This window comes from Euleptes europaea, chromosome 14 (assembly GCF_029931775.1).
Source record: "Euleptes europaea isolate rEulEur1 chromosome 14, rEulEur1.hap1, whole genome shotgun sequence".
NCBI classification, from domain to species: domain Eukaryota; kingdom Metazoa; phylum Chordata; class Lepidosauria; order Squamata; family Sphaerodactylidae; genus Euleptes; species Euleptes europaea.
In genome coordinates this window covers 33279743-33340690 of record NC_079325.1, presented here as the reverse complement: position 1 = coordinate 33340690, position 60948 = coordinate 33279743, and the positions used below count along the sequence as shown (strand labels likewise).

At 47.3% G+C, this 60948-nt stretch overlaps 3 protein-coding genes across 3 annotated transcripts; all 3 read right to left on the bottom strand.

Annotated features, from left to right (window-relative positions):
- Window positions 1-4219: 4219 nt before the first annotated feature.
- MRPS24 (mitochondrial ribosomal protein S24) lies at window positions 4220-11286 on the bottom strand. The gene is made up of 4 exons (XM_056860100.1): window positions 11011-11286; window positions 6355-6435; window positions 5394-5505; window positions 4220-4601 (listed from the first exon to the last, which is right to left on the bottom strand). The coding sequence occupies exons 1-4, from the start codon at window positions 11284-11286 to the stop codon at window positions 4318-4320; spliced, it is 753 nt and encodes a 250-aa protein (XP_056716078.1). The 3' UTR covers window positions 4220-4317.
- A 5880-nt stretch (window positions 11287-17166) lies between these two features.
- On the bottom strand, window positions 17167-42369 carry NPC1L1 (NPC1 like intracellular cholesterol transporter 1). The gene is made up of 19 exons (XM_056860099.1): window positions 42052-42369; window positions 36191-37725; window positions 34369-34469; window positions 31966-32138; window positions 31054-31182; window positions 29740-29922; window positions 29307-29421; window positions 28136-28263; window positions 27816-27950; window positions 27580-27669; window positions 26826-27016; window positions 24829-24956; window positions 24315-24432; window positions 23001-23056; window positions 22348-22498; window positions 20875-21106; window positions 18828-18941; window positions 18132-18294; window positions 17167-17423 (listed from the first exon to the last, which is right to left on the bottom strand). The coding sequence occupies exons 1-19, from the start codon at window positions 42367-42369 to the stop codon at window positions 17167-17169; spliced, it is 4317 nt and encodes a 1438-aa protein (XP_056716077.1).
- A 6680-nt stretch (window positions 42370-49049) lies between these two features.
- On the bottom strand, window positions 49050-59262 carry DDX56 (DEAD-box helicase 56). Its single transcript, XM_056861008.1, has 14 exons — window positions 59206-59262; window positions 58720-58881; window positions 58058-58218; window positions 57763-57933; window positions 54865-54955; window positions 54405-54649; window positions 54021-54149; window positions 53603-53716; window positions 52735-52829; window positions 52487-52560; window positions 51493-51582; window positions 51268-51373; window positions 50263-50342; window positions 49050-49130 (listed from the first exon to the last, which is right to left on the bottom strand). Exons 1-14 carry the CDS (start codon window positions 59260-59262, stop codon window positions 49050-49052), a joined length of 1656 nt encoding a protein of 551 aa, XP_056716986.1.
- Between the last annotated feature and the right edge of the window lie 1686 nt (window positions 59263-60948).

Here is a 60948-nt window from a genome sequence, read left to right as displayed (position 1 = left end):
CATCTCTCAGGGACACAGCTTTACTTTTGTTTTTGTTTTTTTGGAAGTTCTGCATTCAATGGCCCCAGCCCAGCCCTGTTTAAGGAAACAGCCCATCCCTCCACCCCTGTACAGAAGTCTCCTCCAGACATGCTCACTTCAAAGCAGCTCAGAATTTTCCTCCTGTGTTGTGGAATGTCTGAGCAGCTGTGAGGAAGCTCTGGAAAGGACAGCCCATTATGGGTCCCACTAGAATCCAAACCAAGTAATAGTAAACCTTCCTCTGATTTGCACATGCAGAAGGAAGAGAACTCTGGGCTCCTGTCTGAATTGAACATGCTGGAGCATTTGTAGCTGCAAAAAGGCATTTGGATTACCATTTGAACTGTCTAAGGTTACACATTTTCATTTGCAGCCTTCTTAGTGATGGAGCTGAGAGGGGATTTGTAGCTGGGTTTTCTGTGACCAGACCCAATACTCCCCTCCGCTGAAGACCACCAGGTTTTTATACCTTGCTTTTATCCACCTTAAGGAGTCTTAAAGCACCTTATAATCAACATTCCCTTTCTCTCCACACAACAGGCACCTTGTGAGGTAGGTGAGGCTGAGAGAGTTCTGAGAGAACTGTGTCTGGCCCAAGGTCACCCAGCAGGCTTCATGTGGAATCGAACCTGGTTCTCCAGATTAGTCTGCTGCTCTTAACCACTACACCACACTGGCTGCATGATGATCAGCTGAACAAGTGTCACTGACTGCATGCCCATCAAAACCAGGCTGGCCCAGGAGCTAGAAGGCGGACCTGGGTGGAAGACACCTAGCATCTACCTTAACCATTGCTTGCTGTATGGCCTTGTACAAATTGTTCACTCCCAGCCTGTTTCCATGTCACATGGAAAAATTGGAATGTACCAAATGATAAGAGTAATATAAGTATAAACCAATTTAGTACATCAACAACTATCCTATTCTCCCGTCCCACCCTGGTACTGCAGAACCTAGGTCTGGTGTCCTTCAGGACAAAGTTCAGAGATATAACGAAGCAATCAGTCCTTGAAGATCTGGCAGCCAATGTCCTGTTCCAATTGTCTGCCTCATTAACCCAGCAGGAAGGCCCAAAACGGAAGAGTTAAAGTTCATTAATCCCATGCAGAGTCTTGGTAATCTTGATGAGACGCCCTATGCCCAGTACAGTATTGCTTCATTAATGGCAACAGGCCTTCCTGTCCTTGACAGCATTTCCAGAGTCTTCAATTTCAGTCTGCCCGAGGTCCATCCTCTGCAACACACTGTATGAATATTGGTCTGGTGTGCATTATGCTAGCTTTTTTTTAATGTGGCTTACTTATAAGCATGTTCAACACTAGTATTATCCCATCTTAAATATATATTTGCTGCAGATAAATGTGAAGAGGGGGAACTTAGTTGCCCCGACCTGGGTTGCAGGCTGCTTTCTGAAAAATGGGGATATAATTGGAGTTAGAACCCCAGTAGGAAGAGGTGGATCCTCCGGAGAGGTGGTTCCCAGCTTGACTGTGCCGCTTCTGCTCCCCTAGTTCTAATGGGAAGGCTCTAATCCCAATCTGTCCAGCATAGGGCTGGAACCCATACCTTCTTTGGAATACAGTCCACAAAGATACAGAATGCTTTGCAAGGGAATGACTGCCAGTTGCGATGCATCTCCCCAACCTCAGAAGGGGTACGAATAGCTTCACTGAAGAGCATTTTCAACCAGGGTTCCATGGTGCCCTTAGGTTATACAAGCATTCCCAGAGACCCATGAAATTTTGTAACCTCCCAATTCAGGTACTTCACTTTCCCTTCTTGCACCAGCCAGTTACCCCCCACTCTGAAAATGGGAATGCCGTGAGTAATATGTGGCCCCATCTAGCCATGTTGATGCATCTTGCACCCTGCAGTGCAGAATCTTCAAAAATCAAGTTTTTATTTTTGAGTGGTGCAACAAAACAGGACAGAATAGGTCTGGATGTATTTTATTTAGGTTTGTATAGGAGAGGGAGTTGGGGATCTGATATGTTAGTAGGGTTCTTCAACCCATAAAAGGATGAAAAACCACTGTTCTAGGAACATCAATCACTACAAGCACAATCAAAGTGATGAGGCCACCCAGAACCTCTGTGGCTCAAGGAACAGGAAACATCCATTCATTTGTATAATTCAGATAGTGCTGATAAGGCCTCCAGTTTGGGGCCAGGGCTTTGAATGGGCTCACAGATAGCAGTTAAGCATTTCTGTCCCTTCCGATTACACCTTGGCTGTCTGCCCCACAGGCATTATTTCTAGGGAGGAAGAGGGCAAACATAGTTGCGACACAGTTCTGGGCTTTGAGTTCATTTGACTTTGAGGGACAGCCAGTGATTCCCCCCTCCCTTGTCCCTCTCATGCTTAACGTCAGATCCCATGGAGTTAATCCTAGCACCACCACCAAAGAAACAGCGGTTCTTGGTGTTGCCTATCCTTGGCCCCCATCCCATGACATCTAGTAAATGATTCACTCCCGGTGATTCAGCTGGGATGGAGGGTTCTGCATCAAACCAGTTTGTGTGGTGTCACATGCTCTGGCTGGCATCAGTCCTGCTAAGAGTCACCAGGTACAGCCAGGTGGCAGGGAAAGAGATGGGAGTCCAATCTGGGTACGGCGCCCCAGAAGCCCAACTGTTCATCCCATCGACTGCACCAAAATTAGGTAGGATTAGGTTCAGGTTGCTTCTGCCAGGGCTCACTGGAAATTACCCTCGCAACCTATTTGCGGTGTCAGGGCTCAGCCAACAGACATGAAATGGGACACAAGGGATTCTGAAGATGAGTGCATGTGCTGAGGCCCCTGCCTCTTATATGCAGGAGGAGAAGCAACAGTTTCTTCTTTTTTTGTCAGGAACAGGCATGGAAGTAACACCTGACTTTAGACTTCTGTCCCTGGGGCCTCTATGGCACCCCTTTTCTATCCATGATCTACAACCCACTGCTCCAGAGCCTCAGCTCTGTGATCAGAACACCCTGTTAAGATTTAGGCTTGTCCACACTATTGCTTTTAGAGCATGTTGCTGTTTCAAGAGACACAAAGTACTGCACGCATTACAGGGAACCCAGCCACCTTGAGGGACCATTTCAAGGCAGTGGATTTTCTGTTGTAAAGAAATAATGTTTTCCCAGAACTCAAATTGCAAGCGTTAACATCTAAACTGTAATAAAACTCAGGGGTGTATACAAGATTCCCAGGGGCTCTCTCATACGGACACTGAGCCAACCCAGGTTTGCTGTATCATGTGACCTCCAGTCTAACCCTCCCCCGCTGAAAGTTCTGCTGCATCTGGGCACAGGAGCTGAATGAGCAGCGTCGCAGCAGTCAAATGGCTCTTGCAATTATCTACCTTTTAATTTAAAAACAAACAATCCAAGGCTGAAGATTCTTGCTCTTTTACCACTCAACTACAAAAGCGGCCAGGGAGGAGCTCTCTCTTTTTTCAGACATTTGCCAGGCAATCCATTTGTAACACACGTTTGTCGCTCCTTTGCTACATGGAATGCAGAAATCTTCAGGCACATAACCCATGCAATTTACATTTTATCAGCATGCCAAACTGCAATGCATATATGCTGGGAGGGGGGATGCATTTCCTCACCCCCCCTTTTCTGCAGTAGGACTACTTTGATTTGGAATTGTGCCTGGAATGCAGTTACGTAAGTGTCACAAAGTGCCCCTGACATTCCCTGATGATGACTGACAATGACGGCCCGGCCCCTCCCCTCCCAGTGTTATATTAACTATCCTCAGCCTGGAAAGTTTTGCCTCCAGCAACCAGGCTTCACCTCCACTCATCTAAGTGAAAGCGACAGTTTGAGCTCCCATGGGAAGGGTGAGGGAGATATTTCATTACCGCCTTTGAACTGCAACATGCAGGACAAAAGGTTTCAGCGATGGGGGGAGCCTGAGACTCCTGTGGCAGAATAGTTATTTCAAGCCCATTTTCCTGTAGCAACTTACCAGGGGTTAAACCAAGAGTTTTCAATAGGCTTTAGTTGTCTGGCAGCGCAGCCACACATTCTGCATGCTCAGGAAACGCTGATCTACAAATGACCATACGAAAGGGCATCAAGTCCTCTGTTTGGACTGCATCAGCATAAAAAAAACCCCTCCCCAATTCCAAGACAAGAATCAAGTCCTTTAAGTTTCCACTTGCAAACTTCGCACCCTCCAAGCAGGAGCTCCTTCCAGTCCCTGGTCCATGAGAATCACTGGCTGGAAAGCAACAATAAGCTAGACAAGAAGTCCAATTCAGCCATGGCTCAGGGATCCACTGGAGCCGCACCCAGTCAAGACTACAGATATTTATAGACAACTTTTTCAGGGACCGTCTGCACTTCCATCTTGACAGGGCACTTATACAGGAAGGAGAGCAGCACCTCTGTGTAGCCAATCAGGAAATAGAACTTAGAGGGCGGCAGTTTCTGCACAAAGATGGCGCAGATGATCAAAATATTGGCACGGCGCTTCAGCACAATTTCATTGGCCAGACATCCATGGAAGGTGCCATAAATGAACTTGCGAATGAAGACGTCCTCCACTGCGCGCTCGCCAGCTCCCGTCTCGTCATTTAGATTACCTATAGGGCAGGCAGGGAGACAGGACACAATGAAGGGCAAGGAAAGTGTAGTAGTTAGAGCAGGATTAGGATTAATCCCAAGGAGACCCAGGTCCAAATCTCTACTTGACCATGAAGCTCCAGACACTCATGCATTAATCTACCTCACAGGATTGTTAAGAGAATTAAACAGAAATAGAAAAGAACCATGTATGCTACCCCGAGTTTCTTGGAAGGAGGATGGGATAAGAAGAAGGTGGTAGAGGTAAGGATGGCAAGAAGCCCATTCTTTTTGCTTCTTGATCAGGATACTGAATTTTGAATGAACATGCTCAGGGTCATGGTGCGAATGCTTTTGACCACTCAAGAAGCCAAACCTAAGGAGAAAAGCTACTCCTGTTAGCATCTAAGCTGCAGCTTTCACTTTGCACCAAAATGGATGACCCAGCCACGTTGTGGCTCAGGGTACATTCTGAGCCCCAGAACACAAATGGAATGCTCTCTCACATGGAAGAATCACCAACATCTATGAACTGCTATATCCCACTAAGAAATGCAGGATGACTCACTGGGCAGCTCCTGCGCCTCTCAATAGATAAATAGTGTGGAAGTTGGAGGGAGGGGGGAGCTTTGACTCACTGGGAGTCCTTCACCTAAGGTAAGTGATCAACCCAAAGAAAAGCCTTCCTAGACCAAAGCAGGGCTTTTGCTGCAGCACCATCTCGGCTCCTCCTTGTCTAAGGAGATTTTAGGAAAAAGAAACAGCATTTGGGCAGCCAGTTCCCACATTCCCTCCCTCCTTCCGTCACTCACTTGTGTGATGGGAAAGCCACCCCTTGCGATGAGCAATATAATGGGGTGGGTGGGCTTCCTCGTACGTCACAGGCTTATCCCCTTTCCCAACACGAACCCGAGCTGCTCGGTTCTGCAAGACAAAGATGGGAGGGATGATTATAATGGAAAGGGGAGCATGCACTTAGCGCATGACGTGCTTTCTGCACCTTTCAGTGGCAAAACCCATTTTGTCCTAACTATAGCACTACAAGTCTAAGAAACGTAACTGCAACAAAGAATTAGAAGAGCTCAAAGTAGCCTTCCCATAGGATGAAAACCAGTTTCTGTCCCTCCCCGCAATTTCATACTATAATAGCAAAATACAACCCCAGTTATGATTCTGTGTGCATGGAGAATTCCAACTTCTCCTTCCCCCCCCCCCTTATCTCCTAAGGCCAACTTCTCAGCTAGGCTACAGTGGGCTCAGGGTTTCTCTCCAGCCAAAAACAAGGGCAGAATCATATACCACAAGTTTCCTTTTAACTAACATAAGAGGGTGGAGCCGCAGCCCCGTGATAGAACATCTTCTTGGCATGCAGAAGGTCCAAGCTTCAATCTCCAGTTAAAGGAAGAGATAGGTGATGTGAAAGACGTCTGCCAGATCCAGGACAGCCACTGCTGGTCAGGCAACCTTGATAGACCAATGGTCGGACTCTGTATAAAGTAGCTTTATGTGTATGTATCTGTTATTAAACTAGAGCGGAGTGCCAAAATCTCAACATTTTAAAATATGAAAACATTAAACAGACATTCTCAAGTGGTTTCAGATAATAAATGCCCACTTATAAGAAATTTACTTATCTAGCAGGTACACTTTTAAAAGCTAGCTGACCAACCATGCCCTGGAACACAATGGATATTCTTTTCTGCAAAAGGGCAGAATTCCCACACCTCACCACAGTAAACACCCATGTACACACTGGACCCATCAGTCTCTTACCTTATGACATGTAGCTGTGGTCTGGAAACCCTGCCTTGAATACAGGATCCAGGAAATATGGTCAAGTTTTCCTGCAAACGCCTGATAAAGAACAGTACAATCAGCAAGAGTCACATGGCTGCAGGCAGTCAAAAAATAACAAAGAGCTTCTCTACTTGCTGGGTTTTAGACTTACAGGGATACCAATATTTCACAGGGGTGGGGTGGGGGTCAATTGATATTATCTGCCCCTGTAGCATGATGGATCCAACAGGTTTTCAGATGGCACTGGGGCATTTTCCTGCTGATATGGTTGGTGTGCCTGTTGATGCCCTAGTTGACCTCTGGAATGGGGACATGACCCAGGCAATTGACATGAGTGCACCTAGGCACCTTCAATCAGGTCAAAGAGCCGGGGCAGCCCCTTGGTTTACTGAGGGGCTGAAAAGACAGGGGAGACAACTAGTGCGACAGTGGAGAAAGACTTGGGATGAATCTGAGAATGCACGGGCCAAAGCTAATTTGAAAGCCCATGCCGTGGTGTTGATGGCAGCAAAGAAGCAATATTTTTTCTGCCATCATTGTATTTGCACAATGTAGACCTGCAGAGCTCTTCGAGGTGGTCAAGGGCCTACTGGGTTCTGGCCAGCGGGAAGAGGTAGATTAGCTTTGCAGCCTGCTGCTATCATTTCGCTAAGCACTTTGCAGATAAAATCTTTCACATCCTTTCTGACTTGGACCCAGCACAAATTGATCAGCACAAATTGATCAGATGGTCCAAGGATGCCAATGTGTGCCCTTGTGTGGTATACCTTTCATCTTGTGCAGTCTGAAGATGTGGACAGGATTCTGGAAGTTTGAGACCAGCCACCTGTCTGTACGACCCTTGCCCCTCCAGGTTGCTTAAATCTGCTGGGGGAGGGGGGCTGGCAGATTGGGTCCAAGAGATAGTAAGTGGGTCCAAGAGATAGTAAATGCCTCCCCTGAGAGATATGGTGGCTGCTCCTGCCTTGCGGTGGTGCATCCAATCCTAAAGAAACCTACTTTAGACACAGGAGAGTTGAATAACTACCTTCCAGTCTCAAATGTGCCATTTTTGGGCAAGGTGATTGAATGAGTGGTGGCTGGTCAACTTCAGAGATTCCTGAATGAAGATTGTTTAGATTCATTCCAATCTGGTTTCAGACCTGATTATGGGACACATGGCATGAAATGGACACGGGCAGTGAGACCCTGTTAATTCTCCTGGTCCTCTCAGCAGCTTTTGATACCATCTGAATCGCCTTTTGGGACTGGGAGGCACTGTTTTACGGTGGTTCTGGTCCTACCACAAGAGTAGGTTTCAGCGTGTGGTACTGGGGGACTACTACTCTGCTCCTTAGCCTTTGGCCTCAGGGTCAACTGGTTCCATATTGTCTCCCATGCTTTTCAACACCTATGTAAAGCCACTGCGAGAGGTCATCCAGAGATTTGAGCTGAGTTGCCACCAACATGCATGCAGATTATACTCAACCCTGTCCCGCACTACCAGCAGAACCCAAAGAGGCTGTGGAAACCATGAGCAGTTGCCTGGAGGTAATTCTGGAATGGATGAGGGCTAACAATCTGAAGCTTAATCACAACAAAACAGAGGTTCTACTGGTGGGTGGAAGGTCTGACTCAGGAAATGGTGTAACCTCTGTTTGGGATGGGGTTGCACTCCCCATAAAGGAGCAGGTTTGTAGCTTGGGAATGTTCCTGGACACAGGCCTCCTGTTGGACAAACAGGTGGCAGCGGTAGCTGGGGTGCCTTTCAGCAGCTTTGGCTGGTGAGCCAGCTGCAGCCCTTCATGGACAGAAAAGATCTTGCCACTGTGGTGCATGCCCTGGTAACATCTAGGTTAGATTACTGCTATGTACTCTATGTGGGGCTGTCCTTGAAGACTATCTAGAATCTTCAGTTGGTACAGAATGCTGCAACCAGAGTGCTGACAGGAGTGGGTCATAGGTACCATATCACTCCAGTCTTGTTATACCTGCACTGGCTTCCAATTTGCTTCCAGGTTCAATTCAAGGCACTAGTCTTGACCTTTAAAGCCCTGTATGGCTTGGGACCAACATACCTTAAGGATAGCTTTCTCCCATATAAAACTACCTGCTCGCTCAAGTCATCCTTGGAGGCCCTGCTTCGGTTGCCCCTGCCATCTGAGGCTAGGGGTGGCAACCTGAGAAAGGGCCTTCTCCATCGTGGCAGCAAAATTTTGGAACTCCCTCCCCAGGGAGATTAATCCGTTTCCTCTATCAGTGTCTTTCACTCACCAGCAGGTGAAGACTTTTTTTTGTTTAATCTGGAACACCCTCAATAACAGTTATTGGCCCTCCTTCTAGTGTTGTTTCTTTGTGTGATTTAATTGAATTTTATATTTTTACTGTATTTTAAGTGTTTAAATGTTTTACTATTTTTATGATCACCACCTTGTGGACCCTGATTAGGCTGAAAGGTGGCATAAAATGTTGTAAATAAAATTAAAATTGTAAACCACTCAGCCCAGTCAAACCTAAGATCTTCTTGGATTTGCTTTCTCCATGTGCCAACTTTACAGGAAATTAGATTACATTATTCTTGTTTTATGGTTTTTCTTGTGCTTTACTGTTTTAATGTTAAGTTTATGCTTTATGCTGTAAGACAACCTGATTCCTATGTAGAAAGACTGACTATAAATTTGGCAAATAAACCAAACACCTATTGCTACACATGCAACATTGCAGTCCCTCTTTATCACTTTCACCTCCCAAGATTTTAGTTTGACATATACCCTACCTTTCCATTTCTCCACCCTGAAATATATACTCCACATTTCTCCACCCAAACAACTCTGCATAGGAAGACTGTTGCCAACATGGCTTTATAAAGTTGTGATGGAGGACTGAATAGGGTGTTCCACTGTAAGGTTTTTTTCCCCCTGGTAGACTGGATTGTTGTATTTGTGATCATTATTGTATATGGGAAAGGGCTGTCGCTCAGTGGTAGAGGACATGCTTTGCATGCAGAAGAGCAAGAGTTTCCTGTTCCTGACTCTCAGGAAAGGGGTACTGAGAAAAGTGTTTTTCTGCCTGAGAGTTGCAGTCAGTCAGAGAAGATAATATTGAGCTAAGTGGGCCAGTATAAAGCCATTTTGTATGACTACATATATTTGTTTTACTGTGCTCTTTGTCAGCTGGTATTTACTGCTTTGAATCCTTGGAGAAAGGAAAAATAAGATGTTTTTAAAGTTCTCTATTGTTATTATTATTATCTGACACTTTGGAGGACCATGATTCATAGGGTCGCCATGAGTCAGAAACGACTTGACTGCACTTACCACACACACAGTATTATCAGGGGGAAACTTTTTCTAGCCACTTTTTCCATACTTATGATTATGTATACCTCTATCCCTTAATTATATATATATATAAGTTCCAAGTATTAATCTTTCAGCAAGGAAAGGTCTGCAATCCTTTTTGAGAGCGAGAGAGCAGAACTGCGCATTGTAGTCCAAGTCTGGTCACACTGTACATTGGGGCATCAATTTATTTCATATATAGCTGTAAAATAGAAGATTTTAGTATTTCCCTGGATCCTGCTATTTTACAGCTATTGCCATACCCTAGGGCAGAGCTGATATACTGTGCATTTGTTAAGCACATTCTGTATTGGCAGTGTGTGTGTGTGTTAAGTGCCATCAAGTCGCTTCCGACTAATGGCAACCCTATGAATGAAAATCCTCCAAAATGTCCTATCTTTGACAGCCTTGTTCAGATCTTGCAAATTGAAGGCTGTGGCTTCCTTTACTGTGCATTTGTTAAGCACATTCTGTATTGGCAATAAGAGAAAGCAAAACCAAGTGCTTTCCTAAAATGTATGTGGGCTTTTCATTTCCCTCGCTTTTTAAATTCTTTCCACCCGACACAGTAAACCAACACATCACAACCAAAGAGCTTTTGCCCGCCCAACCCGCCAACGGGTATCTCCCATAACACCCTTTCCCCGATATATGCATGCGTGAAGCCCCACCCGGAAGCCAAGGGGGAGGCAAGTCCCGCTTGCCATGACTTCCTGACCTGGAACCTAGCACCCGCTAGATAAGTCCCTAGAATATATTACTATGGCACAATTAACAGAATATATGAAAGATAATACATGAGAACAGAATCATGAGAGATGGAAATCCTTTTATGAATATATTAAAAGCACCAGACGAAAGATCTAATCAAATCAAATTACTATTATGTTAAGAAAATATGGAAGACGGTATTACAAAGAGGGGTAGAGATTGTTAGATACCAACAAAATGATATGTAAATATTATTATCTTCCCTTTCCCTATTTTTCCCCTCTGTATATCTACTTATTAATGGAAAAAAATATATACAATTTTAAAAAAAAAGAACCTAGCACCCGCTTCACGTGTCAACTGTACACCCACAATCTTTTTACTTGTGGAACAAACAAACAAACAAAGGACGCACGAGAGCGCTTTGCAACATGTGGACCCAAGAACGAAGGAAGCTCGGCTGTGCAGGACCACATATTCTCATAGGACCAAAAAGCATAGCCGAATTTTGCCCGCTTCCCACAGCTTCAAAACAGGGGGGAAAAAAGGTGGTGGTACAGGAAGACTGAAACTACCCCCACTTCCCACACACACAACTCGCCTGCAAGGCCTGCCGCGCCGGTCTCCGCAAGAGCGCCGCCATCTTGACAAACGCCACGCAACGAGCCAGCGCATGCGCGGACCGTGGCCTCGCGGGGCCGGCTCTCGCGAGAGAGAGAAAGGCCGTCAACCAATCCCAGGTGGCGGCGGAGGGGGGCGCGCGCGGACTCCAGGAGCCGCCGCGAGGGCGGAGCCGAGAAAGAGAGGGGGGAAGTGGCGTCAGCTCGAAAGCGCCCGCCCCCCGTAGCCAGAGGGACTTCCGCTCCCAGGATGCCATCGTAGCGGCGCTCCCCCACGCCCGAGTCTTTGGTCCAGAGTCAGGAAGCGGGCCCGGAAATACCAGTAAGTGGGAGCGGCCAATTAAAAGAGAACGAGTGACTGCTGGGAGAGACTGTGGCTCAGTGGTCGCGAGACCGCAGGGTAGACTTCCCCTGACTATGGAAGATCCACTTATTTAGCAATTTGTAATAATCTCTTTTCCTTTCTGTAAAATGTATTGAAATGTATTAGGACAGCCAGGGAATAGCTTGTTGCTGGGCAGGGTATCTCTGTGTGTCTGTGTGCTAAGGAATAGGGGCAAGAGTCACGGAGGATTACAATGAACCATAACAAGTACTGGGTGAAACTGTTACTCTACTGCCGCCTCCAGGTCTGTAGTGCTATCAGCTTTACCCTGAATGTTGATGGGTTGTCATATCTTGAATTTGGATAAATATCCCTTCCTCAGAGTTTTTTACTCGGTAGAGTGCTCTGGGTAGCAGCTGCTCTGAATAAATAACTGTTTCCTTGCAAACAACGGTCTCGGGTCTCCTTCTCCCCCACGAACCTCTGGTTTACTGCATCAGTAGAGCACCTGCTTGGCATTCAGAAAGTCCCAGGTTCAATCCCCGGCATGTCCAGTTAAAGGGACCAGGCAAGTAGGTGGAGAGAAAGATCCCTGCCTGAGACCCAGGAGAGCCGCTGCCGGTCTGAGCAGACAATACTGACGTTGATGGACCAAGGGTCTGATTCAGCAGAAGGCAGCTTCAAGTGGAGGAAATGGCAGTGCTGTGGTTTATGTCACTGTGGTGGGGGCTCTTTCGGCACCTGGCAGGAGGGCAGGGTTGTCAAATGCCTGGAGGAAAAAAAAAAGTCCTGTCCCTTTAGAGGCTTGTTTATCTCCATTCAGAGAAAAAAATTAGGTGCTACTTTCCATATAATAAATGTCTGTTAAAGAGACAGGACTTTTTTCTCCAGGCCAATCTGTAAATGGGCAAAGTCAACAACTGCCCGTACATGTGCCTTCTTTGTTGTGGCCCCCAACTTGTGGAACGGAATGCCTGAGGAGGTCAGGAAGACGCCCACTTTCCTGGCTTTCTGCAAATGATGCAAAACTGAATTATTCAAGAGGGCTTTTCCACTCAGGCAGTAGGGTACTTGGATAAATTATTGGGATAAATTGCTGTGGTCTGTACTACACTTTGCTGTGGGTTAGACGCCTGGTAGGATCTACAGTCCAAATCCTATTTCATTGTTTCTGGAATGTCCTATCTTGTTGATTGTGTTGACTCACTCTATAATCGCCTGGAGTCCCAGTGAGAAAGGCAGACTATAAATAATGTAAATAAATGTAGCTTTTCTATACAGTTTCTAACTAGACGAGGCTGTTAGCTGCTTTCCATCATTCTCAAAACACTCTCTTGTAGAGAACGTTATCCTAGATGGTGGGGCCAACTCCCCCAGTCTCCAGTGTAGGGATTGCAACGCTAGACTACTTTACAGGGCTCGCCTACTTGTTTTGAGGCATTCCAGAAATACACCACTTACACACTAGTATCACTCAACAGTGCATAAGCACCATGAACGTTCAGTTCTGAAGCAAGTGAAGGTCAACTGCGTGCAAGAGATGTAGTGGTTAAGAGCAGTGGTTTGGAACAGTGGAGTCTGATCTGGAGAACCAGATTTGATTCCCCACTCCTCCACATGAGCGACAAAGGCTAATCTGGTGAACTTGATTTGTTTCCCCACTCCTACACACGAAGCCAGGTGGGTGACCTTGGGCTAGTCACAGCTCCCTTAGAGCTCCCTCAGTCCTGCCTACCTCCCAGGGTGTCTGTTGTGGGGAGGGGAAGGGAAAGTGATTGTAAGCCGGTTTGATTCTGCCTTAAGTGGTAGAGAAAGTCGGCATATAAAAACCAACTCTTCTTTATTCCCCATCTATAAAACTAAGATTTCATGCTATTGAGAGGAAAGTCCCCTTGTTAACATTGGGAGACAGAGTAGGCTTAAAATCTAAATACCTGATGAACTTCTTGCTTCTTCAGTTTACCCGTGTGTGGATTGTTTGGGGAAGAGTTTGTTCTTTCCTTCACAGAGCCAGTGTGGAAGAGAATGCCACACATTTTTGTACCAGCTTTCTGCTGTTTTATAGGTACTTAAAACCATATTCAGCCTGCAGGTGCTATTAGCTTTTTTGAGAGAAGGTAGGGTGACATATCTCTCCCCTACATAATATAAAAGTTAGATTAAGCAGGATAAAATCATGTATTTGTTTTTGTAGGGGATCAAGAAAACATTCAGGTAACAGTGCAACTGCCTGAGCTCATTAATATTTATCCACCTGAAATTACTTGTGGTGCGTGGTCTTACCTGCTGTTAGGATTTGTGGGATTGGGAACCCTAATAGGAGAATCTAGTTAAGATTAACAGTGCAGAGTCAAAAAGCCTGCATATACTGGATTGTGGGGAATGTGTGAAGATATTTTGGATGTGGCAGATGACCTTTCCTGCCCTTCTTTTCTTTTGTGGTTAAGATTTGGTTGTGGAGTAACGCCAAGCAAATAGATGTCCCCAAACAAGCTAAACTACAAGTTCAGGAGGCCCCTGTCCTTTAAATTGCAGCTATTGCCCAGACTTTGCTGGAGGCACCTGGAACTTGAGGTCACATATCCCAATCTTTTTGCTAGTGCAACCTCTCCATCCTTCCAGTGTCTTTAGAGCAGACCTCAGAGCAGGCCTGAGAAGCAATATGAGGTAGCAATGGAGAACACGGATTTTAAAAATGAGAAGCAAAAAAGTGGAAAGGAAGCAGTGTGAACAGGGCAAAAGAAAACAAAGAAGGTAACTCAAAAAGGGATAAGGAAGCAATGGAGTACAAGCCCCAAGAGGATCAGTGGACATGCAATAGAAAAAGCTGTGGGCTAAATCTACTGGAAACATTCCATGCTGCAACAGTTTGAGAACTGAGCGCTCTCAAGGGGCTGCCACATGTCCCTGTTACACTGTGTACTATGTTGAAATCCAAGCCCAGAAGCATTTAATGTAAAAGAGCTTCCCTTCCTTAACACTAGGTAAAGGTCCCCTTCGCAAGCACCGGGTCATTCCTGACCCAAGGGGTGACATCACATCCCGACGTTTACTAGGCAGACTTTGTTTTACGGGGTGGTTTGCCAGTGCCTTCCCCAGTCATCTTCCCTTTACCCCCAGCAAGCTGGGTACTCATTTTACCGACCTCAGAAGGATGGAAGGCTGAGTCAACCTTGAGCTGGCTACCTGAAACCAACTTCCGTTGGGATCGAACTCAGGTCGTGAGCAGAGAGCTTGGACTGCAGTACTGCAGCTTACCACTCTGCACCACGGGGCTCCTTAACACTAGGACCCTTCCTTAAAAAATGTTCTGGCTCAGCAATGGTGGCAGTGCCAAAGTACAACTTCAGTTTCTGTTCATAATAGGACCACCTCCAGTCCCACACCCTCCAGAGTCCAGTGATTTTCTGTCATAGTACTTGTGGGTTTTTTATTTTTATTATAGTACTCATTTTTATTTTCTAAATAAATATGGGAATTGAAAACACACTACTCTACACCAAGCATATTAAGCCATAAAAGGATTCAGGAACAGGGGTTTGTTTGTTTTTAGTGGAAGAAGTGGTTTAATTACAGTGATAGCCTCCACTTGGTATCAAATTATTTGCTAGAGACTTGTAAAACTTACAGGAAGCTGGAAGCCATGGGATGAATGGAAACATATGCAATAATTGTTGTTTTAATCAAACTTAAACTTATTTTACTATTTTAACAACAAATTGTGTTATCCATAAGTTGGCACATAACATTTTGTGGTTTGGCATATTTATGAAATTGAAAAATATAAATGCCTTTGGCCTGAATGTTAGTCATGTAGACAGCATCTTGGGAAGGAAGAGAAATGTAACTCTTCCCCAAGTGCACCTAGTTTTTGGGTGACAGAATTGATGTGCCATAGACAGGAGCAGCTCCTTCCACTACACCTGGTTGGTCAGTACAATTTCAGTTTACTTCTACAAAGTTTCAGGATTGTGGAAACTTTAGCATCTAGGAGTGAGACTAATAAAACACTGAAAATATTCCAATGTGTTGTGTGTAAGCATTTCTTAAATGTGAAAGCAATGCTTGTTTTGAAATTAAAGTTTCTAGTTCTAGACTCGCACTGGTTCCCAATCGGGGGTCCGCGAGAACTAAATTAAGGTCCGCGAAACTAAGTTATAAACCCATAATAAATTAATATTTTAAATTAAAAGTTCTCTATTATAAAAATATATTCAAATATTATTCTAAGCTTAATGTTTAACATTTATGATTAAAATTTATTTTCAAATTCTCTGAATTTTTATTTTGAACCTTGGGGTCCCTGCACTGAACAAAAAAGTCCTAGTGGTCCCTGGTCAAAAAAAGGGTGGGAACCACTCTTCTAGAGCAAGCTAAAGAAGGAGTCCAAACCCACATTTGCCATTTGCTCTATTGTTCCACCAGGAGGCGCTGCTCTTCTGTCTGGTGAAAACAAGAGCCCACATCCCCAGCTTGAAAACTTAGGATGGGTATTCTCAGGGAGATGCCCACTCACTGTTGGTGGTTGGGCTAGCAGCAAGAGTTGTGTTGTGCAGACAGGCCACACAAACACGTATACATTGGAAGTCGTGTCTATGTCCTTCTCCAGGCCTGCCCGATCCTGCTGATGTGTCTGCCTTTCACAGCGGAGGCGTGACATTGCACAATCTTCCCAGAGTCTGTGTCTGGCGCTGAGGTTGTCCTGGGAGCCGACTCCTGCGTGGCTGTTGCCAGCCCCCCTTTCATTTGCACATCCTCCCTCCTGAGTGGATGTACTGTCAGCATAACACCGTGAGCAAGTCTCATGAGGCACACACAGAACATGGGCAGCAATGACTGTGTTTTATGGCTCTCAGGGCACCATGGAGCATCTTGGGACAACAACCACAGCAAACTGCTTCCAAGGAAGCCTTGTTGGGAGTAATCAGGGCTTGCCAACAGGAGGACAGCAATCAAGCCACACAAGGCAAGAAGACAAAGATGCCCGTTCCTGTATTGCCTTTTACATGTTATGGAATCACTGACCATTAACACAATTCGGAGGTTAAGTGGCATGTGACAGTCTGGAACCTCCGATTCAAAGCTTCCCATTGTCCCCAAAGCTCCTGCCCAATACATGACTCACATTATCTCCAGCTTTTGTAATCCAAAATTATAACTCAATCAAAAACTGCCCTTCCTGGTGCATTTAGTCAGTTCTTTAGTTTTCTCTTGATTACTCTCAAGTGTTCCTTTATCCTGTCGTAATCTTTTGATTCCTGAAAAGGACCCGTTTTATGCTATGGGCCAAAGACTGTATAATTAACCTGACTTTAGAGGCATGAGAGAGAGTCTTTATGATCCTGGATACCAGCAGAACTGTAACAGACTCCCAACACACACTCGACCCCTCCTTCCATCTGATTTCTTCGCAGAATAGGACAGGTAATCTTTGCTGTCCCCCTGATCTGTCCCCCCCCCCCGCATTTTCAAAAGCAGTATTTCCCATTTTCAACACCTTTAGCTCAAGATTAACTCCTGCTCCAGATTGGCATAGCTCTGCTGAATATTTGTAAGTTGTTGCTATATTATTTGGGATAAGGAATGTGTTTGTGCCTTGGTTTAGTGCGGTTAGTGTTTGCTTAGGATAAGTGTGTGTGTGTGTGTGTCCCCCACTATTGTACCAAATCCCTCAATAAACTCTATATTCCCTTTTAAATCAGGCCTCTGTCATCCTTTTCTTACTAGACTTGCTGCTCACAGCCACCATTTTAGATAAAAGCACCCGGTTTGCTGTGCTCGGCACAAACACACACTAAGCTAATTCCCCAGATTAATCTGAACATGGGTTCACGTGTTGGTGGGGATGCGGTAACGTGGTGGCAGTCCAAACGCTTCCATTTTTGGTGTTTGGGCCCTTTTCGTCTTCATGGTTTTCCTTGGAATCTGAGCCTTTCCCCAGAGGCTGTCCATATCTGGGACAGACTTTTTCATTTGGGCTCTGTTTTCCTTCAAAAGCAGGGTTGTTCATGGCCAGGCTGTCCTCTGTCTTCTTTTGTGTATGTACCGAAGCTTGTCTGACACTGGGCCCTGGTGATGGAGGAAGGAAAGGGTTAGAGCATGCCAGAGAAGGAGATGTGATACCACTTACCCTGGCCTGAATGAAAGGCTCAGTGCAATGTGATGTCTGTCTCTGGGGCAGCTACTGTCCAGCACTGAGTGGTGAATCTGTGGCGGAAATGCACTCATCTTCCTGGAGGAAATTGGTTTCTGTGTGGCTGGGGCAGAAGCCATCTATACATGATGTCAATTGGCTGTGGGCTCCTTATTCTCTACCCCACACAGCTCAGTTTTCTGTCTTTAAAAATGTGTTTTTAAATACACCTTGGGGGGACATTAAATAGGAAGAATTTGCAAGTGACGCTTTTAAAAAGTTTTAAAGGTCTGAAGTATAGGCAGAACAAATGACTAAAGCAGCACAGCATTTGCTGATGTGCATCTGTAGAAAAGATATTGCAAAGACAGCAGGAAGCCAGGCAATGGTACGTACTGCAGTGGAGAGGGACCTTCAAATGATAGTGGAGAAGGGGGGGGGGCAACCATCCATCCGCATAGCCCAAGCTCTGTAGGAAACAGCCACCCAAAGCAATGCCTTCTGCCCCATTTTGCCACAGGGTCTCATGCTCTGCTTCTCTCAGAACATTCTTCCCCCCACCCCGAATTTTAATTCCATTGCCCACTGCCTTGGCCCAGGAAGGAAAGAGAAACACGGCTGGCTAGGAGAGGTGGTGGGCTTACCAAAATAGCTGAGGATGACAGGCAGGAAGATGAGGCCATGCAACATGCCCAGTATGGTGATGATGAGGTTGAGGCGGAAGAAGAAAAGCTGGATCAGCTGCGCCTTGGCAAAGGCCAGGACCACAATGCCCGGCAGGTTGGTCATTGCTACGCCAGCAAAAACCTGAAGGAACGGGGGGAGAGAAGAGATACGCACAGGTGTGTCACATCAAAAAGGACAGCACTGGATCATGGGGCTTGGATGGGGACCTGTTGTGCTGCTAGGATTGTCCAGGACAGGCCTCAGGAATCTTCCCAAACATGACACTGAACTACATCATGTGGACACAAGCAATTCCAAGGAGTGAAAGCTGAGTAGCTCTTGCATCAGTTCCAAGCTAACTTGGGATGACCCATCTCTTAGAACAGGGCCGGTTTGGTGGGGACCTTGAAGGAGGTTCCCAGCCATGAGACAAGTGAGAGAATGAAGCCAGGTCAGGGACAGGACTTCAGTTCCACTGCAATGGAGAAGGCGTGCTGGGGGAGGCTGTGACAACAGATTGGACAAAGAAACCACCACGTCCAATAGCCATGAGGGTTGATCGGTCTCTCTTCCTGGCCACATCCTTGGGTAGCACCCCAAAACCCTGTATGCTCCAGGAACACCAACACTGCACAACAGACCTTTTCCCACATCAGCCCTTCTACTGTACTCACCGCACTGCCCATGTTAATGGTAGCCTCTTTGGCCCTTTCCAGTTTGGTGGGCCTGGTGCTGATGGCAAAAGAGCGGGTGATATGGGATACAAACTCCACTGAAATGCCCACGGCCTGGGAAGAGAACGGAGCTGTTAGCAAAAAGCCTCAGCAGAATTCTTTCCCTTGAAATGTACACTGTTTGACATGCCAAGAGACTCTTAACACAAGTTCTGCACAATATCTGTAGTTAGCCAGCTTCACTAGAGCTTGACTGTCATTCTCTATGGATGTACCTGCTCCTTACTTTTGCCTTAAGCAGATGGGGAATCAGCTGCATTTTAACAATATATTTGTAAAGGAAGCATTCTCGCCACCAGCAGCTCTGGCACAGCAGAGGAGCCCTTTAGGTTGCTATTATGCCTATGGAAGCAGATCAGTTGCCCAAGGACCAGTGTTGGCAGTGTAGAAGAGCTCTTGGCAGGATGCTTAGACATCTTGCCACAAGGCTTACTTTTCAGCCATTTCTCTAGAATTTTTAAAAAAGAAGCTCAGATCCTGGTTGGTTTTCATCCTTTTTTTTTTTAAACGACACACACCTCTCCTGGCAAACAGGTGGGCTATAAACATTGTAAAATAGAATAATTAAACATGAAAGTTTCTCAATATGGGAAACTCGCTTTTGATTGCACAGTAATTGAGCATTTCTGCCTCCATGCGTCAGACTCCCCTCTGCTCCCTGCTAACATACCTATAAGCTTCATAATATCTCCCCCTTCCAGAATTCTACATAAGAAACAACAATCCCCCAAAATGAAAGTGTTCCAAAATTTGGAAGGCAAATGTGCCTGCACAATTTCCTTCCCTGTATGTGTGAATTTGTTAATGTACGTAAATAAGAGCATTTGTTAGATTTTTATCCTGCCTTTTGTCCACAGAGCTCTGGGTGGGGATACATGTTCCCGCCCCAACTTAATCCTCAGTACAGCCCCGTGAGATAGTTTCAGCTGAAAAATACTGACTAGCCCAAGGTGAGCTTTATAATGAAGTGAGAATTTGAAACGAGGTCCCCCTAGCCCTAGTCACATGAACACATGAAGCTGCCTTATACTGAATCAGACCCTCGGTCCATCAAAGTCAGTATTGTCTACTCAGACCAGCAGCAGCTCTCCAGGGTCTCAGGCAGGGGTCTTTCACATCACCTATTTGCCTAGTCCCTTTAACTGGAGATGCCAGGGATTGAACCTGGGACCTTCTGCATGCCGAGGCTCTACCATTGAGCCACGACCCTTCCCCAGCACTTTTAACTGCTATATCACAGTGATAGGCCTAACTTCAGACTGAATTGTTGCTTGTGAAAGAGAATGTGTGTGTAGAACTAAGCACAAAGGGACCAGCAGGTCACAGGTTTGAATCCTGTTTCAACACCAGGCATTTTGAAGCTCCACGAGCATCCCAGTAGTATGCAGTTGGAAGATACCCGGCAGTGCTACCCTCCTAACCCTAGGCATTCCCAACTCAAGGTGGAGCCTGGAGTTCTCCCAGAATTACAGCTGATCTTCTGACTACAGGGATCAGTTCCCTTGGAAGAAATGGCAGCTTTGGAAGGTGGCATCACATCCATGGCAAAGCTTCCTCCCTAAGCACGTCCTGAAATTTCCAGGAATTTCCCACATTGGAGTTGGTGCCCACCAGCCAGCATGTTGTAGTGGTTAAGAGCAGTGGACTCTGATCTGGAGGACTGGGCTTGATTCCCCACTCCTCCCACATGAGCGGTGGAGGCTAATCTGGTGAAGTGGGTTGGTTTCCTCACTTCTACACATGAAGCCAGCTGGGTGACCTTGGGCTAGTCAAAGCTTTCTTAGAGCTCTCTCAGCTCCACCTACCTCACAAGGTGTCTGTTGTGGGGAGGGGAAGGGAAGGTGATTGTAAGCCGGTTTGATTCTCCCTTAAGTGGTAGAGGAAGTCAGCATATAAAAACCAACTCTTCTTCTTGGCAATCCTACCTAAACCAGAGTCCTGCCCCAGAGCAACGCCCTCAGTTCTTGTAGACCCAGGCATGGCTTACCGTTACCAGATTGATGAGAGAGATGGCATTGTATGGGATCCCCCATAACGTCATGGCTCCCACAGTGTCCACCACAATCATGATGATGGTGAGCAAGTTGATGAAGCCTGAATGCAAGTCCATGCCCAACAGGACACAGCACACTGCAAAGGTGGGCAACAGGCAGAGGGCCAAGTTGACGAAGCCTGCCAAGGCGACGGTCAAGTACTGCTCAAAATACACATAGGTGATCCTGCAGGAAAAGAGGCAAGCATGAGTGCTGGAGCGCAGAAACCAACTTTGCTCCTGCCTTCCAAGGGAAGAAATTTGTTCTCCCCCCATTGCTGGCTTTGCCATGCATGAAAAAGGGATTAGACCAAAATTCTTGGGTGAGGTAAATCCCTCAGTGGCTATTAGTCACAATGACTCAATGGAGCCTCAGTAATCAGAGGCATAGAATCATAAAGTTGGAAGGGAGCACCAGGGTCATCAAGTCCAACTCCCTGCACAATGCAGGAAATTCACAGCTACCTCCCCCCTCACTCCTCTAGTGACCAGAAGATGGCCAAGATGCCCTCCCTCTCATCATCTGCCTAAGGTCACAGAATCAGCATTGCTGACAGATGACCATCTAACCTCTTCTTAAAAACCTCCAGGGAAGGAGCGCTTACCACCTCCTGAGGAAGCCTGTTCCTCTGAGGAACCGCTCTAACTGTTAGAAAATTCTTCCTAATGTCGACGGAAACTCTTTTGATTTAATTTCAACCCGTTGGTTGTGGTCCGACCTTCTTGGGCAACAGAAAACAACTCAGCACCATCCTCTATATGACAGCCCCTCAAGTAATTGAACATGGCTATCATATCCCCTCTCAGTCTTCTCCTCTTCAGGCTAAACATACCCAGCTCCTTCAGCCTTTCCTCATAGGACTTGGTCTCCAGACCCCTCACCATCTTTGTTGCCCTCCTCTGGACACGTTCCATCTTTCTTAAACTGCGGTGCCCAAAACTGAACACAGTACTCTAGGTGAGGTCTAACCAGAGCAGAGTAAAGCGATACTATCACTTTGCGTGATCTGGACACAAAGGCAGTACCCTTCTGTTGCAGAACAACAACAGGGGGCACTCTTGCTTCCATGCCATGCTTTCAGGGGCATATAATTGGCCACTGTATGAAACAGGATGCTGGAACAGATGGACTATTGGTTTGATCCAGCATGGTTGCTTTTATGTTCTTATGACTTATTCATTACCAGTGGAGGGATAATGTCTTTCTTGAATGTGTATGACACTTTTTGTCCTCTGGCTATGGCACACTCAGTCCTTCCCATCTATGGGGTTCTGGGGTTCCCTTCCTGCCATGGGACGGAACAGCCCTGTGGCTCTTTTACAGACACCTCAGTTCCTTATCACAGTTCACTGGCAAGTACCATGGCAACCCCCCCCCCCACACACACACACACAGCTCCTCTTCTATAATGGCTCAGTCTATCTTACGTGTATGGGAAGACTCGGAAATTGGGATCCGTGCCTGGTACTTTCCGCATGCTGGCTGTGATGTTGTCTGACAACTCCCGTGCAGCCTTCAGTGCCGCCGTGTTCTCTTGAGAGTTTTTGATGGGTGTGTGATAGGCCATGAACCGGGAAGCTGTGGAAAGCCGGAGGAGACTCTAATAAAAATGGATACTAGTCATGATGCGTACCTATTCTCTCCAGGATCAGAGGAGCATGACTATTACATTAGGTGTTTTGGAACACAGACAGGACAATGCTGCTGCAGGTCTTGTTTGTGGGTTTCCTAGAGGCACCTGGTTGGCCATAGTGTGAGCAGACTGCTGATACTGATGGACCTTGGTCTGATCCAGCATGGCCTTCCTTATGTTCTTCTCATTGCACTGCCCAAGATCTCAGATGGAGATTCCTACATGAGCCAATGCCAACCATCCAAGTCCCTTCCACATTCAGACTGGAAGAGCAGCTGAAATGAATTTGCCACCCCCAAATTTAGGCTAGCAAAATGACATTGCATCCCATCTGTACCCCCCCCCCCAATAGGATGAGAGATTTAGGGCCCTCCTTAGGGGGCAACCATTCATCCTCACATGGACATGTTTTGCTCCACCAGCTTCAGAGAAAGAGGGGCTACTCACCCAGGATTTCTCCATCTGGTCCCAGCCGTACAGATGTGTCATAGGCACCGCGGCCCCTGCAAAGACAGAAGGGAATGGGGTGAGTGAAGGAGGAGCAGAGAGAAATATGGAACTGCCCTGTCATTGAACAGTGCAGATAAAGAGCGTAGCTAGGATGCTGTCTCCTCTAGAGGAGGACACACCTGGCAAGCAACAGCTGTTCACACCAATAGCCCAATTCTCTGGACTGAATCTTGGTTTCAGAAAAGAAAGGGGCCAAAAGCACACAAGCAGTCCAGCCCATCCAAGCCCAAATCCAGGTCCAGCCAGCCTGGAGCCAAGTGGTTGGTGAGCAGCTGTTCCATGACCACACAATCAAACAAAAGAGGAAAGCCAATACCCAGCACAGAAGGTTGTTGACTTCCATCCATAGAGATGCTGCAGAGGCCTTGCGCATGGCGGGATGAAACAAACTGGAGTGCCTGATATGGCCACATGGTCCCAGCTCTGCTCAGAACTAGAGATAACCCTTGCTGCCACTGTTCAGTAAAATATCATCCTTTGGAGAGATAGTTGCAAGAACACCTGAAGCTGCCTTATACTGAATCAGACCCTTGGTCCATCAAAGGGTTGCCAACCTCCAGGTACTCAAAATGTAACAAAGTGGAAAATAGCATATTACTATACCTTTTGCACTTTGTTACATTTTGCGTGTCTGTGCTAATTTCCAAAACTTCGTGTTACTTGCACAGTGGTGTCTATTTTTCCAGCAACCTCCAGGTACTATCTGGAGATCTCCTGCTATTACAACTGATTTCCGGCCAACAGAGATCCGTTCACCTGGAGAAAATGGCCGCTTTCGCAACTGGACTCTATGGCATTGAAGTCCCTCCCCTCCTCAAACCCCGCCATGTTCAGGCTCCACACCCCAAAACCTCCCGCCGGTGGCCAAGAGGGACCTGGCAATCCTAATCAAAGTCAGTATTGCCTACTCAGACCGGCAGGGGCTCTCCAGGGTCTCAGGCAGGGGTCTTTCACATCACCTATTTGCCTAGTCCCTTTAACTGGCGATGCTGGGGATTGAACCTGGGACCTTCTGCATGCCAAGCAGATGCTCTACAAACTGAGCCACACCATCATACCTTCTAAATGTGAAAATGCGCTTTCTGGGCCATGATAGTTAAATTCTCAGAAAATGTTTGGCCAGGCAAAACGCCAGAGCTCACGGAAGCAGATTTATTCAGGATCATACCAGGCTCTCTTTTCTCAGATGTTCCAGCTATATGTGGGAGTTGTTGTGGGAACTGCTTGCATGGTCCTTTTGGCAGCACTCACCCTTTGGGACAATTGAGGTTAGGGGTGTCATTGAGAAACCATGGCAGGAATTTGTTGAATTGTTCCACATCAGGCCGGAGAGGGTCGTTTGTCAGCTTCATGCACTTAGAGCAGGATGCTGTGAAGGGAAGAGGGGAGGTGTCTCATGAACACATGAACACATAAAGTTGCCTTGTACTGAATCAGACTCTTGGTCCAGCTAAGTCAGTATTGTCTACTCAGACCGGCAGTGGCTCTCCAGGGTCTCAGGAAGGGGTCTTTCACATCACCTACTTGCCTAGTCCCTTTAACTGGAGATGCCGGGGATTGAACCTGGGACCTTCTGCATGCCAAGCCAGATGCTCTACAAACTGAGCCAAAGCCCCTCCCTCATGTCAAGCCCTGGACCCAGGCAGACGCCTGCAGCTCCTTCAGGAGAAGGAACAGCCCTTCTTCCTCTCCCCCACACTATTGCCATCTGTGCTTCAGGTGTCCCCCCACTGCTCCCAGCCCTACTTGCTGCAGAATCACTCACAGACTGTAGAGGAGCAGAACTGGCCCTCCAGCTCTCCAGATGTATGTATGCTGCAACAGCTGGACAAGGGATTCAGCCAGTCTATGAAGTCATCCACCCACGAAGAGGCTGGAATGGCTAGGAAGGACCTGTAAACATAGGGAGGCATAACCATTTGAGCCAAACCAGATGAGAAGTGGGGGGTTCTGGGATTGGAGAGCCCAGTGCTTTCAATTAACAGGCACTTGGGGGCCAATTTGGAACAGGACCACGGTGTGAGGGGAGGGTGGATTTAAGAGTTCCTCCCATCTCATTTCCCCAATCTGAAATGACCCCGTTCTTGACTCTGATACAAGTACCTCTATGTTTATCCCAACAGAGCAAACAGCAGTGCTCTTCCTGGCCGTTCCAAATTGGGAAAAGGAGTGGGGCTAGGGTTGCCAGCTCCAGGTTGGGAAATACCTGGAGATTTTGGGGGTGGAGCCTGAGGAGGGTGGGGTTTGGAGAGGGGAGGGACTTCAATGCCATAAAGTTCAATTGCCAAAGTGGCCATTTTCTCCAGGTGAACTGATCACTGTCGCCTGGAGATCAGTTGTAATAGCAGGAGATCTCCAGCCACCACCTGAAAGTTGGCAACCCTAACCGGGGCACTTAAAAGCCTCCCCTTGTTCCATGAAATTCCATGATTATACCCAATAGTTGCATTTTTAAAAAACATTGGGAGCACCAGAACGTCCAGAATCTCATCTGCTTTGCCTCTCTGGGGCCACTGTTAGATTAACCGGGTTACCAGCTATTAGAAGAGAGACAGGCCCGATAGGAAACCTTGCCCAGAGTTTCCTGTTGCTGGCTTTGACAGTTGCACAGATAGTTTGCCAGCTCCTGGAAGTCAAGAACATTTTTTCACTGTCATACATGCCTTGGTAACCTTTAGGAGTACAACATGCTGGTGAGTAGGGTTGCTGGTGAGTAGGGTTGCCAGGTACTAGCTGGAGATCTCCTGCTATTACTGGTGAGTAGGGTTGCCAGGTACTAGCTGGAGATCTCCTGCTATTACAACTGATCTCCAGCCAATATAGATCAGTTCACCTGGAGAAACTGGCTGCTTTGGCAATTGGACTCTATGGCATTGAAGTCCCTCCCCAAACCCCACCCTCTTCAGGCTCTGCCCCAAAAACCTCCCGCCAGTGGTGAAGAGAGACCTGGCAACCCTACTGGGGTTTTTTTTTTGCTATTTTTAAAAGCTGATCAGCTAACTAGACCAAGATCCACCTTGTCTGCAACCCAAATCTCCTCTTTGAGTCAGCAACTGGTTCCTTTGGGATGGGAAAGATGGGGGAATCCAAATGCCTTCCTCATGCAACCAGTATGCTAAATGTATGTGCTGGAAAAACTTAAAACGAGCCCTGCTGGATCAGACTAAAAGTCCATCTAGTCCAGCATCTTGTTCCACACAGTGGCTGACCAGTTGCCATGGAGAGCCAACAAACAGCATGGATGCCCAGGCCTTCCACTGATGTTGCCTCCTAGCACTGGGTTTCAGAGGTTTACTACCTCTGAAAATGCCTTCCGTGCAGTCAGAACTTTGCACATCAAAAGGCACTGAAAGGCAGAGGGGGTTGTTGCTCACTCTTCTTCTGACTTTGTTTGTGTTTTACGGTAGGATTTTGAATTCTAGATTTTGCTTTGTGAAATCTTGGAATTGCCAATGGATAGAACAACACACAGGTTTTTTAGGTAGTAACACAAACTGGCCCCAGCTTTGCACCTGCTTGTAGCTGGGTATTCTACTCTCATTTGGGATGGGAGAAATGGCTGCAACTGCTTCACCTTCTAAATGAAATGTCATCCATGCATCTGCAGCTGTTGCATTATAATCATCCCTTCCTCACCCCAGTTAAAGATTCCACCCATGCATGAAAAGAAACTCCCTGTTCATTAAAAATACATGTTTGCATTACTATATATGGTGGGCAGGGGACGTTCTTACACATGGGGGTGCGCTCAAGGTGACTTACTCGTTGGGGAACTGTGTGGCATACTGGATCTTCTGGGTCATGGAGTTATTGTCACATCCTGTGCTGGAACAGACACCATTCATTCCATCGTACGAGGAGAAGTTGTAGCCCCCAGTAGTGACAAAATAGGTTGGGGGACCAACCATAAAATACTGGTTCAGGTACTGAAAGTACTGCAACATGTAGGAATCCTGCAGACAAAAGAAACCACAGAACATGGCAGATCATGCTCCAGTCTCCTTGAACAAGTGGCATCTGCCACTCCTTGGCAAGGCAGTTGTTGCCTCCTTGCCAGAGCCAAGTGGCGACATCAGCTTAAAAAATGGGACTGGGGAAGGAAGAGGAAACAAGTCTTAATATGTGAGAGATAATGGTTAGGTCATCCGCTGTGGGGAAAGAGACTATAAGGACTTCTGCAGATTAATGACAAACATTTAACTCCCCAAGGATATACAGAGAGGCTCCATTTAGCCCTCGCTATAACAGATTATGGAGAAATCCTTTAGAGGGGCCGTGGCTCAGTGATAGAGCTTCTGCTTGGCATGCAGAAGGACCCAGGTTCAATCCCTGGCATCTCCAGTTAAAGGGACTAGGCAAGTAGGTGATGTGAAAGACCTCTGCCTGAGAACCTGGAGAGCCGCTGCCAGTCTGAGTAGACAATACTGACTTTGATGGACCAAGGGTCTGATTCAGTATAAGGCAGCTTCATGTGTTCATGTGTTCCCACCCATGAAGCAAGCAGATAGCCTCTCACCTCTGGCACAGACAGCTCCTGATCAAGCCCCACCTGGACATGGACCATTAGGAAGATCCCCGCACAGAACATGAAGATGAAGAGCACCATCTGGACAAGGAGACACCAGCTGTAGTGAAAAAGCTTCCCTTCCTGAGTTGAAGCTGTTTCTCCAACCCACTACTGCTATCCCTGAGTCTACAAGGTTCTGGGCCACGTGATCCCAGGCAACCCACCGTTCTTCTAGCTCTACTCACCACCAGCATCCGGACAACACTGTTGAACAAGACAGGGACATAGAACCACTCTGTGAATGAGCGAAGGATGCTCTTGTGCTTTTCCACCTGCCCTTTCTCCAGGCGAACGCAGCAACACAGGTCAAAACGTGAGGCCTGATGGTAAAGATGGTGTTAGAGGGGATAGGGCAGTGAGCAGGGGTGTGACTTACTCATCTGCAGGCCATTCAGCTTCTGGATTGAGTTAGCCTTGGGGAGCCCCCCTGCTTTGTAAAGTGAAAACACAAGACAATAGCACCCCTCCAACTGATTGTACAGTTCTCCAAGGAGAGCTCCCCAACCTTCTGCCTGCGGGCATCCAGAGACACCAGGGCCACAAAGGTGGTCATCTGAAGCAAGAAGTCAAAGAGGACAGCCACGGCGGAGTTGAGGGCAAAAGTCCTAATTGCCGGCATGTCTGATAAAGCACCTAGAGATAGATGAAACAGCCAGTCAGGCAAGAATTGATAGCTCAGAACACTCGTTTTGCATGCAGAAGGTTCCAGGTTCAATCAGTAGTTGAAGGATCTCAGATAGCGGGTGTTGGGCAAGCCTCTTCTCTGCATCAGACCTTGGAGAACCGCTGTCAGTCAGTGTAGACCAGTGGTATCTAACTTTTCCAAACCCAGAACCCATCTTAATCTCCCAGTAGCAGCATGGGGCCCTGACCTGGATGGCCCAGGCTAGCCTGATCTCGTCAGATCTCAGAAGCTAAGCAGGGTCAGCCCTGGTTAGTATTTGAATGGGAGACCACCAAGGAAGTCCAGGGTTGCTGTGCAGAGGAAGGCACTGGCAAACCACCTCTGTTAGTTTCTTGCCATGAAAACCCCAAAAAGGGGGTTGCCATAAGTCGGCTGCGACTCGAAGGCACTTTACACACACACACACAGCAGCATGGGAGCCACTCAGCTGCAAGTACCTGACAGAAATCCATGTGACATCACAGTCAGGTGAAAGAGGGGAGCTGGAGTGATGTCATTGGTGCCAAGGCCAGGACCATGGGCAAAAAACAAAAACAAAAACCTGGAACTAGAACCACAGGCTGAACACCAGGAGATGTACCATAATGAGGAGCCAAGTGTTGGAGTGTTGGAAAGATCCTCCCTACCACTGAGTGACCTCACTTCACTGTCATGTTGCCCCTCTTAGCATATATGCAAAGAGAAGCCAAAGGCACTGTTTCTTGCTTTCTTCTCGTATGCTCTAAGTGCAGCTTCTTCTAAAAAGCAGCAGGAAAATCGTGGTTCTATAGAGGTTTAAAATGCAGCAGCTGAGGTTCTGTGTCCCACCTAGAGGTCCTGACCCATGGGTAGACCACCACTGGAGAAGAGAAGACTGAGCTAGATGTGCTCTGATGTGGTATAATAGACAGCTTATATACTGTATGCTTATATAATGTTCACCTGAACATTTCTCATTTAGAGTTTAGCAGTCCATCTGGTGAGGTGGCAGAGGAAGAAATAAGCCACTCACCCAAGAAGAAGCAGATGGCTTCAGAAAGACTGCAGAGGAACATGCTGGGACCCACATTCCCCAACACTCGTCCAATGTGCTGCTCCCTGCTCTCTCCTGGCTGCTGCTCCGATTGCTGCAAAGATAGGCAAAGAGCTTCAAAGGAGGACCCTACTACTAAGTACACCCAACAGGTCTTCCTCCTTTATTCCCAAATGGGATATGCCTAGCCAGCCCTCTTGAAGTACAGAAGCACCCCCAAGTTGGTATCAACCGAGTTTGAAACCCTGGCTACTCCAGGAAAATAGTATGGTAAGAACATGCCCTCTGCTCACAGTTATTGCAGTGGAACTGGAACGGCTCACAGTTATCCCTCCGTTTCCCACACCTCTAAAAAAAAGCTACCTAGGGACCCAAGTGTCTGCGTCCCTGATCTCATGGACATGTTTCATACCTGGTACTCCAACACAAAGATGAAGATGTTATCAGCACCAACGGCCAGGACCAGAAAGGGAACAACCTCAACAATGATGAGGGAGGAGGGCAATCCTATGTAAGAGTAAAACCCCAAAGAGGACATCACGGCCCCCAGCACCACCAGGATCCCGCCGAGGCCTAGTGTCATCTTGGAGTCTACCTGAAAGAAAGAGTAACATGATAAGGACAACAGCTACAGCGGGGGGGGGGGGGGGGAAGCAATGTGAAAGAGAAGGATGGTGAGTGGCCAGTTTCTAGGGGATGTTAGGGTGATTGTACAGTGAAGAAGGGTGGGGTCTCTCTCCTTTAACCCGGTGCTGGGATGTGCTGTCCCATGAAGGCTAGTCCTGACTCCTGCATTCCCATGATTTGGAAGGGTGCAAAGACTAAAAGCCTATGGTTGTGAACTGTGGAACAGAAAACATTTTAGGAGCATGTATCTAGTCCTCAAGATTATGGAAACAATCTCCCACCCCACCCCCAGCCAAAAAAAAGCATTTGGGCAATTTCTGCCAATGGCTAAAGAGAGAGCAAATCTGCTAAGAACCATCACAAATCCCACAGGCAAAGATTGCTTCTAGGTCCTCACTGCTCATATCCAACCAAACCATCATATGAAAGCCAATTGTGTGACTTCCCCAGTACTGTGAACCCTTGGGGAGATCCAGGCTCCTTAATTTTGTCTCCTTGATCATCTCCATCGTGGAAGCTCTGACAAAGGGGAAGCATCTATGCGGAACACAGTCCTAGGCCCATTAATGTTCTGTAACTCCCAAAGATTCTGTCCCACAAGACTTGACAAAACAAGAGTGAAAAACCGCAGTTCCCATAAAAGATTCATCGATGTGGATATGCCTGTTTTGTACATTAAGTCCTGTTCATGGAATAGAGCGCAGGAGATGGGGGATGTTATTCCCAGCATTCTGAATCTGTCAACATTGGAGTTTTGATACCCTTATTAGGGGCAATTAAAATTATGTTTGCTGGCCAAACCAAGTCCATCTCTTCCTAACGGAAGTTCAGGCATCCTGCATGACCTTCTTGCACTGTGCCTTTTGCTGGTGTGTGCCACGCTGCTTTCTCTGCTTCTGTTTTAGAAGCAATTTATTTGGGGGGTGAAGAAGGGTGTCTTTTTGTACTATTTGTGCATTCCGCTCTGTTGAAAAACATTCCCGCCAAGTGTTGACAGCTATAGAAGGCAAGCTAAAATGACATCCACACAGACACGTTTCCCCAACCTGGGCTGCCTGACTCCTCGCCCCCTTGCCCATGCACAAGCGGCCTTTCGTACCAGGAGACGTCTGCAGCTGGAGTACTCGCCCAAGGCCAGTGTGATGTACACAAAGATCACCAAGTAACTGATAGCAAAGATAGGAAGGTCTTCCCAGGTGGTGCGGTTAATTTCATCCTCCAGGGAGCGCTGAAGTGTGTGGGGAAAGACAGCAGCTGGTTAGAATGCACCGATCGGATCAGAGGTAAAAGAAGAAGAGCTGGTTTTATATGCCGACTTTCTCTGCCACTTAAGGGAGAATCAAACTGGCTTACAATCACCTTCCCGTCCCCCCCCCCCACAACAGACACCCTGTGAGGTAGGTGAGGCTGAGAGAGCGTGACTAGCCCAAGGTCACCCAGCTGGCTTCGTGTGTAGGAGTGAGGAAACCAATCCGGTTCACCAGATTAGCCTCCGCCACTCATGTGGAAAAGTGGGGAATCAAACCCGGTTGTCCAGATCAGAGTCCACCGCTCCAAACCACCTCTCTTATCCACTACACCACGCTGGTCAAGGGACAATGACAGCTCAGCCGAGCCTTTCCCTTACAGGAAAACCCACTCAGCTCCTAAGCAAAGCAAGGAGAAAAATGGTTCCTATAAGCAGGAACAGGATGCTTGGGAGCAGTTATGTCAACCACCTGAGCGATTTCCTAATTCCATCCACCAGCTAAGGTATTGGCTTAGCCCCAGCCCCAGCCATGGCTGTCAGAAATTCTGTGATGGCCAGCTGGATCTATTAGACTCCAGGATGTACCGACCTATTTGGCCTCCCACTCCCACAAAAGTTTCAAATTCCCTTCAGTCAAAATCTCGCCAGGCTTTTGCATCCGTCGTCAAGGAAGGTAGTTTGTGCTCCCTGCCACCTAGGGCAAGGTTGGCCCACTCATCTGCGTATGACTACGATCAAACCCCTTGATGGCTAGAGGTTTACCTCAGCCATGTAGGCAACAGTATAGTTGTCAGCGTTTTTCTGCTGGAATTCCTGTACAATCTCCAGGAATCGTTTCTCCCACAACATCACCATGTCGAAACGGGGGTCGCTGCTGTTGTAGTTGTTCATGGAAATGGTAAGGATGAGTGCCTGAGCCTCAGGGTATTCCTCTCCTATGGAGCAGATAGAAAGGGCATCAAGAAGCAGGTGGACACAGAACCCCAGGCAAGCCAGACAGCCCCACTCCCTCATATACGTCCCCCTCCATGATTCCTAGGGTTGCCAACCTCCAGGTAGTAGCTGGAGATCTCCTGCTATTACAACTGATCTCCAGCTGATAGAGATCAGTTCCCCTGGAGAAAAAGGCTGCTTTGGCATTGAAGTCCCTCCTGTCCCCAAACTCCACCCTCCTCAGGCTCTGCCCCCAAAAACATCCCACCAGTGGCAAAGAGGGACCTGGCAACCCTAATGATACCCCCTCTCATACTTCACTTCCACACACACACAGTTTCCAGCTGTAAGCCAGGATATAGTGTGTGGGTGGGGGAACCATACCAGAGGTGCTTAGGCCTATACCTCCCTTATCTGACCAAATGTGCCTTGACTCATGAAAGCTCATACCCTTGAAAATGTTGTTGTTTTTACTACTGGACTTGAATTTTGTTCTGCTATGGTAGATTAACATGGCTACCCACCTGAAACTAGGCATGTGAAACTTTCCTCTCCCTTGGAGATGTTATAGAAACAATTGCTGTGTCCAGGCCACGGATAATGTCTATGCTCAACGGAGTAGGATAGTATTTCAGAGCCTGAGGCGTGTGGTGTATTTTTATTTGTGTCTCCTGAGCTCACCTGAGCTCACCTGCCCAGAAATCATCTCAAGCGATTAGCCCTGAAGATAAGACACCAGGCAACTGGCCAAGAAAATCCCTCTGCCATCCATAAAGCTCACCACAATGCAGAGAAGCCCTCGGTGCCATAAATGATGAACTCAGGAATGATCAGAGTCCACTTGGATGGAAGTGGCTAGGCTTAATGGGGGTCAGGAATTCCCTCTATGGAGCTGACTGTAAATAGGAGGGATTGAAATGGTCATGGACATCATCTCAATGACTGATACCTCAGGGAGGCCTGGATTTTTCCAGTTGATGGGCTGGGCTATGTTCTAAGAATCCGCAGCTTTGTCCCCCTCTGACCAAGCGAATCACTCGTACCTCTCCAAGCTTTCTTTTGCCAGGAAAATGTGGACTGTGGGGACTTTCCTACCCTGCTGTCTAGCCTTGCATCTATGCACTAGTTGTTTCACATGTGCTGTCTTGACTGTCCAAATGCCTTGGGGCAAGGGTTGGACTTGTGTATATGAAGGTCTCTGCACACTACTCAGGGCTGCAATGGTCTTTCAGCTTACTGAGAAAGATCCCAGTGGATCCTGGAGGCCTCCTGGCTTAGCAAATCACCCTTGAGATGCTGGCACTGGCAGCACATAGGCCACTTGGCTTGAACCCAGCCAGAAGCAAAAGGCACACCTATGCCCGTTGTCATCACTACTGGCTGGTCTGAATTGAGTGGCTCTGGTGGTGGAGTTAGCATCACAGGGACGACTCAGCCAGTCTTGTTCCTGGGCTGTTTTAATGTCCCAATCTTCCCTTGCAATATAGCAGCGCGATGGAGCCTTTCTGGCCTTTCCCTTCATAGGCCAGGAAACTTCATGGGTGTAGATAGGGTTGCCAGGTCACTCTTTGCCAATGGCAGGATGTTTCTGGGGCAGAGCCTGAGGAGGGTGGGGTTTGGGGAGGGGAGGGACTTCAATGCCATAGAGTCCAATTGCCAAAGTGGCCATTTTCTCCAGGTGAACTGATCTCTATCGGCTGGAGATCAGTTGTAATAACAGGAGATCTCCAGCTAGTACCTGGAGGTTGGCAACCCTAGGTGTAGAGCATAATGTGATGTACAAAATCAGCAGTTCCCTTATGGCGCTGCAGAAACCACATCTCTTGCTTAGATGACACTGAATCTAAATTCCAAGTAACAGCTGAGAACTTGGGAGAAGGAAGGGTCTCTAATAAAATGGATCACATTACATTTTTTTAACAGTTAGAGGCTTCCTTGGGAGGTGGTAAGCTCTCCTTCCCTGGAGGTTTTTAAGAAGAGGCTAGATGGCCATCTGTCAGCAATGCTGATTCTGTGACCTTAGGCAGATCATGAGAGGGAGGGCACCGTGGCCATCTTCTGGCATGAAGTATGGGTCACTGGGGGTATGGGTGGGAGGTAGTTCGGAATTCCCTGCATTGTGCAGGGGGTTGTACTAGATGACCCTGGTGGTCCCTTCCAACTCTATGATTCTACTTCTGTGGACATTCATTTGCAACCCATGATCTCTTTGTACAAAGTCATATCTCCTACCTGGGTAACCCCCTACTGCCAGGAATGGAAACACAGGAGCTCCATAGTCTGCCATACAGCTCAGCTTCAGTTCTGTGATGTCTTGGAAGGAGAGTGGTGAGCTAAGAGAACAAAACAGTGCCATAAATAGAAAAACAGAGGGGGAAGCCCCTCCGCCATTATTGCATTAAGGGAGGGAGATACCTCCAACATTCTAGGTCTCCATTAGAACAAAAGTGACCTTCTGGATGGTCCCTGAACTATTCAATGATGGGCTGGAAATGAAGTAGCAGAAACAAGGAATAGGGACCCTTCCTTAGCATTAGGAATCGAGCCTAGGCGGGAAGTAGAGTTGCCAACTCTAGGTAAGAACATTCCTGGAGATTTGTGGACAGAGTCCGGGGAGGGTGGAATTTGAGAAGGGAGCTCAGCAGGAATGTGATGCCATAGAGAGTCTGCCCTCCGAAGCTGCCATTTTCTCCAGGGGAACTAATCTCTAGTCTGGAAATTAGCTGTGAATTCCAGGAGTGCTTCAGCTACCACTTGGAGGTTGGCAACTCTAGAGAGAGACGGGTATGCATGATGGAGATCAGTGGGGTTGGGAAGCTTGTCATGAATCTGGGTCCCTGTGCTGAAAACTCTGGCTTGGGAAATTCCAGGAGATTTGGAGGCAAAGCCTGGGGAGGGGAGAGAGCTCAGCGGGAATGGGATTCCATAGAGCCTACCCTCTGAAGCTTCTGCTTTCTCCTCTCCTTCCTGAATAATCTAGCCCTAGCTCACTCCCTTTAGTTTGCTTCTTTTCCTGTCACACACACATTCAATCCCCCTTTCCCCCATACAGGTTCTTTCTCTCACTATCTCCTCAAGCAAGACATTTTATCTCCCAGTTCTCTGCAATCACTCTTCCTCAGGGGCACTATACACGTAGGCAGGTGGGTTCCACTGAAACTAATTGTGAGTAGAATAAATGTACTCAGAAAATGTGTAGCTGCCATTGAGATGTAAACATTGCTTTTAGGCACTGCAGAAAAAGAAATGATAATTGTATATAAGAGAACTACTGTGATTCTTATCTCTTTCTCTTTTCCTTCATTTTTGCCCTTTCAGGTCGTTAGTAAAGTCAGAGGGTTTAACTAGATGACCTTGGAGGTCCCTTCCAACTCGATGATTCAGTGAAAGTCAACCTGATTACTTGGAAGGTTTCTCTCTTATTTCACAAAAATATTACACCAGTCACACACACTTGTACATATACAGACTTAAAAGATCCCTAAGACAGCATTGGGGAAGGCTAGGTGCTAGAGACCTGCACATGTCTCTAGGGTTGCCAGATCCCTCTTCTCCACTGGCGGGAGGTTTTTGAGGCAGAGCCTGAGGAGGGTGGGGTTTGGGGAGGGGAGGGACTTCAATGCCATAGAGTCCAATGGACAAAGCGGCCATTTTCTTCAGGCTAACTGATCTCTTTCAACTGGAGATCAGTTGTAATAGCAGGAGATCTCCAGCTAGTACCTGGAGGTTGGCAACCCTACTTGACACCCAAAGATCTGCCTCAATATAAGGCAGCTACACGTGTGTGTTGGTGTAGCACACAAGCTGGGTAGGCCAAAGAACATAAATGAGGACATAAAGCTGCTTTACAGGAAAGAAACCATCTGCCCGGAATTGCTTGCCAAACGTACATGAGGGTGGGGATTTGTTCCAGGCTCCTCATGTGGGAATCAGCCAGACCCGAACCCAAACGATTCCAACCAGTATCCCCACTGGGACATATTTAGCCACCTCACCTAACATCCAGCCCCCCTCCCTGCCTGCAGTCTACATTGAACCATAAACGGTCACTTACTTTGTACAGTAGAGGAAGTGATCTCTCCAGTCCACAGTACCTGTCTCTCCTATTTTCATTGTCTGGTTAGCTGTCATGTGGAGGCGAGTGAGGTTGTTCTGGAAATACTGCAACAGGCTGTTGACACAGCAGTCAGAGAGGCTGGGGTTGTCGGGGTTCAGGGGTGCATAGCAGACATCTTGGAGAGAAATATTCCTGCCCTGCTTTTCGTACCAGACCGTAATGTTTTGCAGCTCTGACTGCAGTGTCAGCAGATCCTCCAGCACATCCATGGACAAAATCCCATTAAAGTCCGTCTTGCCCAGGATGAGAGAATCATAGGTGTAGCTGGGACGGCCCTTGGCTGTCAGGATTACCTGGTTGGTCCTGAAGAAAGGCCCAAAGTTCTGATCATAGAAGTCCTTCTCCTGCCGGGCCCGGCTGTCAGGGGAGGACCACAACTCTACAGGATCTGTAGTAAGTTGGATAAAGACTATTCCACTGGAGAGTGCCACCACCGCCGCCGTTGAAATGACAATAACTGTGACAGGGTAAGAGGCCATCAGCCTGCCCCAACTACTGAAAGTTCTGGTCAGGAAGTTGTGGATCACCTGGCTGAGCTTCTCTGAACAGGTCAACCTGGTCCTTACCATCACGAGGCTCTGAGCTTTGGGTTTCTTAGCTGAGAAGCAACGTCGCCACACCAGGAAGGACATAAAAAGCACTGTGAGAAGGCAGAAGAGAAGCAAGCACAAAAACAAGACCCCGTTTATTTCCCCCACTTTAAAGGGTGGAAGTGCCGGAGTAGGCGGTGGGATGTGAGGGCAAGAATCAGGGCAGTCTGGGCAGGAGCATCTCTCGCCGGTCCCTCTCACAGGTTCGCTGCACTTCCAAGTGGTCTGGTCGAATGGCACAATGCCATCCCCGACGATGGAGTGATTTGGCATCAGCTTGAAGACGATGTCTAAAGGAGCCAACCCGTTGCTCGAGTCCCCCTGGAAATCCAGCCACCGCTGAGTGTTGCACAAAGTGGCCCCATAATTGCCACACATGGCACCTATCGCGTAGCCACCAGTGGCTGGCACACGGACACCCTTGCAAGAGTGGAAGGTCCGGTCAGCGAAACCCTGATTGTAGTAGCACTGGTACTCCAAGACACCCTGCTTTTGTACACCGTTGATGGTGGTGTTGAAGACACGAGTGACGTTGATGAAATGGCTTTGATTTGGGCTGCAGGTGCTCTGGCAGTGGATGTTGATAAAGTTCTCCACACACGACGGGCATCGAGACAGAATCCCTTGGGTCATGGCAAGGCTGAATTTCATCGACTCCAGCTGTTTCTCGGAGCAACAGGCAAAGGTGGTATCATTCCCTGTGTATAGCATTGGGCAGGTCGACTTCAGGAGATCGAGGTGTCTGCCAGAAAGCAGCTGGGCTCTTGTGTTGGAGACACAAGGCACAATGTGAGGGAAGATGCCAGTAATTTCGGGGTTCCTGCCACATGTGTCGTAGAAGGCACAGAATCCGGCACTGTGGGTATGTGTAGGAGCAGCAGTCTTGGTTCCACAGGGCCCAGAAAGAGGAAATACAGCAAGTCAGCAGCAAGTGGGGTGAGGATTAGGGTTAGAGTTAGCATGTGGATAAAATTTAGGATGGGGCCGAGAAGCCCAAACTTTGCACTCAGAATAAGTGATGCTAATTCAGCTAGAGCTCAAACACACTTTCATACTGCATAATTTATTAAATATATTCTGGTTCCCCCCACCAATAACTGGAAGTGCTTGGGGAGACTGAAAAGATATGGAAACTGGGATTGGTCGGTTTAGGTGCTGTACAGACCATCATTTCCATATTGCCAGAGTACTGGGAGAGACTAAGAATGCAGTCCTGAGCACACTTACTAATAGGGTTGCTGGCTCCCGGTTGGGAAGTACCTGGAGATTTTTGGGGTGGAGCCTGAGGAAGGTGGGGTTTGGGGAGTCCAATTGCCAAAGTGGCCATTTTCTCCAAGTGAACTGATCTCTATTGGCTGGAGATCAGTTGTAATAGCAGGAGATCTCCAGCTAGTACCTGGAGGTTGGCAACCCTACTTGAACACACATGAACGCAGGAAGCTGCTTTATACTGAGTCAGACCCTTGGTCCATCAAAGTCAGTATTGACTACTCAGACCGGCAGCAGCTCTCCAGGGTCTCAGGCAGAGGTCTTTCACATCACCTACTTGCCTGGTTCCTTTAACTGGAGATGCCGGGGATTGAACCTGGGACCTTCTGCATGCCAAGCAGATGCTCTACCACTGAGCCACAGCCCCTGCCTTACTCCAACTTACCAAGGAGTAAGTTCCATTGAGTTAAATGGGTCTTACTTCTGAGTACACATACTTAGGATAACACTTCAAGGAACTATGCAGGGGTCTCAATAAGTTGCCATCTCATTTCGCTGACCTTCTGGCTTCTGAAACGTTGTCAGGCTGCACAGATCACCAAATGTATCTGTTGTTCAGCCACGATGGCTGAAATTGGTAAAGGATGCAAAGGGACCAGTTCAGATACCTGGTACCCCAGATGTCAGAATGCCAAGCTCAAGTGACTTCCTCTGGGTGGGCTGCCATACCCAGGCATCACGCTCTCTGCTTTACCAGCATCGAATGTGTTTTAGCAGAGTGCTGGAGGCCGGCGGCGGGGTGATTCTTTTGTATCAAACATGACATGCAAAACAAAAGCAGCCATGTGCTGTTGTTGCTAAGAAGCTGCTCGTACTCAGAGCTGGCATGTTACTGGGCTTGCCTAAGAACATACAGTCCTACAAGTCCAATAGCACTCATGGCTCACTGCCATGACTTTTGAAGTTTGAAGGATCATCTGTAGAATGCTGCCCAAGCGGGGGAAATAAGCTTAGGACGCTGAAACTCAAATGAGTCTTTGCAGCTTTATCTTGAGCCCCACACCACCAACCCTGCAATTAAGCTACCCTGCAAACCAGCTACAACACACCAGTTGTAGCTGGTTGTATGCACAAATGTGTTAACTCTTCTTGACCAGGAGCGTAGGCGGCATGGTATATAGGGTTGCCAGCCCCAGGCTGGGAAATACCTGGAGATTTTTGGGGCAGAGCCTGAGTGGGGAGGGACTTCAATGCCATAGAGTCCAATTGCCAAAGCGGCCATTTTCTCCAGGTGAACTGATTTCTATCAGCTGGAGATCAGTTGTAATAGCGGGAGATCTCCAGCTAGTGCCTGGAGGTTGTGACAAAACAAGGTTAGCCTGCTGTGCCAGATAGTCAAAACAAAGAAACAGCAGAATGCCAAATAGTTATGCAATAAACAATTTACCAATGTGCAAAATGTACTATACAATCCAACAACAAAAGTACAATAACATATAATACAATAAGTGAACAATGAAGGAATGAACAAAAGTCCAAATGGGGAATGTCCAAATCTATACCCACAAGAGCCAAAGAGCACGGAGTCAAAGTAGTGAATGCTCCATCCTATGTGAGTATTAGTAGCTCATGATTTGCATGGAACAACAGCGTGATTCTTATAGATCAGCATGTGTGTTTCCTGCAGATCAATATATCCAGATCATCATATCAACAGGGATCCGGTATTCACCTGTTGCGATATTTAGGAATTCTTCCTCAGGAACAACACGGACTGCTAAGTACGGTAGCCTGTTCTCATGTTTTGTTGTTGGATTGTATAGTACATTTTGCACATTGGTAAATCGTTTATTGCATAACTATTTGGCATTCTGCTATTTCTTTGTTTTGAGTGCCTGGAGATTGGCAACCGTAATGGTAGCCTGATCTTGGAAGCTAAGCAGGGTCAGTACTTGGATGGGAGGCCACCACAGAAGGCTCTGCAGAGGAAGGCCATGGCAAACCACCTCTGCTGCTCACTTGCCTTGAAAGCCCCTTGCTGGGGTCGCCGTAAGTCGGTTGCAACTTATGTACGTAGTCTTCTCGACCATCGTTCTATTACAGTATCAAAGGGAAAGAGGAGGAGACTAATGGTGTAATTAATAAGAATCCATTTCCTCATTAATCAGATTATAGAAATCCAAGTCCCCTGCCTTCCTGAATCAGGTGGCAGCAAGGAAATCCTTCCCTGTCTGGAATTTAAACAAGAAGGGGAGCTTACAGATCTGCTTTGGCTGATTTACTGTAATGCCTGCTACTGTATGACTCAGGAAAGCAGGGTGAGTGGAGCACCTGCGAGGGGAAGTCTTCCAAGGACAAATTCACACATTACAAAGTATTTGTGCGCCCACCACATTGTCTATCAGACATTCTCTGGGAGTTCCATGCTCAACACTTAATTCCCAGGTGCACGTGAGCCTGATTCAGATGGGAACTCTAGCATATGGGGACAGAGAGGGGTCTTAAGACTTTCGCCTGTCCGGTTTTCATGACCTGAAATGGCCCTGTAGAGCTGCCTTTTGCCCATTGGGAAAACTTGTGTGTACTGATTACCCAGATTTCCCCATTAGAGCGGTTTCAGGTTGGGTAAATGGACTTGGGGGGAAAGTAGGGCTGCCAACCTCAAGGTAGTGCCTGGAGATCTCACCAAATTACAATTGATCTCCAGACTAGAGATCAGATCTCCTGGAGAAAATGGCTGCTTTGAAGGGTGGACTCTATAGCATTATACCGTGCTGAAGTTAACTGCTATAATCCTTATCTTAAAGAAATCTTGCTTACATTTCTATCAATCTGTGTCTCCTTGGCCATTGTCTTTGATTAGCCATAAAGGAGAAGTTTTCCAGTTCTGCACCAATAATTTTCTCTTCCATGATCTTCATCCGAACACCCTGAAATGCTGCCTTAAGTACATCTCTGGTTTTACTACAATTTGTCTTCCTTTGTGGGGCTCTGAATGGTGGCAAATGGGAGCAAACCTTGGACATATTTGTTGGTCCCCCAATGCTGCAGAGGAAACAGTCCTCTGTAGTTCTCTGTGTAGTCCTCTGTGTTCATGTGGCAGGGAAAATATGCCCAGCCCTCATGCAGGGCAGCCTGGTAGCCCAGGAGGCTCTGCCTGCTGCTCAGTGTTTTGAACACTCCATGAAACCATGAAGCCAGCATGGTGGTCAGACTATTAGAATCTGGGAAACCCAGGTTTAAATCCCCACTGTGCCATGGAAGTTTGCTGGGTGATCTTGGGCCAGTCACACACTCAGCCTAACCTACCTCGCAGGAATGTTTGAAGGAGGGGAGAATAATATTGTAAGCCGCTTTGGGTCACCATTGGAGAGAAAAGTGGGGTATAAATTAATCAATCTGCCATTCATTATTGTTGATGCTCCTTGGCCCTTATCCCTCTCACTGATAGCACAGTTGGGATCTCCCTGCAGAAACTCCCTCTCTGTCATACCAAGGCTAATTTGTCTTCCTCGTTTCCCCAAATTAACTTCTCTCTAGTACTGCACTTACAATGACTAATGATGAGACTAATCCAAAGGTTCACCATTACACAGCTCTCTTCACATACCAGCAAAAAGCCACACATGCTGACTGGGGGAGTATTACCACGAAGGGACTATTTGAGAGAGCGCAACTTGTAGATCATACACTGGCCACACAGGGCAGAGACTGCTCCTGCCAACTCATATGTCTACAGGCCCAGAAGCACAGCTTTGATCGATGCCTGCCAATATTGGGTCTTGCCAAAAATAACTCCCCCCCCAACCCCCAAAGACTCAAGTTGGCCAGGATTGATCATCTGTTTCCAAAGCCTTATAAAAGGAGAGGCAGCTCATGGAAGGAAGTTCAGCCCCCTCTCACACGCCACGGATAAATTTTCAAAGAAAGAACTCCCTGCCCCATTTGAAGCCCCATTCAATCCAGCAAACCCACCGCTGGCTCCCTGGCCTCACTTACCAGGCTTGACCCCACCCTGCTCAGCAACAGGGGAACCAAGAAGGCGCTCAGCATCTTGGAAGCAGTTCCTGGACTGCAGGCAGGCAGGTTCTCCGAGAAGGGCAAGCCCCGCAGTGGCTGGGGCAGAGGAGCATGTCCTCCTTTGCCCTGGCTTCCAGTTATTAGCAGCCCTGGTCTGACAACTTGGAAACCAATCAGGCTGTGACGGGACTGTAAAATCCCCGTTATCATTAACCCAGCGAGGGAGTCAGGGTTCCCGCTGCTCTGCCGGAGTAGCTTCCACTTGCGAACCTCTGGCCCCGGGCTCCTCCTTTCCATCCCTGATAAAGAATTCTGCATCCCTGTTGCAGGCCGCCTGTGCTCCTAGGCACTAGTTGAGGGTCCTGGCATGAGGGTACAGCAGAATTGCATGCTTTCAAGCTGCTGTGTTTACCTTGCCAAGGCCCACCCACTGTGCATCATCGGCTGCCCCAACCCCCATAAGAACATAAGAAAGGCCGTGCTGGATCAGACCAAGGTCCATCAAGTCCAGCAGTCTGTTTACACAGTGGCCAACTAGGAGCCTCTAGGAAGCCCACAAACACGATTATTGCAGCAGCATCCTGCCTGTATTCCACAGCACCTAATATAATAGGCGTGCTCCTCTGATCCTGGAGAGAATAGGTATGCATCATGACTAGTATCCGTTTTTAATAGTAGCCATGAATACCTCTCTCCTCCATGAACATGTCCACTCCCCTCTTAAAGCCAAGTTGGCAGCCATCACCACATCCTGGGGCAGGGAGTTCCACAATTTAACTAGGCATTATGTGAATGAGAACAAAACTGTCCCATTGGCTAATGAGAGGCGTCAAGGCAGGGATTATATCATGGCTACTTTACATTTGGAAGCAAGCAGAGGCCTGTAGCAGAATAGGGTTTTCTTTGATGTTAACACCCATTGTCAAAAAGAGCGCCAACCGGTCTCCACCAGCTGGGCTCACTTTGTTTAGGTTTGGGGTAATTTACAAAACAAAACGTTCAACTCCAGGCTTCCGCCTTGAGCTGAACGGGTCGCTGCCACCAGCTCTGAATCAAAAGGTTGAGCCTCCAGGCAAAGGGCTCAGAGCAACCCTTACCAAGCTCCAAATACAGGGTGAGTCTCTCTGCCAAGCTGAGACTTGGTCAGAGTGGTTCACACTGTCCAAAAGGTTTACACAAAAGATAGCATGGGCAAAGCCAGTCTAGGCACTAGGATTCAGGCTTGGGAAAACCACAGAAACCACTAGACACAGCAAATATAATAAACTAGAAGTTTATTCAAAAGTTTGTGCTCGTTACAGAAAGACAAACGTGAGGCAGGTTAGCGTATAAAACAAGAAAGCTTCAATAATCTAACTACACATTTCATCAGAAAGGCAATTGGCTTAGGTTTAGGCAATCAGGCAAATTGGCAAAGCTTTTGGATATGCAAAAGAGTTACCACAGTCCACGAGTTAGCATCTGGGTGTCAGCATGCTGGTCTCCTCAGTCAAGCATAGATTCGTTCTATGGGACAAAGCAAAAGATGATGAAAGACTCCAGGATGCGCCCGCGCATCCCAAAAGCCTCCCTCCTCTAAGTCCAAACAGGGCTCATTTTATTCCCTCCATCTTAGCGGCCTATGGCCATCTTAGCCAATAAAATGGCGAGAATCTCAATTAGCCCTGAATTAATTTGTCAGGTCATCTCTCAGTCACGAGTGTTACCGCTGACCCGCATTCTGCAGTTATGCGGGACACCTGGGAAGACTCAAACTGAGAGATAACGCTTAATGGGCCCATTCGTTGTCAAGGAGATAAATCGTTGGTGCTGCCCCCGATGGCTGTAAAATCAGGGCAGCTGTTTATCTCCAACCTTGAGACCTTTAAGGAGTACTTCTAAAAACGAAAGTACATTCCACTGTGATTTGTGAGAAGCCTGCTTGTTATTCCAGGCCCCTCAATGTTTAATGCTCCAAAGGTTAATATCAGAGAATACCAGGCCTGAAGCCTGAACCAGTGTTTCATAGAAGGAAAGCAGGGTGCTTTTCCTTCACACCATTTACATAATTTCTTTGCAGAGATCCAAAACATCGATATTTATTTTGCTTATTGTCCCTCTTGGTCATTGAGATTACCCACCAGTCTCCCAACATTCATCCTGCCACCAGTTGTAAACTCCTCCAAGGATCAGGGAGTAATAATACCACCATGGCCCAAACTGCATTGGGAAACAGTATGACTGGGGACAGACAAAAGCAGGAAATGCCCTTCCCTATCGCCAGAAGCCCCTTCATGACATGGCCACCCTTCAGTAGCAGGCGTTTCATCCACCCCATTCTCAAAACGTTCCTCCTCAGGAGAGGTTGGGCGGTGCGTTTCAGATAAGGTTCAACCCAGGAGGCCCTGGCCCGCTGGGTCTTCTGGCCCTCACTGGCTTTGCTGTAGTTAGAGCCAGGTCAGGTTTTCAGGTGGGCTTAGAAACCCACAAGGGTTTCCCCTTTTTAAGCTGGCCCATGGAAGAAAGCTCTGCTTTTCACTAGGTCAGGGTGAAACCAAAGGATCCCAAAATGCTTCAGGGCCTGGTGTACCATCAAGAATGGGCTGAAACAGCGATGCTCATAGGATACAGGGAAGGGGAACAGGAAAGTCCCACTTGTGTGCTTCTGCATGCGTGTGTATGCAAGGACAACTGTGTTGTAGCAACAGATAACATTTCATGTAAATAGTTTGGAAAGGAAGACGAAAGAAGGTTTAGCAAACCTCTTCCTTGAGAATCTGCAAGCAGGCAGTATATATGGCAGAGGCAGATAAGAAGGGGGAAGAACAGTATGGAGTGGTTGGGGAGAATTTCCCTTTGCTTTTCCCATGGACAGAAGAGTTGGTGCCTGAGACATTCCTGTTATCGAAATAGACTTTGATTCTGATGGTTGTTGCAGTTTATTCTTGCCTTTTCCCATTAAACATGATTTTGGGCATATAAATATATACACACACACCTTTATGTGTGAACCTTGAACTCATGAGTCTCTGAGAACACTTGGGAGAAAGGCTGGCCAGTTAATCACATTTGGCAGGCTCCTTCATCGGATAATCATGGGCGAGGTGATAAAGAAGTTTTTGTGCATTCTTTGATTTTTCTGCTTTGTAGTGCTTAATAAGCCAATTAATTGCTGCATCTTAGTCATACTATTATGTAGGGATTGTCTTTCCACTGCAACTCTAAAAGCACCTGGTATACGCTCTAGCTAACTGTTAAGAGGAGGTGATATTGTAACATGGAGGGAAAACTAAGTACAAATATCAGGATTGTTTTCCTCTGTCATCAATATATCCTAAACATGGCCCCATTGGCGGATACTTGCATCCAGAGATTGGGACCATAAACAGACAAGACAGATCTTTCTACCAACCTGAGAAAAACCCCAGGTTTGTAGAAAAATCTGAAAACTGGGGGGGTGGGTTTAAAAATACCCAAAATAATAGCAGTGCATGTTACTTTAAGAAGCAATTGCCCTCTCAGTATTTGCCAGCCTTCAAAACCTTGCTTTCTGTTTTAATTATTCAAATTAAAAAAAATGTTTTCACTATTTCTCAGAGCAAATGATTTCACGCAGAAGAGATACAGCTGTGTGTATTCATTCACATTGTGTACAGCATTGGCCTTTTCTATTTTTATGAGCAGCTCTGGAAATGTCTCTCTGGAAATGTTCAGCCAGCCTTTACCTAGGAGGTATTAACCAATGAGAGTTTCTTGCTATGTGAAGTCACCTCCAATTGATCAGAACTTGAGTCAGGGCCTGTGGCCCCAAAGAATCAGCTAAATTCTGATACACGTGCAAACATAAACACATTATTTAAATTGGATTTTGAAATGTAGCAAATACAATTCTTGGTGCGGTGCTTGGGGCGCTGCAAGCGGGCTGCCATGGAGAAGGCACACCCTGCTGTGCACTATGAAAACAGGGGCATCTGCAACATAGTGAGCATGGGTGAGGCAGGCTTGGGGTCTACTAAAAATTTTAAATCAAAATGGTGCTCCTAGAGTTCCTGAAGTTTGAGAATGGTCAATGAGTGCCAGTGGGGTGTTGTGGTGGACTCTAATCTGGAAAACTGGGAGGGGCCATGGCTCAGTGGTAGAGCATTTGCTTGGCATGCAGAAGGTCCCAGGTTCAATCCCTGGCATCTCCAGTAAGGACCAGGTAGTAGGTGATGTGAAAGACCTCTGTCTGACACCCTGGAGAGCCGCTGCCAGTCTAAGTAGACAATATGGACATTGATGGACCAAGGGTCTGATTATAAGGCAGTTTCATGTGATTCCCCACTCCTCCACATGAGTGGCAGGCTCTAATCTGGTGAACCAGGTTGGTTTCCCAACTCCTACACATGAAGCTAGCTGGGTGACCTTGGGCTAGTCAGATCTCTTAGAGCTCTCTCAGCCCCACCTACCTCACAAGGTGTCTGTTGTGGGGAGAGGAAGGGAAGGAGATTGTGAGCCGGTTTGATTCTCCTTAAAAGGTAGAGAAAGTCAACATATAAAAACCAGCTCTTCTTCATTTACGGAGGCCAGAATGTCATGTGAGGATCTTTGCAGTGTTCAGTTAGTTCCCATTGCAGAGAACACAGAATTTTTAAGAAAGCAGGAACGTCCATTGCAGGTCTTTAAATAAAGGACAGGAAAACGTTTACTTTCCATACTGTCACTTACTAAAATGGTTTGCGCAGGATGCTCCTTGAGCAACAGGATGTGTGCATTAAGAGGAAGAAACACTGCTGTGTCGCTCTGCTGAAGAGGAGACTCCTATACCTCCGCCCTCTTCTTCAGTTTCACTGACGAAGTTTCTGTCCAGCTTTCTAGGCAGCAAAGATCAAAGGGCCTCAGGAATTATATGCTTCCTTTTCCCAGTCGCATCATCATCAATGAAGTCAGTCCGGATATTCCACCCAACAACTGCTCACAGGTCCCACCCCACAAGCAAATACTGTCCACTGTATCCCCACAGTTGAGGGGCTTGTTTTTCTTTCTTTGCCTGTGAAATTCTACTTTGCCTTCTGAATAATATTTTTGCTTCTGGATGGTTTTATGGTTAAGGTTGTTATTTCACTTAATCTTACCGATAATTATTTTATTGACTTTTAGTCATACCTATTGCAGATTTACATGATAAGCAGTTCACAAACTTTCTTGGCTGAGGAGATAAAACGTTTTAAAAACAAACACGCAGGGCAGCTCTTTCTTGCAAGCAAACAGCCGCTCCATGAAGGGCGGGGAGTAGGGTGGACAACGAAAGGCAAAGAAAGTCATGAATGCACCAAGCTGGACACTTCCCGTCCACGATGAGCCGCTCCCAGGTCCGACTACAGAGCCATCCCAGTTACCTGATCTTTACCCTGCAGCGTCATATAAGACCACTACCTCCACCCTGAGTCTGTTGTCCTATCTCGTCTCCTCAAGGTTTACAATCCAATCCTGGCCGTGACACCTGCCTTGCATATGATAAGGCAAAGAACCAGGGCAATAGTCCAATTACCTTGCCAGCATTGCCAGCCAGATGGCCTGAACTGTGCATTAAGAATGGATGCACGGTTCCTCTACACATCCCGGCAGCCAAGAAGGTCCTAAACTTTTTCCAAGAGCGGAGGCCTGTCAGAACAACAGCCAGAGCCCATCCCAGTAGGCTAGGAGAAAGCAGATCTTTACCTCTAGACAAAATGCTACAGTTTGGGAAAGGCCATGGCTCAGTGGCAGAGCATCTGCTTTGCAGGCAGAAGGTCCCAGGTTCAATCCCCAGCATCTCCAGCGAAAAGGACCAGGTAGTAGGTGATGGGACAGACCTCTCTGTGAAAGACCTCTCTGTCTGAGACCCTAGAGAGCTGCTGTCCATCTGAGTAGACACTACTGACTTTGATGGACAAAAGGTCTGGTTCAGTATAAGTCAGCTTTGTGTGTGCGGGTGCATTCATGGGTGATTCTTATAGATGACCTAAGATGCTCTCTGGTTGCCTTGGATCCAAAAGCAAAGGACAGGGGTGGGACCTGAGTAGTGACAGGGCAAGGCAGAGGGGAGAGGAAGGGGATCTGGCACCTGTCTATTTTTATCCCATCTTTCCTCCAAGGAACTCATGAGATTCACGTGTGGTTCCAACACCCTCACCGTGATGGACTCAAGGTCTCCCAGTGAGTTTCATGGCTGAGTGGGGATTTGAGAATGGATCTTCCAGGTCCTATTCCAACACTCTAAACCATGCACCACACTGGCTCACACCACACTACTGCCTGGCTCACATGCTGACAGGGCACTCTGAACTACACACCCCCCTTATTTAATCTGCTCAAGAGAATATTTGGACATTGTTTCAAGAAGCAGCCACAGTTGGCATCAGCAGGTAGAAGCGGAGTTAGAGAAAAGAAGGGAGGCGACTGATAGTGGAGCAATTTGCGCAGACGCTCAACACCCAAGGAAGACATTCATGATAAGTGTAGAATTCTTCTCAGAACCTTCACCTACTCTGCCTTAGGACCACCACCACCTTCTGGCAAACACCCAGTAGTAATCTCCCTTCCACTGTTGCAAGTGGGCTTGTGAGGACAAAAATAAGGGAGGGGGAAGAATAACTTAACGCAGGACCTTGGCACCAGCATCCTTCCCCTGCAACTGCCAGAAGCCAAGAACTCTCGTGCCCTCTGTCTACCCCCAGTATTAGAAGGAAATAAGTTAGTCTCAGTCATTCCATAACAAACAAGAAACTCACAAAAGATTTATAGTAAAAAGACTTGTTAACTTAAGCACTAAAAAGTCTTAACCGGTGTCGCCCACTTTAATCCTCTTCCAAGGAAAAGGTAGGAGACAAGCCTTTTAATATCTGTATATCGCCCAAGCACACTTCTGGTATTGTTGCATATATTCTGGCAGAAAAGTACAACCCCAGCATGAAAAAGGCCCCATAGTCAGATTGCTCTCTGGTCCATACGTAACACTGTCCACCAGGGCCAGGAGCTCAGGAAGTTTTCTTTCTCTTGGCTGGAATCTGCGATTTCGGTTTTGTGTATTTGAAGCTGCGCAGTGGGTTTGGCTGCCCCTGCGAGGAGGAAAAAGAAGAACGAGTGACTGCTGGTCCCAAGCAGGGTTTGCTTTTGCACGGTCCTGCCCCGTTTCTCCCAAGAAACTCCGGAGGGCTACACTGGAAACCTTTCAAGTGTGACTCCAGCTCTCTCCCACACACTTACACCCCCTTTCCCACTCATTCAGCCCTACGGCAGGTCTCTGAGATTCTCCAGAATGGCTCTTCCAGGCCCAAATTCTCTGACAATTACAGTCCTCTTCTGAGGCCCTCTGCCAGTTCTGCTCAGGCAGGGCCTCAACCCGGTGCACTTTTACTGTTTCTCACATCAGTCACAGAAAATCCAATTAGGCACTTTTTAGGATTTAGAGTCTTCTGTTTTCTTTGAGCTGCCTTGTGTTGATCTGCAGAGACTGCTTTTTTATTCATTCTGCTGCAGCTGTTGACTAAGGTGTTATTATTATTTACAACTGCTCTATATTTTTCTTACCCATAAACCAATTTGGATACATTTGATAGAAAAGCCATATAAAAATAGTTTAAATGAACAGTAAGCTCAGGATTGTAAGTGCAACAGCCATGCCAGGGGCCTCAAACAAAAGGCCAAGTTAGCTACCCAGCAGCCACCCAGAGCCAAGCGGATTATTTCTCACTGAGAAGGAATGCCCGCTAAACTTAGCACCATACCATCGGTGGCGGGGAACAGAGGGATCCACCTAAAGGCTTAGATAAGGAACTCATCCTTGCAAGGGAGCAGCAAAAGAATAGGTTTCATTCTATTTTGGTATCTAATGGAGTCTCCCGTCTGCAATCAAGAGCTTCGAACCCAGGAAGGGTTCCATTATACTAACTGAATGATGGACACTTATGCATGCGTTTCTGGGGAAGAGATGCCTCCCCAAAGGGCAGGACACTAGAACATGGATGATACCTTAGAAAGCTCCCAAACCAGACCAAGGGCAACCTCTGTAGTGCCACCCCTTGCAATATTAATAGCAACACTACTGACTATGCCTAAGTACAAACTGGACTACAGATGTCAGTCTTGGGGCCTCTTGGCAATACCACAGAGAAGGGGGGTGGAGGAAGAGTTGGTCATTCCAGCCTCCTTGCAGATACCAGGTTGGCAGTGAGACCCAGGAACACAAACCTTAGTGCGGGGAGGCAGTGGCTTCCGCCGCTTGCGTTTGCCGACAAAGGGCCGTACCACAGCTTGCAGAGTAGGGGGCACTGTGGAGAAAAGCAGAGTCATCGGCTGCTCCCCAAACAGGATACACAAGAGCATACCCAGAGTACTCCCTGATTCCCCCCCCCACCAGGCTTCTACTGCAGCCAATTTCTTCATCACCATATTGCATCTGTCTAGCATGTCAATCCACATCCTTGCTCAAAACCAACTTCTGCTTCCCCACTGATAACTACTGTGCAGTCACACCGTTGGTTACTGATCAGTTACCAGGTTCAGTTCAAGTACTGGGTTCAAATCCTTCAAGGCTCGCTGTCCACATATCTGCAGGGCTACCTCTCCTGCTAGGCGCTGCCACAACAGCTTTGCTCATCTGAGCAAAGCCTTAAGATGCCACCCTGCAAATGGGCAAGATCAACAGCTGCCTGTACAATCTCGGTTGTGGCCTCCACCTTGCGGAACGGCCTGCCTGAGGAGGCCTGTCTATTGCAACTGTTATTGTATTATCTTATTCTTACTGCTTGGTCTTATCACAATTTCTTCTGCTTTCATAACCCATTTTCTGCATTGTTTATTGTATGCCACATCTTCCTGTTTTGGTTTGCACTGTTTTATAATTATGTAACTTTAGTCCTACTGCATTGTTTTGGGGATGTCTTGTGCAGTTTGTCTGCTGTTTGTATTTTCGGATCCACCTTGAGTCTCAAAAAGGGCTATACAGTAAACAAATATTCTGCAGTCATAACATGAAAGCAGCACCTCACTCTTACAGAGGTTTCTATGCTCATGGTTTCTTTAGATGAGAGAATTTTTAAGTGAGAGTATGAAGACCAAGGATAGATGTGCACCCTGCGGTATACTGCTACTGTGCTGCAGTGCAACATCCCTTCAGAACAGGAAATACGTGTTCTCAATAAGCACAATAATGGCCATTCCCTGCTTCTTTCATGCATTTTTCATGCTCCCTACCCAAGTAGTCTGGCACATTGCGCAGGTGCGGCTTAACGATGGCTGGGTGAAGGGGCTGATCGTGGCGCAGTAGATTCAAATCCCGGGGGTTGTCTTCAAAGTATGTCTAGAAGGGGGAAAAGTATATCCAGAAGAAAATATAAAGCACGCATCTCCACTAAGATGCGTCAGAACACTGCAGGGGGAGAGGGAGACCATCACGACCAGCACAACACAGGGTTATACCTTCAGTTTCTCAGAGTTGAGCAGCTCTTCCTTGATCTCCCGGAGCCGAGCCTCTTTGATGGCCTGCTTGGTGACTGAACGCATGGCGTCCTGGAAGCAAGGAGGGGACAGAGGTCAGGCAATGCAGCAGCCAGACGGTCCCTCCTCTGCCCACCTGGTCACAAGCACCCACTGGCAGACAAAGGTAAAGGTGTAACATGCTGACCCATTGATGCTACCCTATTAATGCAACTGGCAATCCCCGCTTTGTCTGCAGCAAAAATGTGCTTAAAAATTTCCAACCTGTGCTTTAAAGGGCATTAACTGTTTTTATTCAAGCCCATTTAGTGGAAACTGCTTATTCTTAATCTCCCACTACTTGGAACACAAGGAGGCAACAGGTCAGTGAACTGACAGCACCGCTTTTCATGACAAATAGAAGCAATACTGAGAAGAATATATTAAAAAGAAGCCAGGAAGCTCCCAAAAGAGCAGCACTAGCAGTACCGAAGTGTCAGTTCTGATGACTCTCATTTTCTGGAAAATAAGCATGGCCACGCAGATCTCATCTCCAGCACACACTAAAGTTATGCACAGGCCTCACATACACACTCACAAACAGCCTTACATGAAAGATAAGACATCTACCTCTTCCCATTTTGTAGGGAGGAACAAAGAAGGTGCCATTGGTATTGTCTAGAGCAGTGGTTCTCAACATTTTTTGCTCCATTCCCCCCTTTCACCATTGTTCAGAATATAATTCCCCCCTTCCCAAGATAGTCAAACTGTATTGAATGCCACAGATTAAATTAAAAACAAATTACAATTTTGCAGATTGTACATAATCTACAGTACATCACACTGCTGAATAGTGGTCCCAATTCCCCCCATGGAACCCTAAAATCCCCCCCTGGGGGAAAATCCCCCCCTTTTTGAGAACCCATGGCCTAGAGCATCCCTTAGGATATCAAATTCCTCCCCAATGCTCTGAAAATACCCAGGTGAACAAACTAACCCGACAGCGATATCGGAGGCCTTCAATTTCATCCATCTGGAACTGGTAGGGCTGCAAGGTAACTGTGCTGCCATCTGGAGAACAAGCAGGAACAGGTTTGGTTATGGAAGAGCAACTACTGCACTACGCAGCCATAAGGCAACACCTGAATTGGCAGGAAAGGGATAACAGCTTTGTGTCTAGGGCCCCACTCTGGCTGACCTCAACAACCTGCCTGCCTGGGACAATCTGACAACTCTCGTACTCACCTCCCACAAGCGCTGCCTCAATCTTGGCCAGCTGGGCACTCTCTGAGCAAGACACAAAAGTCAGGGCTGTCCCAGGGTTGTTGGCGCGGGCTGTTCTGCAAGGAAGAAGAAAGGAAGGGCACAACTGAGACCAGCCCATTGGAAGACTAACAGCCTGGAACCACCCCACCCCACCCGTGTAGACAGATCCAGAAACTACAGGACAGTACCGCACATGCAAATGGTGACTGAGCAATGGAGTTCAAATGGAACTTGCAGGCAGCTGAAATCCACTAATAGAGACCCTGGTATGGCCTGGCCTTCACATTCACAGCATGCAGTGAAGTCCCAAGTTGCCACATGCCTCCATCGATGTGGAAAATAGAGGTTTTCTATCTGTAAATTAACTGCATCTGTGACAGGTTTTGTCTAAAGCAATCCCAGTATCCTCCTCTCTCTTGCTGACTGTAGAGAAATACCACTCAGTTGTGGCAGAGAATACGCAGATAAGGTGGGGTAAAAAAAAAAAGTTCAGCAACTAGGCAGGCCACAGCTAACACAGAAGGCACCACCACACCTAAGTCCCTACACAACTTCGCTTCAGGACAAAAGAAAAATATCTCCACAAAGCAGTGCAGGAATTTGCTTTTTCTACACTGAAATTCCAAGAAATTCCAAGAATTTTCTACACTGAAATTCCAAGTATCAAAATTCTACACTAGGGGCCACCCATGCAAAAGCCATTCCAAATTCCAGAGGACACAGTCACTTAATGGCCAGCTCAAGTCACAAGGCAGCGATTTCTTGAAAATCCCAAACGGATTCCCCCATTACAAATATATGAAGCTTTTCCAGTTCAGAAATCCCCACGCTATCCCGGGCTACTGACCTGCCTGCTCGGTGAATGTAGGACTCAACTGAAGGAGGGAAGTCAAAGTTGATGACAGCAGACACATTCTGGAAGTCAATGCCACGTGCAACACCGGACTCTTGGCCTTTGCCTCTGGAAGGGAAGCAGCAGGAGGACACTCAAGACAGCTGTGCCCGACACTGCTCACACCCAGCTGGTCTACGAAAAACACCCAGCACCCCAGAGCCTCTCAAATGGATCCTGCTGGCCACACCACAAAGCTTGAAGAAAGGCCTCCTGGGCCAAGAAGCACCAGCAACCTCGGAAGAGTACCGATACAAGCACAGGCTGCCGGGCAGAAGGCTTCTTTCAGTCAGTTACTTTGGCCTCCTATTTGATGCTTCCATATTTGAAACTGTCTTCAAAGCAAATATATACCCTGCCGTTGCAAACTTACTTCGCTGCTCTGGTGCCCTTCTTCTTCTTCTTTCCTTGCCGCAGTACCTCTGGCTCTGCTAGGTGCTGCTCATCTGTGGCGACAATGTAGTCGTAGAAGCCCTTATTGAACTGAGTGATGATATGACATCTGGGAGTGAATAAAAAGTACCAGTGAGCCTCTGGCCATCAGGTCCTCTTGCAATCCCAGAGGGCCACGAGGGAACCAAGCCCATGGTTTATGGGCAACATGCTCTGCTAGGAACTCTGTTTGATACGTGCCCCACAAATCCTAGCCAGGCAGGATGCAATTCCCACAACTACAAAGCACAAGGTATCCTCAAGCAAAAGCTCCCCACTAAGGGCTTCAAGTGCACACATACACCCCAACCCTGCTGAGGCTCACCTAGACTGAACAGGCAACTCTGAGTTCAGCACGCAGGCGGGGATGCTGAACTGCTCCAGGAAGAGCTTGAGGCGGTAGCAGCGGTCAATGGTGCTTACAAAGAGAATGACTTTTCCTCGCACCAGTGAAAGCTTCAGCAGTGCATAGAGCAGCAGAAACTTGTCCTCCTCCGTCTCACACCGAATCTGGTACTGGCTGAGCTGGGAGCTGTCCGGCAGTTGCGACTCCTGCAGCTTGAGGGTCACCTGGGCGGGAGACACAAAGCAGATGGACCCTTACCCCAAATGAACTTGAGCGACCAGACCCTCTGCTCCCTTCACGGTGCCATTCATCCTCGAATAGTAGAGTGAACAATGGAAGCAGTCAAGGAGCAGTTGCTGTTCTGCAAAGCTCAGTGGCACAAGGAACACCCGGCCTCCAATCCACCACAAACGCCCTGGAACGTTGCCCCCTTGCTTACAGGATTATGCAGCACCAGCTCCTTCAGTGCTTGCACGTCCTCATTGAAGGTGGCTGACATGAGGAAGGTCTGGTAGATCTTGGGCAAATGGCTGGAAAGGAAACAGAAACTCATAAGAAATTAGATTTAGCTTACATGTCAGCCTTGCAGCCCCTCTGGTCCAGCATCTGGGTCTCTCTACATACTACTAAGACCACAATTCACATGGTAGTGCAGGCATCGTCACCTCTGTATGAAGTAGCAAAATCTATTCCTAAAACAGTGTAGCTTCTATTAAGAAAGATGCAGTCTCCTGACTTGCTCTTCATCAGTCCGTTAAGACTCAATCCAAAGGATATATTAATCAGTTTTGATGTTGTATCCCTCTTTACCAAGGTTCCAGTAAAAGACATAATCTCATTGATTAACCAGATTTTTCCAGAAGATATAACAGCCTTATTTCACCATTGTTTGACAACAAGTTATTTCCTATGGGATCAAGAATTTTATGAACAGATTGATGGAGTAGCTATGGGAAGTCCACTCAGTCCAGTAATAGCAAACTTTTACATGGAATATTTTGAAAAGACAGCATTAGAATCAGCACCTTACAAACCTACAGTCTGGTTCAGGTTCGTAGATGATACATTTACCATTTGGAGCCATGGTGAAGAAAAATTAATGGACTTTCTAAACCATCTTAATAATATCCATCCAAACATTCAGTTTACCATGGAAAAGGAAATTGAGGGTAAACTCCCATTTCTTGATACCCTTGTCATCCGTAAAACAAACCTTCAGTTAGGTCACAAGGTCTACCGGAAACCAACTCACACAGATCGCTACTTACACAAAAACTCCAACCACCACCCCCGACAGAAAAGAGGAATAATCAAAACATTAATGGACCGTGCAAGACGGATCTGTGAACCACAGTTTCTCAAGGAAGAAACTAATCATCTAAATCACGCACTGCTAGCAAACGGCTACTCCAAGAATGAAATCAGAAGGGCCATTAAACCAAACAAAAATCAGAAAACTCAAGATAAACAGTCTCCCATAGGAAAGGTATTCTTGCCATTTATTAAAGGAGTCACTGATAGGATGGAGAAACTTTTGAAAAAACATAACCTACAAACAGTGTTTAAACCCACCAAGAAAATACAACAAATGCTACGATCAGCAAAAGACAAAAGAGACCCCCTCACCTCTGCAGGAGTATATCGTATACCTTGCAGCTGTGGAGAAGTTTACATCGGGACCACAAAACGCAGCATACAAACAAGGATAAAAGAACATGAAAGATACTGCAGACTTGGCCAACCTGAGAAATCAGCAGTGGCTGAACATGGACTGACACAAACAGGACACAGGGTCTTATTCCAAGACACTGAAAGACTGGACAATTCTACCAACTATTTTGTCAGATTGCACAGAGAAGCCATTGAAATTCATAAACATCAGCACAACTTTAACAGAAAAGAGGAGAGTTTAAGAATGAATAAGGCTTGGCTTCCTGCCCTGAAAAACCTCCAGACAAAGACAACATTCAACAATAGCCATACAGATTAGCTTGGATTACACACATTAACAGATCACTCCAGGATACAATGGTTCCATATTAACATACCATACCCTCAATAGCACATTATCTTGATACTTACAGGACAATACTTTTGCAGGACAATACTCAGCTCAAACCCAACCCCTTTCTGACTATATATTACTCTTCCTACACCCTTGACACTGAGAGACACTGTCCTTCAGTGTTACTACTCTGAAGATGCCTGCCACAGTTGCTGGCGAAACGTCAGGAAAGAAAATTCCAAGACCACGGTTACACAGCCCGAAAAACCTACAAGAACCAATTGCTCTTCTTTGTTCCTTCCTTCTCTCAAGGCCATCTTCAAAACACAACGCAAAGATTCATTGTCTTATACTAAAAATTTCCCTTTGTCTACTACACTCTAAATGCAGCAAAACAACATTATTCCCATTTTATATCTACAGTATCTTGAGCCTAGAAGACTGAGCCTTTTTCTTTTGCTAACAGAAGTCTGTTTTCACTACCAAAGCTTCGTTTTATCCAGAATTCCTCATGCATTATTTTCATCTCCAAATAAAAGCATCATGTACTCACACAAAACTGACCCTTACAGAGCATCAATGCGACCATGAACACAATGGTAACAGAAAAACAAAGGCCCGGGAAGTGGGACTGTTTTTCCCAAGGACTTTTCCCTTGAAAAGCACTGAAAAATATTTCTATGACTTCTTTCTTTGAAATGAGTGTAATTCTGTTAGCGCTTTAATGATTCCTCATGCACAGCATGAACGTTTTGAGATTTCTTTAAAAATTCCATCTTCTACCAATGAATATTTCTTTGTTTTGCCTGGCATTCCCTCAGTGATCCCTCTTTTCTGCACTCTTTTAATTGTTGTTTTTATGTTTTTGTAATTGTATTTTAGCTTTGGTTTCAATAATAAGTTTTTATTTGGTTTTAATTATTTTGAAGATTTGTTTTATTATACACATTTTAATCTGTTAGTTGCCATATGAGGGCAGAAAAGCTATATGTATATAGATATAGATAATCTGCCCCCTGTAAATGTCACCCATGCTGCCCCTTTCAGGCTTACATGACTGCTTCCATAGCAGAACAGCAATCATGTGATTTCACTGAGGGGAAAGACCCCAAAACCTATTACAGTTTGTAAATACTGCTGCACCTATTAGATTCCTCACCTCTTTACCCATCACCTGAAACATGCACATTTAACTCTCCACCACCATAATTTCTAAACTACCAGAACCAGTGAATTAAAGAGACAAATTTGAGAAGGAAATCACCACCTGGAAGGCTCTGCCTCCCGGCCTTGGCTATCAACCTATCCAGGGCAGACCCACTCCCACCTCACCAGAGCAGCCTCTTCAGGTCATCCTCAAAGCCAAAGGAAAAAAGCAGATCTGCCTCGTCCAGCACCAGCAGTTCCAGGGAATCCTGCAGGCTCAGGTTGTGTGCTTGCAGGTGGGCCAGGACCCGGGAGGGAGTGCCCACTACTACATCTGGCTTCTCCATTAAGATGGGCCTAGAAAACGAGAGTGACCAAGAGTGATTTGGGATGATGGCCCTCCAGCCCACGAATCAGAGAAAAGGCCAGATCTCCCCTCATTACGCATGAGCACTGCCTAGCAAGCACCCCGCCCTCTCACCTCTGCGCAGACATGTCGTCCGAGCCCGAGACGTCAGCGAAGCGCACGTGACGGGCACAGTGTGCAGCCAGCTGGCGCAGCATATGGACTACTTGCCGTCCCAGCTCTCGGGTAGGCACCAGTACCAACACACGCACCACCTGCGCGGTCACTGAAGGCGCCTGCGGGAGAAACACACACATACACACACACAAAAGTTACTATCAACCAATCAAGTTTTATTTCAATACAATATCAGCTCTCAATAAAAATCAAAGTTAGGTTAAAATAATAAAATTAAAAAAGTTGATGATTCTGGGAGGGATGATTTGAAGAAGGATTTTCTATGGGGAAAGGTTTTCAATTAGCTGTTTATGAATCCCACTAGACCGGAGGCAGAATTTGGCTACTTGAGTGGTTATCTCCCGAGAGGAGTCTGCTAAGAGCAGGGAAACTTTAGCTTCATCTGATCTTCCAGGAAAGGATGACAATACGGGGAGAATGCAGTGCGATCTTATGTCATTGTAGAAGGGACATTGCAGCAGAACATGTTCTATTGCTTCCACTTTCTCTGTTTTTCATGGGCATAGACGTTGATGAAAGGGAGTACGGAGATGCAAAGGTTACAAGAGATGCACGCGTCTGGGTACCGAGCTCCCCTCCTCCCCCACCACAATCCTCACCATTTTGGCGCTCAACAAGCGCTGGAGCAGGGGCAAGGCGTAGGCCCCCGTCTTGCCGGAGCCGGTCTTGGCGCGGCACAACAAGTCTTTGCCTTCCAGGGCCAGCGGGATGGCAGCCTCCTGCACTGCCGTAGGCTTAGCCCAGCCCAGCTCCGCTATAGCCTAGGGAAGAAAGGAAAAGGGGGCGAACGTCACGTGTGTGCGTTGGAAGAGCCCCCTCCCCATCTCAGGAAGGGTGCTCGGACCCCCCCCAGGATAATGTCACATGCATGCATCGGAGGAGCCCCCTCCCCTATCTCAGGAAGGGCGCTCGGACCCCCCCCCCCTACCAGGATAATGTCACATGCATGCATCGGAGGAGCCCCCTCCCCATCTCAGGAAGGGTGCTCGGACCCCCCCCCCAGGATAACGTCACATGCATGCATCGGAGGAGCCCCCTCCCCATCTCAGGAAGGGTGCTCGGACCCCCCCCCCCAACCAGGATACCTGCAAGAGCCGCGCATCCAGCCCCACGTGGGCGAAACTCAGCTCGGCCTCCTCCATGTTCACGCCGCCGCGTCCGCCCGGTGGCTCGCGCCTGCGCACAGCCGTGCTCCAGCGCCGGAGCGGCGCCGAGGCTGGCGCCCAGAGCGACCCTAGCGCCCTCTGGCGGCGGGAGGACCGTGCTGCCCCAGCCGCCTGGCAAAAGGCCGCTCCTCGCGGGGGCGGGGGGAGCGAGGCGCGTTGGTCTTAGACTTGTCGGGGTTGAAAGCGAGTCTCCGGGGTTTGTCTCGCGCGGGCGGCGCCCAAGGCCGTGCAACGGCTGTGGCTATGTGGGGAGGAAGCGCTTTATGGGCTGCCATTCCTCAGCCCCACTTCCAGGGTTTCTGTTAGCAAGCAAGAGAAAAGGGCCAGAGTCCAGTAGCACCTTAAAGACTAACACAAATATTTTCTGGTAGGGTATGAGCTTTCGTGAGCCACAGCTCACTTCTTCAGATACCAGCTAGGATGTGAATCCATTTGTCTTTAAGTAGAGGAGAGTGAATTCAGACAAGCATTAGTATGGAAATGTGAACAGTATGTCAATGTGAATAGCAGGCGTGATGGGATGAGGTGTGGTATGCAGAAGAGTCTGTGATGTCCAGGGGAGAGATGGGTGTGGAGAAATCAGCATTGGTAAGGAGCCATGAATGTGTGTGTGTAAAGTGCCGTCAAGTCGCAGCCGACTTATGGCAACCCCTTTTTGGGGTCTTCATGGCAAGAGACTAACAGAGGTGGTTTGCCAGTGCCTTCCTCTGCACAGCAACCCTGGTATTCCTTGATGGTCTCCCATCCAAATACTAACCAGGGCTGACCCTGCTTAGCTTCTGAGATCTGACGAGATCAGGCTAGCTGGGCCATCCAGGTCAGAGCCATGAATGCAAGGTCTTTATTCAGCCCAGGTAAATGCATTGACTTTAGTTTGAATATCAACTGTAATTCAGCAGTTTCTCTTTCCAATCTCCCTTTGAAATTCCTTTGTAAGAGAACTGCTACTCTTAAACCTGCAACAGAATGTCCTGGAAGGTTGGAATGTTCTCCCACTGGTTTTTGAATGTTGTGGTTTCTGATGTCAGACTTGAGTCCATTTAGCAAGCAAGAGGGGCTATTTTTGCATTATTCAACACTTTACATATTATGCAAGGAAACTTTCACAATGGTGCAAGACAGCTAATCTCCCACTTATGAACACATGAATCTGCCTTATACTGAATCAGACCCTTGGTCCATCAAAGTCAGTATTGTCTACTCAGACTGGCAGCAGCTCTCCAGGGTCCTAGGCAGAGGTCTTTCACATCACCTACTTGCCTAGTACCTTGAACTGGATACGCCAGGGATTGAATCTGGGACCCTTCTGCATGCCAAGCAGTGGCTCTTGCGCTGAACCACAGCCCCTCCCCTACCAAGCCCAGTGTTATAACACAACCAGGCTCACCCCAGCATAGAGTTACACAATGTACCCATAAGAGCATCAGAAACACACCCCAACCACCCAGGCGCAAGAAAAGGTCTGGTTCGTTGCGGAGACTAAATAGGCAAGGTGAGCAGGCCTACTCAACAGAGCACTGTGGGCAGTGTCTTACACAACTCTTCAGATACACGGGCTCCAGGTTAGGGTGGGCTCTTAAAGGTAATAACTTGCACACTGGACATGGAAGTAGGTTAGTGATGGATCGTCATTCCACTGCTGTTGGGTGTGTTCATACAGTC

Bases quoted from the DNA above. Each gene is read 5' to 3' on its own strand.
- MRPS24 (XM_056860100.1), bottom strand. From the start codon at position 11,286: ATGGCATCCTGGGAGCGGAAGTCCCTCTGGCTACGGGGGGCGGGCGCT. The intron at 6,436-11,010 runs GCGAGTTGTGTG...GTTCTTTATCAG, and splicing joins CGGCGCGGCAGGCCTTGCAG to GCGTTTGCAGGAAAACTTGA. The intron at 4,602-5,393 runs GTGAGTGACGGA...CCTGCCCTATAG, and splicing joins GTGGCTTTCCCATCACACAA to GTAATCTAAATGACGAGACG.
- DDX56 (XM_056861008.1), bottom strand. From the start codon at position 59,262: ATGGAGGAGGCCGAGCTGAGTTTCGCCCACGTGGGGCTGGATGCGCGG. The intron at 58,219-58,719 runs GTGAGGATTGTG...TTTCTCCCGCAG, and splicing joins GCTTGTTGAGCGCCAAAATG to GCGCCTTCAGTGACCGCGCA. The intron at 52,561-52,734 runs GTGAGTACGAGA...CTTGTTCTCCAG, and splicing joins TGAGGCAGCGCTTGTGGGAG to ATGGCAGCACAGTTACCTTG.
- NPC1L1 (XM_056860099.1), bottom strand. From the start codon at position 42,369: ATGGAAAGGAGGAGCCCGGGGCCAGAGGTTCGCAAGTGGAAGCTACTC. The intron at 34,470-36,190 runs GTAAGTGACCGT...TTGTTCTCTTAG, and splicing joins CACTTCCTCTACTGTACAAA to CTCACCACTCTCCTTCCAAG. The intron at 27,670-27,815 runs GTGAGTAGAGCT...CTCCTTGTCCAG, and splicing joins GTGTTGTCCGGATGCTGGTG to ATGGTGCTCTTCATCTTCAT.